The following is a 72,089-nucleotide window of genomic DNA, read 5'->3' as shown; positions in this document are numbered from 1 at the left end:
ATTGTAACCAATAAGCAACTCTGTACACCTTGTTTTTCCTCAATTTTTCAATTTTGGCATTGTAAACACAAGTTTTTGCTCTTCAAACCATGCATGACATGCCTTTCTGCCCACTACTTTCCCATTAACAATGTCCTGTAGATTCCATTTCTTAAGAAAAGGATAATTTAAAAGAATAGCCTAAGTATTCAAATAACAAACAAATCCCAATTTATATGCTAGATGGAAGGAATTTAATGTATAATCCCCATAAATTAATCTAGAAACATCCACTCAATAAAACATCCACTCAATATAATAAAAATAAACTGTAGAACCTGCAATGTGGTGTTACATATATACTGCAATCAGTGATGGAAATGGGTTTTAGGAACTAGGGGTATGATAAGGTCTGTGAGGCTGAGGTTGGAAGGTTGGGGGGGGGGGGGGGGGGGGGGGGGGGGGGGGTAGGTGCTATAAGCCCTCCATGATACATTTTATTTAACTCTGAAATTGAGGATAGACAAAAGCTGCAGTAACTCAGCAGGACAGGCAGCACTATGACTGGAGAGAAGACCCTTCTTCAGACTGAACTGAACTCTCGTCGGTGAGAGTACTTGTGATTGTCTGAAGAAGACTCTCGACCATAAACGCATCCCTCTCCCCAGAACCCCTGTAGAACCTGCAATGTGGTGTTACATATATTAGGAACTGGGGGGGGGGGGGGGGGGGGGGTTAGACGCTAAAAGCCCCCCATGAGAAATTTTAAAATTAAGCAAATTTGTATTTCCTTACGATATACGGAAAATTAACGCGGGGTCCCAATTGGGAGAAATCGGTCCAAACGGCTTAAGGCCAGACCTGCAGAGGAGTTTTACAAGAATGATCCCAGGAATTAGTAGGTTGACCTATGGTGAGCGTTTGTCGACACTGCGCCTGTACCTGCTGGAGTTTAGAAGAATGAGGGGGGGGACCTCATTGAAACACAGTGAAAGGCTTGGATAGAGTGGATATGGAGAGTGTATTTCCACTGGTGGGAGAGTCTCAGGACTAAAGGTCATAGCCTCAGAATTAAAGGGCGTTCTTTTTTGGAAGGAGATGAGACGACATTTTTTTGGTCAGAGTGTGTTGAATCTGTGGAATTCTTTGCCACAGGATGTGGAGGCCAAGCCAGTGGATATTTTTAAGGCAGAGATGGATAGATTCTTGATTAGTACAGGTGTCAGAAGTAATGGGGAGAAGGTAGGAGAATGTGGTTAGGACAGAGAGATAGAATTGCAGAGTAGACTTGATGGGCTAAATGGCCTAATTCTGCTCCCGTCCTTATGATGTGCCCGGTGGAGGGGGTCTCCGAACTGATCCAGTAACTTAGCTCCTCTCTCCACACACGCCTCTCACCCTCAGTAATGGTTAATCATTGTTTTGTGTAGAGAGTGAAGCATTTGTTTTGCATGTTGTCCAGGCAGATCTAACCATGATGCAGCAATTGCAATGTTTGCTTTCACCCTGCCAGACATCATTAAATCCACTCAGTTCCATTTTCACAGAATATTAAGTTGTGCTGCATCTATAGCACAAAATCAGCAATAAAATCATTTAAATCTTCCAAAATTGTATTTTATAATTAAAACAGTTTCCCCTTTTCTTCAGTTAATCACAATCACAATAATACTTTATTAGCCAAGTATGTTTTGCAACATAAGAATCATTTGCCAAGTTAGTCATACAAATAAAAAGCAACAGAACACACAAAATACATTCTAACATAAACATCCACCACAGTGACTCCACATTCCTCACTGTGATGGAAGGCGAATTTTTTTTTAAATCTCTTCCCTTCTAGATATAGATATAGATATGCCATTTATTGTCACTATACATGTACAGTGAAACTGAAAGCTGCTCGTACTCAGTGCATACATACAATTTAGCACAAAAAACAAGAAACAGAAAAAACAAAAAACAGAAGGGAGATGGGGGGGGGGAATAGGTGCACAAATTCTGCGGCGCTACATACATATATACGTATATACAGATGGAAGTCCGTGTTGGGCGGTGTAGTCAGTGCATGTGTGAATTTGAATTTATAGTAGATATAATTCTCGGAAAGCAACTATTCCTGAGTCTGTTTGTCCTGGATTTGATGCACCTATAGCGCCTTCCAGAGGGCAGCAGGTCGAACAGTCCAAACGCAGGATGGGAGCTGTCTTTGATGATCTTCTTTGCCCTGCTAAGGCAGCGGGAGGTGTAGATGTCCATCAGGGAGGGGAGAGGGCAGCCAATGATCCTCTGCGCTGTCCTGGTTACCCTCTGAAGCCTTCTATGCTCTCCCCGCGGTCGGGGGCCTTGAGCCCTCCGTTCACGGGGCAGTCTTGACTCCCATAGCAGGCGGTGTTTGGGCCTTCTGCATCGGGGCGAACAGCTCCTGCATCGGGGGGATGTCAGCTCCCCCACGCTGGCGATCGGACCCCAGGTCGGGGCTGGTGGAGCCTCTGCATTGTTGGAGCTTCCCGACTCGGCCTCTCCCGAGACTGCAAACTCTTGATGGTAAGTCTGCAGGCCGCAGTTGGTGCACTCCCAGGCAAGGGATCGGCTACCGCGGTGGGGATCAAGTCAGTCCGTGGAGGAATCCAGCTCCATCGATGGCAGGCCGCAGAGCGACCGGAGATGCGATCCAAAAATTAATCGCATCTCCGGCAAGGTAAGAAACTCAAAAAAAGGCTCCCCCGACCTCCTCCCCATACATAAAACATTGACAAAATTGTTTATCCAAATATGTGTAAAATATAAGGCAACAAACTCGTCAGAGTCACTCAGACCAGACTTGAAAGTCATCCACATAATCCTCAGGAGACTCCTGCCTCAACTAAGATAAACCAAACACAGCTGAGTCCACCAACAACATGACACGTGGGACTCACCCAGACCTATTCCATACTGTCAAAGTTGTCCATGCCTAGTGTAGAATTTTACCAGGAAGGCCAGAACTGTCCTTTTGCACACAATTTCAAAGCTAATAGAACTGTGGATACTGGTCCCAAAGTGTTCACTCACTGACGCCTCAGTCAGAACTGTCTGAATACTACTGGATTCTGTCCACCAGCCAATCTATAAAGACCACATCTGGAGAACTGAGTGTAGAGATTCACATTGGACTCTGGGTAGAGAAGGTTTACTGCACCAATTCCAGGGATGAAATGGCTGATGGAAGAAGAAGAGCCAAAACTCACAAATTTCCAAGAAAGAGACGATTTTATTGAAATATGATTCGGAGGAAGACCCAACTTGAATGCAATGAGGAACTTACTCCTTGTGCATGTATAATTTCATGATCATCATTTCAGAATCATGGAGAAATTCTCCTTTGCTTCTTGCTCTGCCAGAGAACTATGGGGCAAGGGACTGTAAAGAAGTCTCAACAACACATTGTCTTAACTGTAGCTTTATTGACTGTTCACATAAATTGCTATACTAGCTGTACATGGTCTGTCACCAGAGCTAGAGAGAGAGACCAGGGAGGGAACATGCAATTATACCCCTAATAAGGGGAGTGGTTAAAGGTGGTGAGGTCACTATGTTAAAGGCACATGCACTAGCCATCTACATCCTTCCTCTTGGAACAAAGCAATATAACAGTGACAGGGCGACCACGTCTCATGCGCTACAAACAGGCATACAAAGATTACAAAGCTAAACAAAATCCCCGTATCGAACCGGCGGCTTGACCAGCCTGCCAGACCGGGTGTGAAGCCCGCCACCTCCTCCCTCAGCAGAAACAAGAGCGGCCGGAGCCGGGGCAGGCGAGCGAACCGGGGATACAGGGTGGGAAACGGCAGGAGAAGACACAGGAGCGGGCGATGACCCACCCGCCGGCGGGGTAGAGGGAGAACGAGGGCTGGGAGGCGGCGACGGAGGCTTAATCAACGGTGAAGGAAGGGACCTGGGCATCCGCGGAACGGGAGGAGTGGAATCGGACAAGGGAGGGGAGAAGGGGGCAGCAGGCGGAGGTCGGGGCTCGTTAACGAGCAGCAGATGCTGGCGGGAACGGCGGTAGATGACCCCGTCGTGGTCAACCAAGTAAGACCGCGGAGAGCCAGCATCGCCGACCACCGTGGCTAGCTTGGAGTGGCCAGAGGCAGTCTGCATCCGGACGATCTGGCCTGGAAACAGACGCGGCAGGGGGCGGCAGGACTGGTCGTGGGAGCGCTTTTGCGAGTCGTGCTTGGCGGTAATACGCTCCTGGACAGTGGCGGGCGGGAGAACAGAGGGAACAAGGGCTTGTTGGGCAACAGGAAGGGGGGGCGAGTTCTGCGAGACAGCAGTCGTTGTGCCGGCGAACCCAGGGCAGGGTCGCGGGAGATGTTGCGGAGATTAAGTAGGGCCAGGTGGAAGTCCGACTTGGACAGCCGACAGTGCTCCAGCAAACCCTTAGCACTGCGGACAGCACGCTCCGCCAGGCCGTTGCTTTGCGGGTACTCAGGGCTGCTGGTGTAATGTTTAAAGTTCTATTGGGAAGTGAAACGCTGGAACTCGGCACTGGTGAACTGGCTGCCGTTGTCAGATTGGAGGCGAGCAGGGGAGCCGAAAGTGGCAAAGTGGCGACGCAGCCTCCCGATGACAGCCGAAGAGGAGAGGGAGTGGAGCTGGTCGACTTCAAACCAGTTAGAGTAGGAGTCAACGAGGACCAGGAAGTGCTTTCCCCGCCACTCGAAAATGTCAGTAGCGACCGCCGTCCAGGGGAGATCAGGGGCAGGTTGTTGCAGCAGCGGCTGACGTTGTTGATGTGGAGCCAGGCTGTTGCAAGAAGGGCAAGCAGAGACCCACTCCCGGATGTCGTTGGCCATGCTGGGCCAGTAGAACTGGCCCTGGGCACTGGACAGAGTGGCCTCGGCCCCAGGGTGACCGTTGTGGGCAGATTGGAAATATGCAACCCTTAGCGATTCGGGCACTACGACCTTGTGCCCCTTAACCACCACGCCGTCGTGCAGGACGAGCTCATCGCGGACCAGGAAGTATGGGACTACGCTGGCCGGCAAGGAGGAGCGGCGATCAGGCCAACCCTGGATGATGATGTCGGACAGTAGCTGCAGGGCAGGATCCTTGGCAGTGTGTGAAACGAGGGACTGCATCTGCTTGGAAGGTACAAAGTTGACATTAAGTACCATTAGGTCCGATGACTCGTATGGGTGGCGGGCAGAGGATGGCAGAGGGGCGCGGGACAGTGTGTCGGCAACGAACATGTCCTTGCCTTTACGGTATACGATGGTGAAAGTAAACCGTTGCAGCTGCAACATCATACGCTGCAGCCTGGAGGAAGCAGCGTGGATCGGCTTGTTAAGAATGGTTACTAGCGGCTGGTGATCGGTCTCAATCGTGAAGGTGTTGCCCAGAATATAGTCCTTGAACCTCGAGCAAGCAAACACCACAGCAAGGAGTTCCTTTTCAATTTGAGCGTAGCGCTGCTCGGCAGGGGTCATGGTGCGGGACGCATAGGACACAGGCATCTGCCGGCCGTCGTGGAGCTGCAGGCAAGCGGCGCCGAGACCAAACTTGGAAGCGTCACAGGTGAGAACAATGGGGTGCTGCAGGTCAAAAAACTAGAGTGTGGGGGTGCAGACCAGCCGGGACTTCAGGACGTCAAAGGCGCGTTGGTGTTGTGGGAACCAAGCCCAGGCAGTGTCTTTTTTTATGAGTTCCCTCAGGGGCGCACTCAGTTCGCTGAGGTCGGGGATAAACTTCCCCAGGTAGTTCACCATGCCCAGGAAATGCTGCAGAGCGGGCACATCGGTAGGAGGGGCCATTCCAGAGACGGCAGCAGTTTTCTCCGGTTCGGGCTTCAGCCCCGAGGCGGTAAAGACGTGGCCCACGTAAGTGACTTCTTTAACTCTGAATCGGCATTTCTTCGGGTTGAGTTTCAGATTGATGTCCCGGGCCCGATCCAGGACTTTACGGAGGTTCAGGTCGTGTTCAGCCACGTCCTTGCCATAGACCAGGATGTCGTCAACGATGATGGCACACGGCAGACCGGCGAACAGCTGCTCCATGGTCCGCTGGAACACCTCACTGGCAGAGTTAATGCCGAATGGCATGCGCAAAAATCGAAACCTTCCGAAAGGCGTGCTGAAAGTCGTCAGGTAGGAAGAACGTTCATCTAACGGTATCTGCCAGAAAGAGCTCTTGGCATCGAGGACCGAAAAAACAGTGGCCGGGCCAACCTGTGCGGCAACGTCCTCTACTGTGCGCATCGGGTAGTGCGGGCGTTTGATGGCCAGGTTCAGGTCCTTGGGGTTGATACAAATGCGAATCTCAGATTTGTCCTTCTTCGCCGCCACCACCATGGTGGAGACCCACCGGGTGGGCTCGCTCACCTCTTTCAGGATGCCCTTGGAGACCATGTCCAGCAATGCAGACTTCACCTTGTCCTTCATGGCGAAGGAGACGCGGTGTGGCGGGCGGACCACAGGCTCTATGCTGGAGTCGACAGCAATCTTGTAGCAGCTGGGCAGCTTGCCCAGCCTGTCATCGAAACGGTCAGGGTATTCACGCAGGGGGTCCATGAGGGTCTGCACCTGGTGGATGTCACGGTGAAAGGAGACCAAGCCGAGGTCCTGGCACGCTCGGGCGCCCAACAGGGTCACGTTGTCGGAATCTAGCAGGTAGAAAGTGAGGGGCCGAGAGGCCTCTAGGACTTTGCACTGTAGGGTTGTCTTTCCCACGGGAACGAGTACGGCTCCCCCATATGCACGCAGGCGGGAGTGGGCAGCAGAAACTTTCTCACCAGACCTTATCTGACGAAACAGGCTTGTTGACATAACATTCGTGAACGCGCCAGTGTCTATCCTGGCTGGGAAGGTCGTACCATTGACGGTCACACGGACAGAAGGGTTTGCAAGGTTGACTTGCACTCTCCGAAAGGGGGGGGTCTGGTTCCCGCGGGCTCGGCAGGCTGCAGAAAAATGGTTCAGCTTTCTGCAGAAATTGCAGGTTTTCCCCAGGGCAGGGCACACGTTGAATTGATGGGTAGCGAAGTTGCAGTTGGGGCAGTGGCGGGCGACGCCGGACTTAGGTGGGGGTGGACCTTGTTGCCGCCGCGGGGTAGCATCCCGCTGCCGGCCGGCGGTAGAGGCGAACTCGACAGGGTGGTCCTCGGGTGGCAGGGTAGAGACGACAGCCTCAGCCATGAGTGCGGCGTGTAGCGCCTCATCCAAAGAAAGCTCTGGCTTACTGAGAAGTTCAGCTCGCAGTTTAGCGTTTCGGAGGCCATACACAAGGATATCGCGAGTGACCTGTTCAGGGGTCAAAGCAGCAAGGCGGCAGCGCCGAGCCAGGTGCCTCAACGCGGCGATGTAGTTAGCGACGGACTCGTCAGCGTTTTGCCGACGGCTAAACATTTTGAAACGCTCCAGAATGCAGTTGGTGGGAACATCACACAGGGCGGTGAACTTAGCAATGAGACATACCGGGTCGAGGGCATCTTCACCAGCAGCATACACAAACGACTCGGACCGTTCCAGGGCGTCGGGACCGGCCAAATTGAGTAGCAGAGAGGCACGCGTCTCCGCAGTGGCAGCAGGGTGGGCGATGGTCACATAATGTTGAAAATCACGTCGGAAGACATCCCATCGATGGGCGATGTCCCCATCAAATACAAGCGGGTCGGGCTTGCGGCACGAGTTGGCCATGGCACGAGAGAAGAAAACAGGGTGAGGGTACTGGGTGTAAAATAAAAGAAAACCGGCAAACAGGAGGCGCAGGGTCACAGCTGTGACACCATGTAAAGAAGTCTCAACAACACATTGTCTTAACTGTAGCTTTATTGACTGTTCACATAAATTGCTATACTAGCTGTACGTGGTCTGTCACCAGAGCTAGAGAGAGAGACCAGGGAGGGAACATGCAATTATACCCCTAATAAGGGGAGTGGTTAAAGGTGGTGAGGTCACTATGTTAAAGGCACATGCACTAGCCATCTACAGGGACAATGAATATATTTAAGCCAGTGATGCCAAGCATTTAATCAGCAAAAGAAGCAAGGGAATTAGAAAGTGATGCTGCGATCAAATCTGGATCATTCTTGACCTTAGTGAAGGACAGAGCAAGCTCAAGAGGCCAGTTTAGCCTCCTGCACCTGGGTTATACAGTGAATAGCGAGATACCTAGCAGCAGTGGTGATCAAATGTATCAGGATAACAAGTCCATAGCTCTCTGAAAGTGGCAACACAAGTACAGTGGGAAAGACGTTGTGTGATCTGCTTGTATCATTGGATGGAGCATTAAATACAAGGGTCAGGGAGTCATCTGGCAACGGCCTGTGTGATTTTGGTTAGTCGGTATTTGGAGCATTGTGTGCCGTTCAGGCTGCCTGTTACAGGAAGGATGTGAAGAATTTGGAGAGGTTGCAGAAGCAGTTTACCAGAATGTTGCCTGGATTAGAGTGTATCATCTGGAGGGAGAGTTTGGACAAAATTGCAGGGCTGCCAACTCTCATTCTTTCGGCGTGAGACTCACGCCCTGGAGCAATTTCTCACGCCCTCATGCTCACGACCGAGTTCTCACGCTGAGTTCAGTCCCTGCGCAATTTGTCTCTTAGCGCCGCGTGCCAGGGATCTGTGCGGTCTTGGGAAGCGCATCAGTTGGCGGCTGTGAGTGACGTTGTGCCTCTTCTCTTTCTTGGTTGGATGTGCAGCCCCCGACAACATGTAGCAGCCGGAGATGGAACTAACCAGTTGAACCAGGTGTTTCGGAATGGCCATGGATTATTAATTAAGTATAAATACGAGGAGTCCTCAGTAGTGTCTTTAGATCTTTTGCAAACTGTTCCCAATATGCAATATACGGGTACACAAAAATGCTGGAGAAACTCAGCTGGTGCAGCAGCATCTATGGAGCGAAGGAAATAGGTAACGTTTCGGGCCGAAACCCTTCTTCAGACTGATAGGGGGTGGCGGGGAGAAGGAAGGAAAAAGGAGGAGGAGCCCGAGGGCTGGGGGATGGGAGGAGACAGCTCGTGGGCTAAGGAAGGGGAGGAGACAGCAAGGGCTAACAAAATTGGGAGAATTCAATGTTCATGCCCTCCGGATGCAGGCTCCCCAAGCGGAATATGAGGTGCTGTTCCTCCAATTTCCTGTGTTGCTCACTCTGGCAATGGAGGAGACCCAGGAGAGGTCGGATTGGGAATGGGAGGGGGAGTTGAAGTGCTGAGCCACCGGGAGGTCAGGTAGGTTCTTGCGGACCGAGCGAAGGTGTTCGGCGAAACGATCGCCCAACCTCCGCTTAGTCTCACCGATGTAGATCAGCTGACATCTAGAGCAGCGGATGCAGTAGATGAGGTTGGAGGAGATACAGGTGAACCTTTGTCGCACCTGGAACGACTGTTTGGGTCCTTGAATGGAGTCGAGGGGGGATTTGACCAAGGGGGATAGTATGGAGTCAAGGTATGTGGAGATGAGTTCGGTGGGGCACGAACAGGCAGAGACAATGGGTCTACCGGGACAGTCAGGTTTGTGGATTTTGGGGAGAAGGTAAAAACGGGCCGTGCAGGGCTGGGGAACGATGAGGTTGGAGGCTCGGTCGGGCAACATGAACATTGAATTCTCCCAATTTTTTTAGCCCTTGCCCTATTTCCTTCGCTCCATAGATGCTGCTGCACCCACTGAGTTTCTCCAGCATTTTTGTGTACCTTCGACTTTCCAGCATCTGCTGTTCCTTCTTGAATGCAATACACGGGTTTTCGGCCCGTAACCTGAAAAACCACGTGGTTTTTTTTCAATTCGTTTTTGCGGGGTCGGGGCAGGCGAGCCGACCTGAGAACTGCGGCCAGTCCCTGGGACGCGAGCTGATCTGGGAACGGCAGCCAGTCACTGGGCACGCAGAATGCCAACTTAATCATCATGGACAAATTGTACCAGTCATGTACATGTTGCATAACTATATCTGAATGGACTTAAAATGACCATTTAAGCCAAATTGCTCCCACTTTCCACATTTTGAATCTTGAGATCAATATCCCAATGCTCTGATATTTAACAGCGTTAAAGTACTTATGAGGTAGTCAGGAAAGGGAATGTTTCTTGTTAGTGTGCTTTAATTTGTTAGTCGATTGTTAGTTGACTGCCATCATTTCTGAAATGGTCTTAAAGTAACTTAATTGTTATAAAGCAGTAATAAGTGATTTTTGTCCAAACAGTTTGAACTTGCATAAAATGTTTGTATTATTATTAGCGTGTATGAACAGTGAACAGGACTTCCAACTCTCACATTTGAGCGTGAGAATCACGCCCTCAAGCAAACTCTCACGCTGATCAGAAATTTCTCACGCTCTGTGGTGGAGAGAGAGAGGGGGGAAGGGGACAGGGAGATCACAGGATCAACAAAAATGTCAAAACTCGGATAAACTGCACGGTCCGCGGGTGTTGGAGAGCCCAGGCCGAGGGAGGGATGGAACCCGCGGGCGGATACAGATGCGGGGAGCCGGTGCTGGTGAGTTTGCGGGGCTGACGAGTATTTGCGTGGCTAGCGAGTCGCTCGCTGCAGCTTCGGCCATGGAGCACTCCGGACAGTGCGAGTGTCCCGAATCTCTGGAACTCTCTGCCACAGAGGGTAGTCGAGGCCAGTTCATTGGCTATATTTAAGAGGGAGTTAGATGTGGCCCTTGTGGCTAAGGGGATCAGGGGGTATGGAGAGAAGGCAGGTGCGGGATACTGAGTTGGATGATCAGCCATGATCATATTGAATGGCGGTGCAGGCTCGAAGGGCCGAATGGCCTACTCCTGCACCTAATTTCTATGTTTCTATGAATCATCGGAGGCGTCGGAAGCGTCGCTACCGCGAGTGTCTCTGTGCCGAAGGGACAGACTCTCAAAGGGAGGTGGAGAGAGTGGGGGACAGTGGGGAGACAGTGGGGAGAGAGAGAGGGGGGGGGGGGGCGGGGGTGAGAGGAGAGAGACGGGGGGGGGGGGGGATGAATGGAGAGAGAGAAGAGGGAGAGGGGAAACAGGTAGGGGAGAAAGGGGGGGATAGTGAGGTGGGAGGGGGGGAAGAGAGAGAGGGGGGTGAGGGGACGAAAGAGGGAAGAGAGAGAGGGGGTGGAGAGGGTAGGAGAGAATAGGAGAGGGGGGGAGAGAGAGGGGTGGTAAAAGACAGGGGGAAGAGGGAGAGAGGGGGAAGGAGATAGAGGAAAGAGCGAGAGATGGTGGGGCAAAGAGAAAGAGGAGATAGAGACAGAGGAGAAAGAGAGAGAGGAGAGAGAGCCAGGGAGAGAGTGAGGTGGGAGGGAGATATGGGGAAGAGAGAGGGAGAGAGAGAGAGGAGAGAGAGGAGAGAGAGAGAGAGAGAGAGAGAGAGAGAGAGAGAGAGAGAGAGAGAGAGAGAGAGAGGGGGGGGGGGGGACGGTTTAACGGCCGCGCGCGCGTCGCCACCGGTCACCTGACCCTCCAACAGTCAGCGCCAAAGATTCTCTAGGATCTTTGGTCAGCGCAGCTCGCGCCCGCCCCCTCGGTTCCCATTGGCTGCCGGCGGTGTCCGTCATTAGTCTCAACCAATGGTGGAAGCGGGCCCGTCGCGGGGGGCGTGTCCCGCGTAGGTCCCGACCCCCCGGACAGGCGGGTCCAATCCCGCGCGCAGGCGCGGCGCGTCTCAGTTGCTCTGTATCTGTATCTTTGCCTATAGGGAGGTTTCACGGCAGTTGGGTCACGACCCATGACCCGTACTGTTGCTACGCTACACCAAATGGAATACACGCGATGAACTGCAGGTAGGCGCTTACCATTGTTTCCAGCGGAGCGGGCCCGTTAAAACCCCACCGCTGAAATTGTCCATTTTTGCGCTGTAAATAATTATGGAAATCGGGATAAGCGTGAGAGACATTTAGCTTACTTCAGATTTCCAAAACATAGAAACATAGAAATTAGGTGCAGGAGTAGGCCATTCGGCCCTTCGAGCCTGCACCGCCATTCAATATGATCATGGCTGATCATCCAACTCAGTATCCCGTACCTGCCTTCTCTCCATACCCCCTGATCCCCTTAGCCACAAGGGCCACATCTAACTCCCTCTTAAATATAGCCAATGAACTGGCCTCAACTACCCTCTGTGGCAGAGAGTTCCAGAGATTCACCACTCTCTGCGTGAAAAAAGTTCTTCTCATCTCGGTTTTAAAGGATTTCCCCCTTATCCTTAAGCTGTGACCCCTTGTCCTGGACTTCCCTAACATCGGGAACAATCTTCCTGCATCTAGCCTGTCCAACCCCTTAAGAATTTTGTAAGTTTCTATAAGATCCCCTCTCAATCTCCTAAATTCTAGAGAGTATAAACCAAGTCTATCCAGTCTTTCTTCATAAGACAGTCCTGACATCCCAGTGAGGCGAAATGACGGTAGATAAAAACGAGTGCTCAAGGGTCAACAACAGACAGAGTGCTTGGTGAACATTGGCCGTTTGCTCACTGCATTGCATCAACTAAGGCATTATTTGTGTTTTTTCTTGATTCCTTTGGCATCTAAAAAGTTTCAGAAGTGATAAATCTGGCTGTAATTTTGTTCGTGGGTTTTTACATATAAAATGAAAACGCAACTGAAGAAAAATTTACAGCCCACCTGAACATTTTTAGATACCAAAGGAATCAAGAAAATACACAAATAATGTCTTACTTGATGGAATGCAGTGAGCAAACGCGATAATTTCCAATATTTCCAATACTTACAAAATTCTTAAGGGGTTGGACAGGCTAGATGCAGGAAGATTGTTCCCGATGTTGGGGAAGTCCAGGACAAGGGGTCACAGCTTAAGGATAAGGGGGAAATCCTTTAAAACCGAGATGAGGAGAACTTTTTTCACACAGAGAGCGGTGAATCTCTGGAGCTCTCTGGCACAGAGGGTAGTTGAGGCCAGTTCATTGGCTATATTTAAGAGGGAGTTAGATGTGGCCCTTGTGGCCAAGGGGATCAGAGGGTATGGAGAGAAGGCAGGTACGGGATACTGAGTTGGATGATCAGCCATGATCATATTAAATGGCGGTGCAGGCTCGAAGGGCCGAATGGCCTACTCCTGCACCTAATTTCTATATTTCTATGTTTCTATGTTTCTATTTTCAATGTTTACTAAGCACTTTTGCTGCTGTAGTTCCTTCAGTTCTCGCTTCTCTTAACCTTCATTTAGCTTCACGTTTGGAATTCTAAAGTTGGGTTCATGTCTCTCACAGTTACCCCGACTCGCACAATTTTTTCCAGCGCAAAAAGTCAACATTTTGGCGGTTTTTAACAGGTAGGAAAGTACGTGTTTCTAGCGTTAATAACATGTACCGGAAGTGACGGATGTCCTCCAGTTGGATTTAGCGGCTCCGTGCGCCGAGCCCTATGACCCGGTGACCTTACGTGCAACCCCACTATAATCACCACCACTGGTTGTCACAAACGGATCCTGCACCCACTGGGGCCAATTTTTACATTCACCAAGCCAATTAACCGACCAACCTGCACGTCTTTGGAATGTGGGAGTAAACCGGAGATCTGGGAGGAAACCCACGCAGGTCACGGGGAGAACATGCAAACTGCGTACAGACAGCGCCCATAGTCGGGATCGAACCCGGGTCTCCAGCGCTGTATTTTGATGTAAGGCAGCAACTCTTCCTCTGCGCCACCGTGTATCACCGGGGAGAGTGGCGCCATTTGTCAACCGGGTCCCCGCTCATCAGCGAAGGGGTTGCTGCGGCCCTCAGTTTATGCATCATCGGGCAGTGAGGGGTCTGCCGTGGGGATGGTCATACTTGGAGCAGCAGAATTAAGCCAGTCGGCCCATCTAGTCTACTCCGCCATTCAATCATGGTTAGACGCAAAAAGCTGGAGTAACTCAGCGGGACAGGTAGCATCTCTGGAGAAATGGAATGGGTGACGTTTCGGTCGAGACCCTTCTTCAGTCTGGTTACGGTTAAGGGAAACGAGAGATATAGACGATGATTTTTTTCATAGACTCAATCATGGCTGATCTATCTCAACCTCTCAACCCCATTCTCCTGCGTTCTCCCCATAGCCCTGACACCCGGACGAATGAAGAATCTGTCAATCACCGCCTTAAAAATACCTAATGACAGCTGTCTGCAGCAATGAATCCCACAGATTTACCACCCCCAGCAGAGAGGGTAGAGGGTGCAAATAGGTTCGGAAGGGATGTGGAGAATGAACAGAGGGTTTGGGAGAGGGGTGGGATGTGGAGGATGAAGAGAGGGTTCAGTAGGGTGGGGATTGGGTGTGGAGGGTGAAGAGAGGTTTCAGTGGGGTGGGGATTTGGTGTGGAGGGTGTCAAGAGGGTTCAGGAGGGTGACGATGGGGTGTGGAGAGTGTCTAGCGGGCTCAGCAGGGTGGGGACAGGGTGGGTGGGTGACAGCATGATGCCAGATCGGGTGACTGTGGGAAATGTGAGGCCATCCTCGCCAGCAAATAATGAAGCAGCAATGCTGTATTCTGTGAATGTTTTTTGTACTAGTATACAATTAACATGATGCCTTGCTGCAGCAGCACCAAGAATATTAGATAACATTTATTGACGTAAATAAGGAATAATATTGCATCAAGTTTCATCAGACTGGTGTTGCCGTGTGTAGCGAGACCAATGCTCAGCCTCTGTTCTTTAGTGTTTAGAGGAATGAGGGGTGACCTGAATGAAATGTCCATAGATTGGATGTATGCCGGGTGTTATGTTATGCTGCATGTAAATATTTAATTGTTCCATTGTACATGTGAGAATTTAACACTCTTAACCTGTTTTTTAGGAAAAGGGGAGATGCAACGAGACCTGGGTGTCATGGTACACCAGTCATTGAAAGTAGGAATGCAGGTGCAGCAGGCAGTGAAGAAAGCAAATGGTATAATAATAATAATAATACATTTTATTTATGGGTGCCTTTCGAAAATCTCAAGGACACCTTAACAAGAGTAAAAAACATATAATCGGAGTAAAATAAATAATAAAGACATCACCAATACACAAATTAAAGACAGAATTCGATCCAAAGACAAAAAAAATCAAAAACACATGTGAAGAGAGCTGCGGCAGCTAAACCGCGCCAGCGTACGCTCTCCCTTCCGACAGCCATCTTGGACAGAAACTAAAATAATCACTTGCACACAAAAATCATCCCCCCACAATGGTTACCACTGTGGGGGAAGGCACAATGTCCAGTCCCCATCCCCAGTTCTCCCAAAGTCAGGCCTATTGCGAGATGTTATCATTCATAGCAAAGGGATTTGAGTATAAGAGCAGGGAGATTCTCCTGCAGTTGTACAGGGTCTTGGTGAGACCACACATGGAGTATTGCATACAGTTTTGGTCTCCTAATCTGAGGAAAGACATTCTTGTCATAGAGGGAGTACAGAGAAGGTTCACCAGACTGATTCCTGGGATGGCAGGACTTTCATATGAAGAAAGACTGCATAGACTCGGCTTGTACTCGCTAGAATTTAGAAGATTGAGGGGGGATCTTATAGAAACTTACAAAATTCTTAACGGGTTGGACAGGCTAGATGCAGGAAGATTAGGTGTCACAATTTAAGGATAAAAGGGAAGTCTTTGAGGAGGAGGAGGAGGACTGGCCAAGTTCTGTGCCTTCCACCACAGTGATGAATGCCGTGGTGGATGTTTGTGTTACATTTTTATTGTGGTTGTGTGTTGTTTATTATTGTACCGCTGCTGACAACCTAAATACCACCGACCCTGATTGTGTGGCAAATAAATTATATCTAAATTCTATCTAATCATCTAATCTAATCTTTAGGACCAAGATGAGAAAATCATTTTTTACACAGAGAGTGGTGAATCTGTGGAATTCTCTGCCACAGAAGGTAGTTGAGGCCAGTTCATTGGCTATATTTAAGAGGGAGTTAGATGTGGCCCTTGTGGCTAAAGGGATCAGGGGGTATGGAGAGAAGGCAGGGATGGGGTACTGAGTTGGATGATCAGCCATGATCATATAGAATGGCAGTGCAGGCTCGAAGGGCCGAATGGCCTACTCCAGCACCTATTTTCTATGTTTCTATGTTTCCCCTGAGTGAAGAATCCTGATCCGGGGGTCAGAATCTGTGACTGGGGCGGTGGTCGGCGTGTTTCTGGGGTGGCTTGTTTCTGACTCTGGGGAACGGTGGAACAATGGCTGCCCAGCTCCACCCAGTGTAAATGTGCATGGGGTTCCTGTCTTCATCACTCTGTCTACCAGTGGTACCTCCATCCTCCAGGTACCGTTGGTCATTTGCAGTTTCAATACATTGAGGACAGAGGAAGCCAGTTATTCGACCCACAGTGTCTTTGCTGGTTGTGCAAGAGTTCATCGGTCAGATCCCACCTTCTGGTAAACAGTCTTCAAGCACACGTTTTAATGTATACGTTTCTTCAAAGGTAATTTTGGCTGAGTTCCAGATCTGTGGCCCTTGTGGCTAGGGGGATCGGAGGGTATGGAGCGAAGGCAGATGCGGGATACTGAGTTGGATGATCAGCCATGATCATATTGAATGGCGGTGCAGGCTCGAAGGGCCGAATGGCCTACTCCTGCACCTAGTTTCTATGTTTCTATCTGTACTGATCCTATGGTGCTAGAAACGTGTCACCATGTCTATGATATAGTTGGGATCACGGAGACATGGCTCCAGGGTGACCAAGGCTGGGAGCTGAACATCCAGGGATATTCAATATTCAGGAGGGATAGAGAGAAAGGAAAAGGAGGTGGGGTAGCGTTACTGATTAGAGAGGGGATTAATGCAATGGAAAGGAAGGACATTAGTTTGGAGGATGTGGAATCGATATGGGTAGAGCTGCGAAACACTAAGGGGCAGAAAACGCTGGTGGGTGTTGTGTACAGGCCACCTAACTGTAGTAGTGAAGTTGGAGATGGTATCAAACAGGAAATTAGAAATGCGTGCGACAAAGGCAAAACAGTTATAATGGGTGACTTCAATCTACATATAGATTGGGTGAATCAAATTGGCAGGGGTGCTGAGGAAGAGGATTTCTTGGAATGTATGCGGGATAGTTATCTAAATCAACATGTAGAGGAACCAACGAGAGAGCAGGCTATTTTAGACTGGGTATTGAGTAATGAGGAAGGGTTAGTTGTACGTGCCCCCATGGGCAAGAGTGACCATAATATGGTTGAGTTCTTCATTAGGATGGAGAGTGATATTGTTAATTCAGAAACAATGGTTCTGAACTTAAAGAAAGGTAACTTTGAGGGTATGAGACGTGAATTGGCCAAGATTGACTGGCAATTAATTCTAAAAGGGTTGACGGTGGATATGCAATGGAAGACATTTAAAGAATGCATGGATGAACTACAAAAATTGTTCATCCCAGTTTGGCAAAAGAATAAATCAGGGAAGGTAGTACATCCGTGGATAACAAGGGAAATCAGGGATAGTATCAAAGCGAAGGATGATGCGTACAAATTAGCCAGAAAAAGCAGCATACCGGAGGACTGGGAGAAATTCAGAGACCAGTAGAGGAGGACAAAGGGCTTAATTAGGAAAGGAAAAATAGATTATGAATGAAACTGGCAGGGAACATAAAAACTGACTGCAAAAGTTTTTATAGATATGTGAAAAGAAAGAGATTAGTTAAAACAAATGTAGGTCCCTTGCAGTCAGAAACAGATGTTGATCATGGGGAACAAGGATATGGCGGACCAATTGAATAACTACTTTGGTTCCGTTTTCACTAAGGAAGACATAAATAATTTGCCGGAAATAGCAGGGGACCGCGGGTCAAAGGAGTTGGAGGAATTGAGTTAAATCCAGGTTAGCCGGGAAGTGGTGTTGGGTAAATTGAATGGATTAAAGGCCGATAAATCCCCAGGGCCAGATAGGCTGCATCCCAGAGTACTTAAGGAAGTAGCTCCAGAAATAGTGGATGCATTAGTAATAATCTTTCAAAACTCTTTAGATTCTGGAGTAGTTCCTGAGGATTGGCGGATAGCAAACGTAACCCCACTTTTTAAGAAGGGAGGGAGAGAGAAAAACGGGGAATTACAGACCAGTTAGTCTAACATCGGTAGTGGGGAAACTGCTAGAGTCAGTTATTAAAGATGGGATAGCAGCACATTTGGAAAGTGGTGAAATCATTGGACAAAGTCAGCATGGATTTACGAAAGGTAAATCATGTCTGACGAATCTTATAGAATTTTTCGAGGATGTAACTAGTAGCGTGCATAGGGGAGAACCAGTGGATGTGGTGTATCTGGACTTCCAGAAGGCTTTCGACAAGGTCCCACATAAGAGATTAGTATACAAACTTAAAGTACACGGCATTGGGGGTTCAGTATTGATGTGGATAGAGAACTGGCTGGCAAACAGGAAGCAAAGAGTAGGAGTAAACGGGTCCTTTTCACAATGGCAGGCAGTGACTAGTGGGGTACCGCAAGGCTCAGTGCTGGGACCCCAGCTATTTACAATATATATTAATGATCTGGATGAGGGAATTGAAGGCAATATCTCCAAGTTTGCGGATGACACTAAGCTGGGGGGCAGTGTTAGCTGTGAGGAGGATGCTAGGAGACTGCAAGGTGACTTGGATAGGCTGGTTGAGTGGGCAAATGTTTGGCAGATGCAGTATAATGTGGATAAATGTGAGGTTATCCATTTTGGTGGCAAAAACAGGAAAGCAGACTATTACCTAAATGGTGGCTGAGTAGGAAAAGGGGAGATGCAGCGAGGCCTGGGTGTCATGGTACACCAGTCATTGAAAGTAGGCATGCAGGTGCAGCAGGCAGTGAAGAAAGCGAATGGTATGTTAGCTTTCATAGCAAAAGGATTTGAATATAGGAGCAGGGAGGTTCTACTGCAGTTGTACAGGGTCTTGGTGAGACCACACCTGGAGTATTGCGTACAGTTTTGGTCTCCAAATCTGAGGAAGGACATTATTGCCATAGAGGAAGTGCAGAGAAGGTTCACCAGACTGATTTCTGGGATGTCAGGACTGTCTTATGAAGAAAAACTGGATAAACTTGGTTTATACTCTCTAGAATTTAGGAGATTGAGAGGGGATCTTATAAAAACTTACAAAATTCTTAAGGGGTTGGACAGGCTAGATGCAGGAAGATTGTTCCCGATGTTAGGGAAGTCCAGGACAAGGGGTCACAGCTTAAGGATAAGGGGGAAATCCTTTAAAAAACCGAGATGAGAAGAACTTTTTTCACACAGAGAGTGGTGAATCTCTGGAACTCTTTGCCGCAGAGGGTAGTCGAGGCCAGTTCATTGGCTATATTTAAGAGGGAGTTAGATGTGGCCCTTGTGGCTAAGGGGATCAGAGGGTATGGAGAGAAGGCAGGTACGGGATACTGAGTTGGATGATCAGTCATGATCATATTGAATGGCGGTGCAGGCTCGAATGGCCGAATGGCCTACTCCTGCACCTAATTTCTATGTTTCTATGTCTACAATCTTTCAGCTAACTCCTGTATCACCGTGCTACCCTGTATTCGACCAAATTGCTCAGGGAAACTGGTCCTCCTCCTTTCGTCCCTCATCTCATTACTCTATACACCTCAATTGATGCTCTCGTGAAATTTAGTCTTTCCAATAATTTATCAAAGTTCCAAATAGTTAATAAGTTCCAAACTTATTCCAATTAACCACCTAACAGCCCGTGACTTTTTCAATTTTAATCTTTCTTGGAATTAGAAATGTGTGGTAAATGTTTGAGTTGCGTTTACGTGTCAGAACAGCATTTGTTTTATTTGAGTAGAAGGTGTGAGCAGCCAGCCAATTCCACCCATGACATGTGACATGTTCTGTTTTGGGGAGAGAGTTCACCATTTGGACTCATCGATATTTTAAATACAGGTGGTGTGCAACCTAAATGGGAACTTGAGGTTGTGTTTTCCGGTTTGATTTCAAACCTGCAGCATCTTATAGCAAAGATCTTTGGACCGACCTGTTGCAGCCAAAGATCTTTGGTTGCAGCGGCGGCGGGTCGTGGCCGCGGCGGGGGAGAAGAGAGAAGAGGGAGGAGACGAGAGAGGGAGACCACGGGCTGGGGAGCGAGGAGAGGAGACGCCAATGTCCAGGCCGGGGGAGTGGAGTCCCGCTGTCCGGGCGGGCGGGGGCGGGGAGACTCAGGGCCGGGGAGCGACGACAGCAGATTGACATCCATCGGTGAGATCTTTGATTTTGTCCGCGGCTCCCCAGTGGAAGGGTCCATTAAAGGGTGAAGCCATAGGCGGCCATCTTAAGTACTGGCAGTCTCCCATTGAAATCAATAGGAGTGAAGTGCTAGGCGGCCATCTTAAGTACTGGCAGTCTCCCATTGAAGTCAATAGGAGTGAAGTGCTAGGCGGCCATCTTAAGTACTGGCAGTCTCCTACTGAAGTTAACAGGATTGAAGCCATAGGCGGCCACCTTAGCTACTGGCAGTCAGGTCGGGGAGACTCTAGGACCCTGTGGGGAGCGGGGCCCCACTGTCCGGGCGGGGAGACTCAGGGCCGGGGAGCGAGGACAGCAGATTGACATCCATCCATCCATCGGTGAGTATTTTGTCCGCCGCTCCCCAGTGGACGGCTCTAATCTTGGGGAAAGACTTTAGTTAAATTTCCCATAAATGTGATTTGTTCTTGTCTGTCAGCAGCACATTGAATCTACGCTCCAGTGAGTAAATGTACCAATGTTACAAAATTTTGAGATTAAAAAAATCAAGTCTGCAATTTATCCCATCAGATAAAGCATTAAAAGAAATTTAATTTGACACCTAATTCACTTTCATATCTCAAGTATTTAAAAAGTTATGGCCATTTTCATACTCGGAAATTAGCATCTTGTTCCCTATTGATTTTCCATGGACATAACAAAAAAGCTGTGTTCGTGGACAGTCATAAGCAAAGATCTTATAGGGTGATTTCACGAAAGGTCACTGGAGCGTAGATCCGCACCCATGTGACCGCAAAATTCAACTGGAGGACATGCGTCACTTCCGGTACATGTTAGTGAATGGGAAATCACGCACTTTCACACCCGTTAAAAACATCGAAAACGGACAGTTTTTGAGCTGCAATTTACTGTGCCAGTCGGAGTGACCGTGAGGCACAGCTACCTAAATTTACAGTCCAAAATAAAGATAGAAACTAAGGTAAATTCAAGAGGGAGCTGAAGGTGCAAAAACAGCGGAGTCTCCATTTGTCGTGGAGATTTAAAGATCCAAAATATCGGGACTTATCGCGTTTGCTCGCTGCATTTCATCAAAAGTAAGGCATTATTGACATTTTTATCTTTATTCATTTGTTATATGAAAGTTTTAAAAGTGAAAAATCCGTCAGTAAAATTGCAAAATCGCCCATGGTTCTCAGGTGGGTTTTAACATGCAAAATAAAACGCTTCTGAAGCTACATTTACCATTTAAATAATCGTAAACTATCAATGCGTTTTGAAATAAAGCATCTCAAGCATCTATAGCTGCGACCAAATCTGCTTTAATACTCTCTTCTTGTTGCACGTGCATGGCATTCTTGTGCACATTGTCTATCCTGCTCACAGTGGGTGCCCAATCAGGATTGTTGACATCATTCCATGCTGCAGGCTTGTCTGTTATTAGATGATAAATAAATAAGTAGTTTGGGTGATTGCAGGCTTTAAACAAGAAACATTGAGAAATATATTTTGCAAATAATAAAATGTCCTGATTTTGTCCAACTAACAGCTGACAATTATCCCATTCCTTAGCTTGCGTCCTGAGTAACATTTATTTCAAAACGCATTGATAGTTTACGATTATTTAAATGGTAAATGTAGCGTCAGAAGCTAATGCAATCCCACTTTTCAAGAAAGGAGCCTGAGAGAAAACGGGGAATTACAGACCAGTTAGCCCGACTTTGGTGGTGTGAAAGATGCTGGAGTCAATTATTAAAGATGTAATAATGGGGCATTTGGATAGCAGTAAAATAATTAGTCCAAGTCAACATGGATTTATGAAAGGGAAATCATGTTTGACTAATCTTCTGGATTTTTTTGCCGCAAGGCTTGGTGTTGGGGACGCAACTGTTTACCATATATATTAATATATTTCAATATAATTATGGAGGAGGTCAGAACTGGACCTAGGGTTGAGATTTTTGATTGGAGAAAGGCTAACTTTGATGAGATGCGAGATGATTTAAAAGGAGTGAACTGGGACATTTTGTTTGATGGGAAAGATGTAGAAGAGAAATGGAGGACATTTAACGGGGAAATTTTAAGAGTACAGAATCTTTATGTTCCTGTTCGGTTGAAAGGAAACGGTAAAAATTGGAAAGAGCCCTGGTTTTCAAGGGAAATTGGACATCTTGTTCGGAAAAAGAGGGAGATCTACAATAATTATAGGCAGCATGAAGTAAATGAGGTGCTTAAGGAGTATAAGGAATGTAAAAAGAATCTTAAAAAAGAAATTTAGAAAAGCTAAAAGAAGATATGAGGTTGCTTTGGCAAGTAAGGTGAAAGTAAGTCCAAAGGGTTTCTACAGCTATATTAATAGCAAAAGGATAACGAGGGATAAAATTGGTCCATTGGAGAGACAGAGTGGGCAGCTATCTGCAGAGCCAAAAGAGATTTGGGAGATATTGAACAATTTATTTTCTTCGATATTCACCAAGGAGAAGGATATTGAATTATGTGAGGTAAGGGAAACGAGTAGAGTAGCTATGGATACTATGAGTTTCAAAGTAAAAGAAGTACTGACACTTTTGAAAAATATAAAAGTGGATAAGTCTCCAGGTCCCAACAGGATATTCCCTAGGACATTGAGGGAAGTTAGTGTAGAAATAGCCGGGGCTATGACAGAAATATTGCAAATGTCATTAGAAACGGGAATAGTGCCGGAGGATTGGCGTACTGCGCATGTTGTTCCATTGTTTAAAAAGGGTTCTAAGAGTAAACCTAGCAATTATAGAGCTGTTAGTTTGACTTCAGTGGTGGGCAAATTAATGGAAAAGATACTTAGAGATAATATATATAAGCATCTGGATAAACAGGGTCTGATTAGGAACAGTCAACATGGATTTGTGCCTGGAAGGTCATGTTTGACTAAACTACTTGAATTTTTTGAAGAGGTTACTAGGGAAATTGACGAGGGTAAAGCAATGGATGTTGTCTATATGGACTTTAGTAAGGCCTTTGACAAGGTTCCTCATGGAAGGTTGGTTAAGAAGGTTCAACTGTTGGGTATAAATGCTGGAATAGCAAGATGGATTCAACAGTGGCTGAATGGGAGAAGCCAGAGGGTAATGGTGGATGGCTGTTTGTCGGGTTGGAGGCAGGTGACTAGTGGGGTGCCTCAGGGATCTGTGTTGGGCTGAAAGATGGCAGATGGAGTTTAATGCTGATAAATGTGAGGTGCTACACCTTGGCAGGACTAATCAAAATAGGACGTACATGGTAAATGGTAGGGAATTGAAGAATACAGTTGAACAGAGGGATCTGGGAATAACCGTGCATAGTTCCTTGAAGGTGGAATGTCATATAGATAGGGTGGTAAAGAAAGCTTTTTGTATGCTAGCCTTTATAAATCAGAGCATTGAGTATAGAAGCTGGGATGTAATGTTAAAATTGTACAAGGCATTGGTGAGACCAAATCTGGAGTATGGTGTACAATTTTGGTCGCCCAATTATAGGAAGGATGTCAACAAAATAGAGAGAGTACAGAGGAGATTTACTAGAATGTTGCCTGGGTTTCAACAACTAAGTTACAGAGATAGGTTGAATAAGTTAGGTCTTTATTCTCTGGAGCGCAGAAGGTTAAGGGGGGACTTGATAGAGGTCTTTAAAATGATGAGAGGGATAGACAGAGTTGATGTGGACAAGCTTTTCCCTTTGAGAATAGGGAAGATTCTAACAAGAGGACATGACTTCAGAATTAAGGGACAGAAGTTTAGGGGTAACATGAGGGGGAACTTCTTTACTCAGAGAGTGGCAGCGGTGTGGAATGAGCTTCCAGTGGAAGTGGTGGCGGCAGGTTCGTTGGTATCATTTAAAAATAAATTGGATAGGCATATGGAAGAGAAGGGAATGGAGGGTTATGGTATGAGTGCAGGCAGGTGGGACTAAGGGAAAAAGTTGTTCGGCACGGACTTGTAGGGCCGAGATGGCCTGTTTCCGTGCTTTAATTGTTATATGGTTGTATGTCATATGGTTATAATGATTTGGAAAAGGGCATTAGGAGCAAAATTAATGCATACATACCTACATATTTAAATTCATCTGATAAGTTGGTCAAATAACATGGGCACCTTCTTGCTTTTTTTGAGACATGGATTTTTTAAATGTGAATTGTCTCATAGCAACACATTTGTGGGTCAGCAGTATTTTGTACCAACCCCCACAATTTCAAATAATTCTAAATTGAACTTCTTAAACAAGGAAAACAATTTTTATTGACATCATTTTGTGTGGCTGTCAAGGTGGCTGTGTTGACTGTAATTATGAGACTGCCGGGCAGTATCACTGTGAATGGTGGTGGCTGTGTGTTTTAATGCAAGTGTTAAAAGGAGAGTAAATTTAAAGAGACAATGTTAGAACCATCAGGGTTTCATCCAAGAACCAATTTAAAGGCAAGGTTCCATCAATTACAATATTTTAATTGAAAATCTTACTCTTAATGTTCTTCCTAATTAGGCTTTTTGTGTTCCCTCTTGAACCTTGTGTCTCCCAGAGCCTCTGGGGAGAGTTTCTGGAGATCCAATAATCCAATCTTGAGGCAAATAACCATCTTTAAAACTGGCATTGCCTCTGCCTTTAATTCTACATTCTCCGAGGATGCTGGATGCCGCGACAATCTCTTGCAACAAGTACAGAAAGGCAGTCAACTGCAAAAAGATCAGAGAGAGGAAAGAGTATGGAAGGGAAAGGCTTTTCAGAATCAATCAGATTTTATTTGCCAAGTATGTTTTGCAACATACGAGGTATTTCATTGGCCAGGTCAGTCATACAATTAAAAGCAACAGCACTCAAAAACACATTTTAATACGGACATTCACCAGAGTGACTCCTGCACATTCCTCACTGTGATGGAAGGCGAAATAAAGTTCGTCCCTTCCTTTGTTCTTCCTCGGTTGGGGGCCTCAAGCCCCCAGTTCAAACTCCGTTCAATGGTGAACTCCTCTTGGTCTCCAGGCCTATAGTGCTGCACAAATCACTGCACCACATGCATCTATTTATTCATTTTTCACATGGTTCATATGCAGCTGGATATTAACTTGCTGACATGGAAAGAGATGCAGTGAGCATTCAATAGTTCAGACTTCTGTGCGAATTAAGGTGCTGCTTGATGGGCTGAGGGGAATCGAGATTGTCTGATTGTCATTCTTTTGGAAGAACTGATGGAAGTTCTTATGGAAAAGCTGATGAATTGACTACGGGATGAGCTGGTGGGCTCGAGGATTGCTGGTTGAGTGTTCTAGAAACATAGAAAATAGGTGCAGGAGGAGGCCATTTGGCCCTTCGAGCCAACACCGCCATTCATTGTGATCATGGCTGATCAGCCCCAATCGATAACCCATGCCTGCCCTCTCCCCATATCCCTTGATTCCACTAGCCCCTAGAGATCTATCTAACTCTCTCTTAAATCCACCCAGTGATTTGGCCTCCACTGCCCTCTGTGGCAGAGAATTCCACAAATTCACAACTCTCTGGGTGAAAAAGTTTTTTCTCACCTCAGTCTTAAATGGCCTCCCCTTTGTTCTAAGACTGTGGCCCCTGGTTCTGGACTCGCCCAACATTGGGAACATTTTTCCTGTATCTAGCTTGTTCAGTCCTTTTTTTCATTTAGATGTTTCTATAAGATCCCCTTGCATCTAACAGGAGTGTTTTATTGTCATGTAGAACAATTTCCTGCATCTAGCTTGTCCCAGATAGAACAATTAAATTCTTACTTTCAGCAGCACAACAGAATCTGTAAACATAGTACACTGTAAACAATATGATAAGATTCCCCCTCATCCTTCTAAACTCCAGTGAATACAAGCCTAGTCTTTTAAATTTTTCTTCATATGACAGTTCTGCTAGGTTATTTGATGGTTAGGACAGGTTTAGAGGGGTATGGGCCAAATGCAGGCATGTGGGACTAGTGTAGATGGGACATGTTGGCCAGCGTGGGCAAGTTGAGCTGAAGGGCCTGCTTCTACGCTGTGAGACTCTATGACTAGGTGATCTGTTGAGGCTGCTGGTATGCCATGAGGAACAATGGGCATGGACCTTTGTAAACCACCACCTGGTTGAGTCTCCTTGAGTCACCATCGGCATTGATAACATCAGTCAAGGGTTGATGATCTGCAAAAAACAAGTTGGTCTCATTCTTGTTCTCTCATGCGATACAGGCAGCAGCTCTGAACTGCCTGTGTTTGCCCTCTTGGCTGTCTTGTCAAATTACGCTGGAGATTAGAGTCACTCCTGAAACAAACAGTGCCTTGTGATCCACAGGGGAAAAAATAAAATCTAAATGCAGAACAATGGATGGTTTAAATCAAAGAAAATGATACAAAGAGGCCATTAGAGCAATACCGATCTAGGAAACTGAGAGCAGATTTTACAATGCATTTAAACCTCTCCCATTTTTATGAGATGCATTCCTGGAATATGTAGGAAGTTTATTGTAACCTAGTGCCCTAGTGGATTAAGGGCGGCATGGTGGTGCAGCAGTAAAGTTGCTGCCTTACAGTGGGTGCTGTCTGTACTGAGTTCGTACATTCTCCCCGTGACTGAATGGGTGTTCTCCGAGATCTTCGGTTTCCTCCCACACTCCAAAGACATACAGGTTTGTAGGCTTGGTATAAGTGTAAATTGTCCCTAGTGTGTGTAGGATGGTGTTAGTGTGCGGGGATCGCTGGTCAAAGCGGACGCGGTGGGCCAAAGGGCCTGTTTCCGCACTGTATCTCTGTAAGAAATAGAAGCAAGGATAAGCCATCTAAGTTCGCACCACCATCAGTAAGATTATTGTTGATCCTGCACCTCAACACCTTATTCCCACATTATCTCCATCATCCTTCATCCTTTTCGTATTTGAAAAAAAATATCTCTCCTTTCAAGGACTCGACTTCCACCACCTCACGCGATCAAGAATTCCAAGATTCCCAGAGTGAAGAAACTGCTCCTTGTCTCATTACTAAATATCATGACCCATATTCTGAGACTTTGGCCCTCGTTCTAGATCACCAGACCAGCCGCAATCTCCACCCACGAGTCCAATCTAAACAGAGATAGACACAAAATGCTGGAGTAACTCAGTGGGTCAGGCAGCATCTCTGGAGAAAAGGAATAGGTGACGTTGCAGGTCGGAAGCCTTCTTCAGACTGCGTTCTGACACTTCTTCCTCTTGCGTATGGCGTGCACAGCCTAAAGTTGTAGGACAACGTTCTATTTGATCTTATTTGGCTGTGCACACCGGGTTGATTGCATTTGTCGAAACAGGCCGACCACGTGAAGGTTGCAATCTCCCACCTCGCGTTCTGACACCAAAGAGCAAAATGTCCAACGTAGATACAATAATAAATATATCGCCATTTGCATTAGTTTTGTGCAGTTAACAAATCACAATTTCACACAATGTACATAAAACGGCAGTTATTTGACAAATACTCTGCAGTTCGGTGTAGGAGATCTTGTTGACGAGTATTCTGGACCCACTGTTGACATCTGAAATTACAGGAGATATCTTTTAGGATTAACTAATAAGAAAAAAGATGATCATAACTACATGCCTGAACAATGGATGATATATCACTTAAATGTAATTGTTTTCAGTTGTGTGGGGAGACCTGTATATTGAAGATGCTTTTTGCCTCTAATATGTCAATTTACCTTAAACGTAGAAGAGCTTATTAAAATCTTCTTACAAAGACCATTAAATATTTTCTTTCTATCCTTTTTTGGACTCAAGGCATAGCAGAGCTGCCAACTCTCACGAAGAGGTAAGGGAGGGAGAGAGGAGGGAGGAGGGAAGGGAGGAAGATCGAGAGAAGAGAGGAAGCGAGAGAAGAGAGGGAGAGAAAGATCGCGAGAAGAGAGGGGAGAGAGAGATCGAGAGAAGAGAAGGGGGGAGGGAGAAGGGGGAGAGGGAGAAGGGAGAAGAGGGAGTGGGACGATAGCACATTATAACGTGCAGCCGTCCCATTCCGACGAAAGATAGAGCAGAGCTCCTCTTGTATCTTTGATTGCGGCCGCCGAACCCCCCGGCCCACCATTGCACCTAAAGATGATAGAGCAGAGTTGTATAATCTTTGATTGCACCCTTCTTCACGGCGGGCTTGTGATCTTTGCTTGTGATGTCTCGACAATTCAAGGGATATAACGGGTAACAGCCGCCGCGTTCTTGGACTTGAATCTGAGCTCGAAAAATCTCCTGGTCACTGGGCCTAATGTGTCCGCGGGCCATATTTTGGAGACCAATCCCTTACAAGAACAAAACCAAAAACGTACAGAAGTGTTAAAATTGTCTATTATTATGGTAAGTAAAGATCTATTAAAAATAAGTCTTAATAACTTTCTAATGTACCGACAAACCTAGTTTCCCGATGGCCATTGATGGGAGAACAGAAAATAACATTTTCACGACAGAATATCGACTGAAAATAATAATAATATTTTCTCACCTTTCTTTTTTATTGGGGAACCTAAGGAATGACAGGTCGGGTCGTTTAGATTTACAATTAGAACAATTGATAGCAGAGCAGTGATGTGAAGATTTAGATAAGGACGCCATGACAGTGTGGGGGAAGCCCAATAAAATGCCTCAAAAAATGCCGTCGACAATCACACACGTCATACTACGCGTTTTTCGAGGAGTGGTCTACCTTGCTCTGCTATAAGATCTTTGGTCAAAAGCCCATAACTTTCTTAAAAATTAAGAGAACTGAATCAAATTTTCAGTTATCATAGATTGAAGAACTCTGAAACAAATATAAAAGAATCTTACTTGGATGACCTGAAATTAAAGCATATAATTAGTTAGTTACCCAATTGGAGCTAATTTCAAACTTCAATTACTAGATCTAAACATCTATCTATTTTTTAATAAATGATTAACATTTTTAAATAGCCTAAGTGCCCAAATAATATTCACAAATAATTCATAATAAAACATGATTTTTAAATCTCATTTACATTAATTTATAGGCCAAATGGAAGGAATTTAGTGTTCAATTGCTGTAAATTAAAGTAAATTTAAATCAGCTTTCTAGTGGGTTCCTGTGAACGCGCTGGTTTAGAACGTTCACAGTGCGCTAGATTTGTACCCTCAAATGCCCAGAAAAATACTGCGGGATATAATGGGCCCAAAATTAGCTACTCGCAACTTTAAACTTTGTATAAAGGGATCTTAAGAAGCCCTTTTTAATGTAAAAATAAACAGCCTACCTTCTGTTGTCCCCTGTATGAGATCCGACCCGTTGCCGAAGTTAGAGGTTAATTTTTAAACTACTATAACAATTATATAAAGCCCTTAAAAGTAATAATAGCTAAAGCGACGGAATTTTGCAGCGATTTTTCGTTAATAATTAACTAGGCTGAACATCCTCGATTTGAACAGCCTAGGGGTAATCGCGTTTTAAACCCGCCCCCCTCTAAACGGCGCCAAAATCGCGCACACGGGCTGGGACAGATTTTCAGCGACGCTTCAGGTAGGCTTTGCATCATACCTAGTAAATGTGTCCCAGTGATAATTTGAAGCAGAAGCATTTTGAGCCAGAGCTGCTGCGTTTTGTCATTGGATGTGTTGCTGTAGATTCACGCTGCACATCCATCACACACTTGTATAATGTTGCAACCAACACTTCTTGTGTTGAATGAGCTGAGCAGTCTGCTGGAGTCAAAGCAAATGTCCCAGGTGTTTTACAGTTATTAAATGGCTGAATTTTCAGGGAATCATTTCATAATGAAACCGTCAGCTTGTTATTTCCGCTTTCAGTTATTTTTGCTGATAAACGTCCTCAACTGCCAGAGTAAAGGCCTATCTGAGCCTTCTGTAAGGGGAGTTGCACATTTGTTTCGCCCTGTGGTCACAGATAAGACTGGTTCTGGTTCTAGTTGATTAGTGCGCAAACAGCTCATCAGTGGTTATCGGGCGCAGGTCTGAGTGAGTAGAGTAGCGATTACATTTTGAAGTGGGCCTTTTTCACCAAGTTGAGCAGATCTAGTTGCTCAATCCCATTTTTAAGTGACTTAACATTTGGGCGGCACATGTGTTGGATGGTAACATATTCCATTCCCTTATTGTCCTTGGGTATAGGTAACAAAGTTTATTGAAATTGTTCCAGTTGATGATGTAGGGACCATTATTTTGGCTTGTTTCATGGCAGTTGGTGCTCTGGGATGACGGGAGATTTGATGGTGTGATTTTGTCATTTCATTATTCAATTGAGTTGGGACTATTGGGTATGTGAGTGGAAATATGAAATCTGCACAAATCTTTTGACCACTGTAAGATGACGTGTGACTTTCACAACCGTTTTTTTGGGCATGGAATTGTTTTTAAATATTGTTTTTCCAGAAGATCTGAATGAAAAAGAGAAACTTGCTGGAAACACTCAGCAGTTTGAGCAGCATTTGATTACAGTCCCATTTCTGATAATGGATCATCCGACATTGCACTTCCACTGTTTTCTGCATTCACAATAAAGTAAATACACATTGTCTTTATTACACTGGTAACAAATGGTAGTCATTTGTACTTGGCCAGATCACATGCAACGTTAAGATAAACAAATATGTTTGATTTAGATGCTAGAGTTTGTTTAAAGGTAGAGAGAGATCACCTGTCCACAGCTGGGATAGTTCAGGACCAGAAGTAGTACCATTTAATGCAGAATTGTATCTTTCAGCTATGATAATAGAGAATGTCTGCAAGATAGCAAAGGATAATCCCTGTTTGTTGAGGATGAATCAGTTGGAGAGCTGAGTGCTGAGAGGAACAGATGTTTGTTCAACAGTTCAGTAGTTCAATATGTAACTGTACAGTGAAATACTTAAAGCACATATTACACATGTAGGCATCGCCATTTTCAATGTCCAAATCCAACCCACCCGCGAGCTGGATGTCCTGGTGTGGTTCCTGTGAACTGACCTCCCTCTCCTCACCCATCTTTGTGTCCCGCGGGGCGACTCCACCTACCTTGAAGGCGCTGTAGTCATGAACCCAGTTCACCCTCCTACTGGGCCACTCCTAGCGCCTGACGTCTCCAGCTCTCTCCCGGTAACGCCGTCCGATCAACCTTTGGGTGGGTTTGGGCAGCGTCCTGTAGAGATGAGGCAGATGATTCTCCTGTGAAGTGGGACAGGTGGTTGTACTGCAGACAGATACCTGACATCATGGAGACCCTGCAGAGTCCAGGCCTGGGATATAATCCTTCTATTCTGGAATGGGACCCCCAGGGATGTGGTGGAATGTGCCATGGGAGCAGTGGGGACTACAGTTTCCAGCAGCAGTTGGCCCATGAAATGGTTTATTTCCCGTTCCTGCTAGTGGGGAATTTGGCAATGGGTAACATGATGGTGTGGAAGCTTTTGCCCTGGATGGCAGGGTTGTGGTAAGAATAGGGTCAGCAGAGCGTGACAGTAATTCCCCATCACTGCGTAGTTTTCCTCTTTCTCTGTGTTGAAGCCTCCAAACAGGTGAGGTGTGGATGTTGGGGATTGACCGTGTTTGGTCTGGAATAGCGATACGGAGATCAGGATGTTTGAAAGTTTCAGGGATCTGGCACAAATGATGAATTGCTGCCTTAGATAGATCAGACAAAGTGTTATGGATGACTGGGAAGACATGAAGAGCTAGGTGGTCTACTCCTGCTTTTATTGTTTGTTAATTTACAGGGGATACCATCTTGTTTGGATGGGGTGTTTTCCACATCTCCGCTGCACTGTAATGATGTTTGTTGGTTCACAAGGCAATGTCCTTCACATTCAATTGTCACCTGATGGTTCTGTTAATATTGTTTATTCCAGAGCTACAGAGTTTGTGAAGACCTGTCTTCATCATGGCTGAAGGTGGTGACTGTGGAGGTGATTCAGTGGCCTCTACATCAAAGGAACAAAAAGGTTTGTGAGCCTTCTGTGACATATATATGTTGCCCTGACAGTGCGTGTGCAACTGATGCACGAGATGAGGTTTACACGTAAGTGGGAATAGGGAAGGGGCTGAGCCCAGAGTTGACATCTACAGGGACAGCACCGTCACAGGTGGGCGGATGCAGGAATTGTCTGATAAATCAGCTCACTTTTTGGAAACAAATAATCTGAGTTGCTGCAAAAGTTAAGTCAGCATATCGAGGTCAGAATCAGATTCTGCGCAGAAATGAGCCTTTGATCCATATCCCACCTGTCAATTTCTCCACACTAATCCCATTTCTGAGCACCTGCTCTGTCGCCTACTATCGATGTACAGTTTGAAAGGACCTCCTACAATGTTGTGACGGAGTACCTGCCTCCAACACCACCTCAGGCAGTGTGTCCCAGACTGCAGCCATCAATGCTGAAAGATTCTTCCTGAAAGATCATCTTCTAAATCTCAAGGTCCCTGCATTAAATCGATGTCCCCTGGTGTTAGCCATCTCTACTGTGGAGAAAACTATTTTTGCCACTGACCCTATTTTTCTCATAGTATTCTGTACTTCTGGATCACTGCCTGTCCGCCCCAGTTTCAAGGAATTCAATTCAATTCCACTTTAATGTCATTGCACAGATACAAGTATGGGTACAACAAAATGCAGTTTAGCATCAGTCCGCAGTAATAGTGCACTATAGAAATCAAAATACAGAATAAGCAAACAATGTGAATGGAGAGACTGGAGAAATCTATCGGCGAAGACGACTTAAATCACTCCAGTCTGCTTATAATTGAAATATTCTGTTCACAGCTGGGATAGTTCAGGACCAGAAGTAATACCATTTAATAGAGAATTGTATCTTTCAGCTATGATAATAGAGAATGTCTGCAAGATAGCAAATAATTATTCCCTTTTTTTTTTGAGGATGAATCAGTTGGAGAGCTGAGTGCTGAGAGGAACTAATGTTTGTTCAACAGTTCAGTAGTTCAATATGTAACTGCACAGTGAAATTCTTAAAGCAAATATTACACATGCAGGCATTGCCATTTTCAAAGACCAAATCCGATCCGCCCGCGAGCTCGATCTCCTGGTGCAACTCCTGTGAACAGACCTCCCTCTCCTCACCCATCTTTGTGTCTCATGGGGCACCTCCACCTACTTTGAAGGGCTGTAGGCATGAACCCAGTTCACCCTCCTATTGGGCCACTCCTCGCACCTGACGTCTCCAGCTCTCTCCCGGTAACGTACCAACGAACCTTTGGCCGGATTTGGGCAGCGTCCTGTAGAGATGAGACGGATGATTCTCTTGTGAAGTGGGACTGGTGGTGGTACTGCAGACAGATACCTGACATCATGGACACCCTGCAGAGTCCAGGCCTGGGATATAATCCTTCTATTCTGGAATGGAAACCCCAGGGATGTGCCATAGGGACAGTGGGGCCTACAGTTTCCAGTAGAGTTGGGATATTTGCAGTTGGCCCATGAAATGGTTTATTTCCCCTTCCAGCTAGTGAGTATCGTGGTGGTGTGGAAGCTTTCGTCCTGGGTGGCAGGGTTGTGTTTGGAAGAGGGCCAGCAGAGTGTGGCGGTAATTCTCCATTCAAGAGTGTTTCCTCCCTTTCTCTGTGAGTTGACGCCTCCAGTCAGATGAGGCGTGGATGTTGTGCATTGACCTTGCTTGTTCTGGAATAATGATATGGTGATCAGGGGATTTGAAAGCTTCAAGGATTTGGCACAGATGATGAATTGGGTCTTCGGGTAGATCAGCTTAAAGGCATTTGGAATACAGGGCAGACACGAGGTGCCAGGTGGTCTACTCCTGCGCTTGTTATTTGGTTCTTGAGTTACAGAGGTATACCATTCCTTTGTGTTTTCAATGGGGTGTTTTTCCCATCTCCTCTATGTTGCTGGTGTTTGATGCTTCTGTTCCAGGAAATATTCTACATGGAGATCTTGTAATTTTGTGCACATCCTTCAATCATGATTTAAAAATAGCCACACAAATCTTTCTTTATATTTACAATGTTTGTCATTTTTGAAATAATAATTATAATAATAATAAAAATAAATGCTTTATTGATCCCCTCAAGGAAATTCAGATGTCCAAGAGCCAACAACCAACAAACCCACACATTCAGAACGAAAGCAGACAAAAAATACATAAAATACAATGTGGACAATACCTGAAAGCAATAAATACTTAAAAAGACCCAATAATTAACTTTTAAAAATGCAAAGCATTCCCATCCAGCCTAGCGGTCTGTATTATAAAATCTAATGGCTGCAGGGGTGAAGGATCTCCTGAACCGCTTCGTTCTACAGCGCAGGGAGAGGAGCCGTGTGCTCTTTTGACCCTCCAGAATTTCATGGAAGGGGTGCCCGGAGTTGTCGAGAATGGCCTGCAAGTTGCTCCTCATACACCTCACGAGCACATCCACCACAGAGTCCACTCTTCCCCCCCCCCCCCCCCCCCCCCCAGCACGGTGCTAGCTCTTTTTACCAGTTTGACCAACTTCTTGCTGTTTTTAGCACTGGCAACAGCCCCAGCAGACAACAGCGTAGAAAATGACACTTGCAACCACAGCATAGTAAAATAGGCACAGCAAGTCATTGCACGCATTGAAGGATTTGTGCCTTCTGACGAAAAAGTGACTGCTCTGTCCTTTTTAGTGGAGGACATCGGTGTTGACAGACCAGTCCAGTTTGTTATCAAGGTGCACTCCCAGATATATATGTCTGCACTACTTCAATGTCAGCCCCTGCAGTGTTAACCGGCTGAAGGGGGAGCTTGGACCTGCCAAAGTTAACAACCATCTCTTTGGTCTTGATAGTATTCAGGATGAGACCGTTCTCTTTACTCCAGACACAGAAAGTACTGGTCAAGTCCCTGTATTCCTCCTCATGTCCGTTCCTTACACATGCCACAATCGCTGTCATCTGAATATTTCTGTATGTGGCATGTGTCAGACTTATATTAATAGTCTGCAGTATACAGGATGAAGAGAAAACCGTTCCCTGTGGGGCTCCAACATTACACACCACTGTCTTGGAAACAAGTCCCCCGGCTTAACAAACTGTGGTCGACCCATCAGGTAGTTGTATATCCAGGAGATAAAGGTGGAATCCACCCCCATCTTCTCAAGCTTGTCTTTCAAAATCGGGGGTTGGAGTATGTTAGAGTGGGGCATTCTGAAACCTTGGGGAGATGTTGTATGTAATAGGTTTTGCAAGCAGCTGAATATAGAGGTAAAAGATTGTAATAACAGGTAAAGTGGGTGGAACATATCTTTAAAAATAGTTTTTTTGTTATAGCAGGACATCTGCTGCAGTGAGTTAATATTGTTAATTCATATACAGCTGTAGATGTTTGAAATCTGAAATACAAACACACAATTCTGGATATACTCAGCAGGTCATACTCAGCATCTGTGGACAGTCCCAATTCTGACCTTGGGTCTTCCACTGTATCTGACCAGATGCTGCCGGATGGACGGAGTTCCCTGCATTTTCATTAATGAATGCATTTTGTGATTTTTTTTTTAATGCTGTGTGAAACATGGCAAACAATCGCACAAGGTGCCAAACAATAATGTGATAGCAGCCAGATAATATGTTCATCTATCTGGTTGTCAAAGCATACACTGCCAGAAGACTAAGGAAGTTGGGCATGCCTCCAATGACTTTACCTAACTTATCCTGATGCACTATAGACAGTGTCCTAGTGGAATGCATCACAACTTGAGTGTGGCAAATACTCTGCTACGAACCATAAGAAATGACCGTTGTTCATGACCCTGTCACCCAAATCAATCTTCCCACTTCTCCCTATCAACTATCAACTTCAACTATCGGACACCTCCTCCTACTTACCCCTGGACCATGACCCCACTGACGAGCACCAGGCCACCATCTCCAGCACCATCACCAACTTCATCCACTCCAATGCCCTACCCGACCGAGCCTCCAACCTCATCGTTCCCCAGCCCCGCACAGCCCGATTTTACCTTCTCCCTAAAATCCACAAACCTGATTGTCCCGGAAGACCCATTGTCTCCGCCTGTTCGTGCCCCACCGAACTCATTTCCAAATACCTTGACTCCATCCTATCACCCTTGGTTAAATCCCTCCCTACCTATGTCCAAGACACCTCAGACACTCTCCGTCGTCTCCGCGCATTCAATTCTCTAGGCCCTCACCCCCTCATCTTCACCATGGACGTCCAATCACTATACACCTCCATCCCCCACCACGATGGTCTCACAGCCCTCCGGTTCTTCCTCGACCAGAGAAGCAACCCATACCCAGCCACTGACACTCTCCTCCGCCTAGCGGAGCTGGTCCTTACCCTCAATAACTTCGCGTTCGACTCCTCCCACTTCCTCCAAATACAAGGCGTAGCTATGGGCACACGCATGGGCCCCAGCTATGCCTGCCTATTTGTAGGTTACGTCGAGCAATCCTTGTTCAATACATACCAGGGCCCCATCCCCAACCTCTACCTCTGCTACATCGACGACTGCTTTGGTGCCACCTCCTGCACCCGCACACAACTGACTGACTTCATCCACTTCACCACTAATTTCCATCCGGCACTGAAATACACCTGGACCATTTCCGACACTTCCCTACCATTCCTTGACCTCACTATCTCCATTGCAGGTGATAGACTTCTAACCGACATACACTATAAACCCACTGACTCCCATGGCTGTCTGGACTACACTTCTTCCCACCCTGCTTCCTGTAAGGACTCCATCCCCTACTCCCAATTCCTCCGTCTACGCCGCATCTGCTCCACGGATGAGGCGTTCCACACCAGGACATCTGAAATGTCCTCACTATTCAGGGAACGGGGGTTCCCCTCCTCCACCATAAATGAGGCTCGCACCAGGGTCTCTTCCATACCCCGCAACACTGCTCTCTCTCCCCATCCCCGCACTCACAACAAGGGCCGAGTCCCCCTAGTCCTCACCTTTCACCCCACCAGCCGTCACATACAAAAAGTAATCCTCCGTCAGTTTCGCCACCTCCAACGTGACCCCACTACTCGCCACATCTTCCCATCTCCCCCCATATCTGCCTTCCGCAAAGACCGCTCCCTCCATAACTCCCTTGTCAATTCTTCCCTTCCCTCTCGGTCCACCCCCTCCCCGGGCACTTTCCCTTGCAACCGCAGGAGATGCAACACTTGTCCCTTTACCTCCCCCCTCGACTCCGTTCAAGGACCCAAGCAATCGTTCCAGGTGCGACAGAGGTTTACCTGCATCTCTTCCAACCTCATCTATTGCGTCCGCTGCTCTAGATGTCAGCAGATCTATATCAGTGAGACCAAGCGGAGGTTGGGCGATCGTTTCGCCGAACACCTCCGCTCGGTCCGCAATAACCAAGCTGACCTCCCGGTGGCTCAGCACTTCAACTCCCCCTCCCACTCCGCCTCCGACCTCTCTGTCCTGGGTCTCCTCCATGGCCACAGCGAGCAGCACCGGAAATTGGAGGAACAGCACCTCATATTCCGTTTGGGGAGTCTGCACCCCGGGGGCATGAACATCGAATTCTCCCAATTCTGTTAGTCCTTGCTGTCTCCTCCCCTTCCTCAGCCCCCCTGCTGTCTCCTCCCACCCTCCAGCCTTCTGGCTACTCCTCCTTTTCCCTTTCTTGTCCCCACCCACCCCCACCCCCGATTAGTCTGAAGAAGGGTTTCGGCCCGAAACGTTGCCTATTTCCTTCGCTCCATAGATGCTGCTGCACCCGCTGAGTTTCTCCAGCTTTTCTGTGTAACCTTCCCACTTCTCCCAATTGATTCCACCTATGATGTACGCTGCTTTGGAAAAGCAGCCAATGTAATGGAGGACCTCTCACACCCACGTCGTTCCGTCTCCTCCCATCGAAACCCCAAAAGCTGGAAAGCATGTATAACAAGATTACCTAAAATGGTGTGATCAGGCTATTAAATATACACCTTGTATGCTGAGGAGGTAATCCCGATTTCCCAATTTACCTTACTGTGGCCATTGCACTTTCTATATCAGCATATTTTCAGGTTGGGAGGAATTTCCCCGCCACGGGTACCATGTAATCCCGTGCTACCTGCTTCATGGTTGGATAGCCGGCGACTAAACCGTCTCCTCCACCTGGTTTGCCAGGTGAGGAGGGGGCTGTAGACTCCCAGCAGGACCAAAAACAAGACGGACGATAATTTGCGGACGATACAAAAATGGGAGGAAAAGTAGGGGATGAGGAGGATAGGAAGAGTCTGCAAAAGGATATAGATAAGCTAGGTGAGTGGGCAACAACTTGGCAGATGAAATTTAATACTAATAAATGTGAAGTCATTCACTTTGGGAAAAAAAATGATAGGGCAAGTTATTTTCTAAATGAGGAGGAGCTGCGTTGTAATGCAACGCAAAGGGATCTAGGGGTATTAGTACATGAATCACTGAAAGTTAGTATGCAGGTGCAGCAAGCAATCAGGAAGGCCAATGGAGTTTTGGCCTTTATTGCTAGGGGGATTGAGTATAAAAACACGGAGGTCTTGCTGCAGCTGTACACAGTATTAGTGAGACCACATTTGGAATACTGTGTACAGTTCTGGGGTCCATACTTAAGAAAGGATGTACTAGCCCTGGAGGCAGTGCAGCGAAGGTTTACAAGATTAATTCCTGCAATGAGGGGATTGACATATGAGGAAAGGTTAAGTAGGCTGGAACTCTACTCTTTGGAGTTTAGAAGAATGAGAGGCGATCTCATTGAAACATATAAGATCGTGAGGGGCCTTGATCGGGTGGATGCACCGAGGATGTTCCCAATGATCGGGGAAACTAGAACTAGGGGACATAGTTGCAGAATAAGGGGGGGGGCTCTTTTAAAACTGAGATGAGGAAGAACTTCTTCACCCAGAGGGTGGTTAATTTATGGAATTCACTGCCCCAGGGAGCAGTGGAAGCAGAAACTTTAAATATATTTAAGACTAAAATAGATGGTTTTTTAGCTGCCAAGGGGATAAGGGGCTACGGGGAGAGGGCAGGGATATGGACCTAGGTATGGTTAGTATAGTAAGACCTGAGTGATCTCCTGGACAAGTGTCGATCGCCTGGATTGGGGTCAGAGAGGAATTTCCCGGATTTTTTTTCCCGAATTGGACCTGGGTTTTTATCCGGTTTTTTGCCTCCCCCAGGAGATCACGAGGTTCTTGGGGTGGAGAGGGGTGATAGCGGTATAAAGGGGAGGGTAGTGTCTTGTGTTCTGTGTCTTGTGTCTACTGTTTGTGGGTAAGTGTGTCTGTTTAGTGTTCAGCCATGAGCGAATGGCGGTGCGGGCTCGATGGACCTGGTGGTCTGCTCTCGCACCTACTTTCTATGTTTCTATGTTTCTATGTAAGACCTGTCAAAGGGCCGATGAGCTCCCAGCGAGCCAACGGCCATCCACACTTCAGTAGAAGTTGCGATCACTGTCGTACATGGCATTGTGAGCAATGATGATAAAGCACACACACCAAGATCCTATACTTCCAGCGGCGGAAGTTCGCAGGAACTGGAGGACGGTGATGTGTGATAATACCAATGGTTAATAGGTGCAGGAGTAGGCCATTCGGCCCTTCGAGCCAGCACCGCCATTCAATGTGGTCATTGTGCTCATCTCCAATGAGTACCTCGTTCCTGCCTTCTCCCCATATCCCCTGACTCTGCTATTTTTAAGAGCCCTATCTAGCTTCCAGAGAACCTGCCTCCACTGCCCTCTGAGGCAGATAATTCCACAGACACTGTCTGAGGGGCGGGGGAGTGAAGTGAAGGACCCCACTGTCCAGGGCATGAGAGCAGGGTAGAGACCCCGTTGTCCGGGCGGGGATAGTGACCCTGCTGTCAGGTCGAGGTACCGCATCATCCAGGATGGGAGGGGGGAAAGAGACCGCGCTGGGCCGGGGAGGATAGAGACCTCGCCGCCCGGGGCGGAGATGCGGCAGAGGGCCATGGAGTGAGACCTCGCTGGCTGGGGCGGGAGGCCGGGGAGAGTGTCCCCTCCCCCCACTACAACAGCAGATTCCAATCGATGAGTAGGTTTCTGCCGGTCCCCAGTGGATGGGTCTGATCTTGGGGAGTGACTCCGGTTAAGTTACTCCAGCATTTTGTGTCTATCTGCGATTTAAACCAACATCTGCTGTTCTTTCCTACACAGTTGACAGCATGTGTGGTGTCTTTAGCCGAAAGTGTTAGACTACGCCAGATATAAATGCCCCAACAATGTGACTGGATCAGATTGCCTGACCTGCAGCACACACGGGGAGAGGGAATAGGGGATCAACGGAAGGGCGAGAGATCTGAGCCGGAGAGAGTACAGGGATGATTGGACAGGTCTGTCTGCATTAGGGTCATTTGATGGGTATAAAGACTGCCTGGGAGCAGCTACTAGAGGGGAACGAACATGTGATGATTAGAGGTTTTCAAAAACGGGAGACATGTTCAGACTCAGCGTGACAGTTAGCGGAAGAAGCAAAGAAGTTACATTTTGTGAGCATTGGTGAACAAAGTATGTTATAGGTACACAAAAATGCTGGAGAAACTCAGCGGGTGCAGCAGCATCTATGGAGCGAAGGAAATAGGCGACGTTTCGGGCCGAAACCCTTCTTCAGACTGATGGGGGGTGGGGGGGGGGGGGGGGAGAAGGAAGGAGGGAGGAGGAGGGAGCAAAAAGGGAGGAGGAGGAGCCCTCGGGCTCCTCCTCCTTCCTTCTCCCTCCCCCCCCCCATCAGTCTGAAGAAGGGTTTCGGCCCGAAACGTCGCCCATTTCCTTCGCTCCATAGATGCTGCTTCACCCGCTGAGTTTCTCCAGCATTTTTGTGTACCTTCGATCTTCCAGCATCTGCAGTTCCTTCTTGAACAAAGTATGTTATAGGTCTGATGAGGGAAAATAAGAGAACGTTTGTCAGGGATGGGAAGCTACTCCCAGTGAGTTGTTTGAGGTTTAATGAGGAAATGAGAGAGAACCAAGGAATTAGGAAAGTCATAAGAGGCCTGAACCCGAAAGGGTTGATTGTAGTTGGGGAGAGAACGTGGGAAAAGTGGTGGGCAACCGTCACGGAAAAGTTCAATGATTGATTGTCAGATGGTTGGAGATGAAACTAGGACTGAAATGAGACTAAAGAGAAAACGAGTCAAAGGTCTTGTAATGCGACACTGTTTGCATGGCCGTCCGAAGGGGGGAGTGCGTTGGGTGCGACCCCATCCCCCTTTTTCCTCCCCTAAAAAAAATCACAAAAAATAAAATAAAATAAAACGGGAAAACAAAAAAAATTGGGGGGAAAAATCAACGTTTCCACTTTGGAAACGGCCAGTTCTGTTCTCCCGTCGGGGCCCAAAACATCTTACCCTCACACCACCACCGCTGGGTCCTCGTCACCCTCGATGACCCACGCCGCCCCCACTGACGTCCGCTGGATCTAAGCCACCCCCGCTGGGTCCACGCCACCCTCGCTGAACCCCGCTGGGCCCACGCCACCTTCATCTTCGGCCCCCCCACCCGCACAAGAAAGAGGAGGGATGTGAGGGGCGGAGGGGGAGAGAGAGAGGGGGAAGGGAGGGGAGAGAGAGAGATGGGGAGGGGAGAGGGAAAGGGGGATTATCTTTAGTGAGATTGCAAAATTAAGGTAGGTTTTAGAGCTATTATATTTTCTCCTCCATATGAATAATATTAAACAATATCAAAAAATATCAAACAATTGGAACTGCTTTCTTTTCCTTGATAATACTGAAAAATATGAATTCCATAGTTTGTGACATAAATACACATTTTAATGGGATCATTATATACAGATGTAACATTTACATTGGGGGGGGGGATTGCGGGCAAATATGCGTCAAGCCGATAGCCTGATCGTTATAGAGTTAAAATATAGTCTAATCAATAAAGAGCTGAGAAGGGGAATCAGAGCTGCCAAGGAAAGATACTCTGAGAAGTTGAGGAGCAAGTTCTCAACTAATGGCGCTTCTTCAGTTTGGAAGGGCATGCAAGAAATCACCAGCTATAAGAGGAAAGCTCCCCCGCTCTTTGGACAATCGTCAGCTGACGAATGAACTGAGTGAGATTTACTGTAGCTTTGAAAATCAGAAACGTAACCCGGGTACCACCTCCGCAAAAAACACAGCCAGACCCCAGTCTGCAAAGAATGGACCCTGCACCCTCTCCTTCCCATTCACCACTTCACACCTACCTGAGACAAGGCCCCAGTATGAAAAGAGTGGACCCTTTCCCACCCCAACCAACACTTCACACCCACTCACAGCCTGACCTCAGTCTGCCCTTCTACACCCACCCCACTCTAAACACCACTTCACACCCATTTACTGATTTTTAATCAGTCCCTGTCTGCTTCAAAGTCTCCACTATTGTCCCTGTACCCAAAAAGGTAAGGATTACTGGTCTTATCGACTACAGGCTTGTTGCACTGACTTCTGTAGTCATGTAGACTGTTGAAAGGCTTGTGCTGGCCAAGCTGAAAAATATCACAATCCCTCTGCTGGACCAATCCCTCTGCATTTTGCATATTGGGCCAATAGATCTGTGGATGATGCAGTCAATCTGGGCCTGCACTTCATCCTCCAACACTTAGACCGTCAGGGAACCAATACGAGGATTTTGTTTTATTGATTTTAGCTCTGCATTCAACACTATTGTGCCAGAGCTACTACGCTCCAAACTTTCTGAGTTGACTGTGCCTGAACCCCTCTGTCGGTGGATCACCAGCTTTCTGACAGACAGGAAGCAGCATGTGAGGCAGGAAAGCATATCTCAGACCTGCAAACGCTCAGCATAGGAGCACCGCAAGATGCGTACTCCCCTCTCCTCTACTGTCGCCACACCAATGTTGCAGTTGCATAAGAAGGTGGTGAGGCCGCATTCAGAGTATTGTGTTCCGTTCTGGGCACCATGTTATAGGAAATATGTCATCAAACTGGAAAGGGTACAGTGAAGATTTATGAGGATGTTGCCAGGACTAGAGAGCCAGAGCTATAGGGAGAGGTTGAGTAGGCTGGGACTCTATTTCATGGAGCACAGGAGGATGAGGGATGATCTAATAGAGGTGTATAAAATCATGATTCGAATAGATATGGTTGAGTCTTTTGCCCAGAGTAAATGAATCGAGGAGCAGAGGACATAAGTTTAAGGTGAAGGGTAAAAGAATTAATAGGAATCTGTGGGGTATGTTTTTCACACAAAGGGTGGTAGATGTAGGGAACAAGCTGCCAGAGGAGGTAGTTGAGGCAGGGACTATCGCAACATTTAAGAAACAGTTAGACAGGTACATGGATAGGACAGGTTCGGAGGGATATCGATCAAACGTGGGCAGGTGGGACTAGTGCAGATGGGACATGCTGGGCCGAAGGGCCTGTTTCCACACTGTATCACTCTATAGAAACAGAACATAGGTGCAGGAGTAGGCCATTTGGCCCTTCGAGCCTGCACTGCCTTTCAATATGATCATGGCTGATCATCCAACTCGGTATCCTGTTCCTGCCTTCTCTCCATACCCCCTGATCCCTTTAGCCACAAGGGCCACATCTAACTCCTTCTTAAATATAGCCAATGAACTGTCCTCAACTACCTTCTGCGGCAGAGAATTCCAGAGATTCACCACTCTCTGTGTGAGAAAAGTTTTCCTCATCTCGGTCTTAAAAGATTTACCCTTTATCCTTAAACTGTGACCCCTTGTTCTGGACTTCCCCAACATCGGGAACAATCTTCCTGCATCTAGCCTGTCCAACCCCTTAAGAATTTTGTAAGTTTCTATAAGGTCCCCCCTCAATCTTCTAAATTCTAGCGAGTACAAACCGAGTCTATCCAGTCTTTCTTCATATGAAAGTCCTGACATCCCAGCAATCAGTCTGGTGAACCTTCTCTGTACTCCCTCTATAGCAAGAATGTCTTTCCTCAGATTAGGAGACCAAAACTGTACGCAATACAATCTTTGACTATCTTTCCCTCTCAAACCCATTCTCCTGCCTTCTCCCCATTACCTCTGACACCCGTATCAATCAAGAATCTATCAATCTCCTCCTGAAAAATGTCCATTTACTTGACCTCCACAGCTGTCTGTGGCAATGAATTCCACAGTTCACCACCCTCTGACAAGAAATTCCTGCTCATCTCCTTCCTAAAGGAATGTCTTTTAATTCTGAGGCTGTGGCCACTGGTCCTAGACTCTCCCACTAGTGGAAACATCTTCTCCACATCCACTCCATCCAGGATTTTACCAGGCTGGGACAGACGACAACAGCTTCACACCGTGTCCCAAAGCTTGTGTCCTGTCCCGCATCATCCAAGGCAGCAGAGACGTTATAGGAGAGGGCAAGCACCGTAACATCGTAGATCACGATGGTTTGGGTAACACTCAGGAATGTCTATGCACGTCACATCATGAATATTACTGAAGAACGGTCTTGACCAGAAATATAATCTATACCTTTTCTCCAGAGATGCTGCCTGACCCACTGAGTTACTCCAGCACTCTGTGACATATCACCTATCCATGTTATCCAGAGATGCTGCCTGCCCCTCTGAGTTACTTCAGCACTCTGTGACATATCACCTATCCATGTTCTCCACAGATGCTGCCTGACTCACTGAGTTACTTTAGCACTCTGTGACATGTCACCTATCCATGTTCTCCCCAAATGCTGCCTGACCCACTGAGTTACTCCAGCACTTTGTGACTATTTTCCCTTCACCCATCTGCCCAAGCCCCCTATCCCCCCTCCTTTCCTATCTTCCTTTCCACCCATAAACCTTTCTCCGCCTTTACATTTCACTCCTCTTTCAAATCTGCTCTAGTTATCTACATTCATTTTTCTTCTTCACTTTTTAGTCATAGAATGATGCAGTGTGGAAACAGGCCCTTCAGCCCAACTTGCCCACACCGACCGACATGTCCCATCTAAACTAGTCCCACTCACACGCGTTTGGCCCATCTAAATCTGTCCTATCCATGTACGTGTCCAAATGTTTCTTAAACATTAGGATACTCCCAGCCTTAACTACCTCATCTGGCAGCTCGTTACATAAGGGAAACTAGTAGAGTAGCTATGGATACTATGAGGTTCAAAGTAAAAGAAGTACTGACACGTTTGAAAAATATAAAAGTGGATAAGTCTCCAGGTCATGACAGGATATTCCCTAGGATATTGAGGGAAGTTAGTGTAGAAATAGCCGGGGCTATGACAGAAATATTTCAAATGTCATTAGTAACGGGAATAGTCCCTGAGGATTGGGGTACTGCGCATGTTGTTCCATTGTTTAAAAAGGGTTCTAAGAGTAGACCTGTTAGTTTGACTTTAGTGGTGGGCAAATTAATGGAAAAGATACTTAGAGATAATATATATAAGCATCTGGATAAACAGGGTCTGATTAGGAACAGTCAACATGGATTTGTGCCTGGAAGGTCATGTTTGACTAATCTTCTTGAATTTTTTGAAGAGGTTACTAGGGAAATTGACGAGGGTAAAGCAGTGGATGTTGTCTATATGGACTTTAGTAAGGCCTTTGACAAGGTTCCTCATGGAAGGTTGGTTAAGAAGGTTCAACTGTTGGGTATAAATGCAGGAATAGCAAGATGGATTCAACAGTGGCTGAATGGGAGAAGTCGGAGGGTAATGGTGGATGGCTGTTTATCGGGTTGGAGGCAGGTGACTAGTGGGGTGCCTCAGGGATCTGTGTTGGGTCCTTTGTTGTTTGTCATGTACATCAATGATCTGGATGAAGGTGTGGTAAATTGGATTTGTAAGTATGTAGATGATATCAAGATAGGGGGTGTTGTGGATAATGAAGAGGATTTCCAAAGTCTACAGAGTGATTTAGGCCATTTGGAAAAATGGGCTGAAAGATGGCAGATGGAGTTTAATGCTGATAAGTGTGAGGTGCTACACCTTGGCAGGACAAATCAAAATAGGACGTACATGGTAAATGGTAGGGCATTGAAGAATACAGTTGAACAGAGGGATCTGGGAATAACCATGCATAGTTCCTTGAAGGTGGAATCTCATATAGATAGGGTGGTAAAGAAAGCTTTTGGTATGCTAGCCTTTATAAATCAGAGCATTGAGTATAGAAGCTGGGATGTAATGTTAAAATTGTACAAGGCATTGGTGAGACCAAATCTGGAGTATGGTGTACAATTTTGGTCGCCCAATTATAGGAAGGATGTCAACAAAATAGAGAGAGTACAGAGGAGATTTACTAGAATGTTGCCTGGGTTTCAACAACTAAGTTACAGAGATAGGTTGAATAATAAGTTAGGTCTTTATTCTCTGGAGCGCAGAAGGTTAAGGGGGGACTTGATAGAGGGCTATTAAATGATGAGAGGGAAAGACAGTTGATGTGGACAAGCTTTTCCCTTTGAGAATAGGGAAGATTCAAACAAGAGGACATGACTTCACAATTAAGGGACAGAAGTTTAGGGGTAACATGAGGGGGAACTTCTTTACTCAGAGAGTGGTAGCGGTGTGGAATGAGCTCCCAGTGGAAGTGGTGGCGGCAGGTTCGTTGGTATCATTTAAAAATAAATTGGATAGGCATATGGAAGAGAAGGGAATGGAGGGTTATGGTATGAGTGCAGGCAGGTGGGACTAAGGGAAAAAAAGTTGTTCGGCACGGACTTGTAGGGTCGAGATGGCCTGTTTCCGTGCTGTAATTGTTATATGGTTATATGTTATATGGTTATACACCCAGCACCCTATGTGTGAAAAAGCTACCTCTCAGGTTCCTGTTAATTTCTGAAATATTGGGTCATAAATTTGGTGCATAAATGCTCCAAAATAAGGCTCAGAATGCACCAGAGAGCATCTAAAACCCTTGAGCTTCCAGGACCCTGTACCCTGACATCGAGGGACTTCACGCTTCACGCTCGTGATGTGCGCAGCGCGCACATTATTTCACCTTAAGTTGTTTGTAATCCTGTCATGCCACCCCCCTTTTTGAAAAGCTTCGTACGGGCCTGGTTTTAATGACGTGAAATGTAAAGCTAGTGGAGAGATTTGGGTGGAATGGTTGGGGAAGTTTGCGGATGGTGAATAGGTTATGTATTGGAATAAGGAGAGAAGGGGAGATACTAGGAAGTATTGAAGGAGGTTGGAGAATTCTATCTAAACTAGTAGTACAAGAACAGACCCTTTGGCATGCTGTCTGTGCCCAACATGATGCCAGGTTAAACTAATCTGCTCAGGTGAAGTTTGCAGAATAAGTAGGTGATCGATCGATCGTCTCCGTGGAGTCGATAAACTGAATACTTTCAAATCTTAGAAATAAATATTCCCTGTATATCCTTGGCCCTATCTTAAAGCTCTTCAATGCCATTCTCTCACCAGCATCCACCACCAGCCTTGAAAGGGAGATGCCATTTGGATTCTGCAAAGTTCTGCTCTCATCTTAAATCTGCCATCTAGTTCTTGGTTCCATTCCCCTTTAAAAAAAGACTTTGAGCACAGGGGGAGCTGGAAATATGCAATGTGTTGCCAGTTGAGGTGCGTACAATAACATGATTTTAGTGACATGGGCAAGAAATGTTTGAAGTGATAATGGCAAACAGGGCTTGCTCAGATAGGGCAGGTTTATGAGTTACAGGGAATTTACTATAATGTTGCTGGGTTTCAAACAACTAAAGGTACAGAGATGAGGGTGAAGAAGTGAGGTCTTATTCTCGGAGCGCAGAAGTAATCTTACTAGTCTTTAAAATGATGAGAGGGATACGAGGGACAGAGGTTGATGTGGACACGCTTTTCCCTTTGAGAATAGGCAATATTCAAACAAGGAGGGACATTGACTTCAGAATTAAGGATTCAGACATGTTTATGGGGTAACATGAGGGGAACTTGCTTTACTCAGAGAGTGGTAGCGGTGTTGAACTGAGCTTCCAGTGGTGGATAGGCCATATGATGAGCAAGGGAATGGAGGGTATGGTATGAGCATGTCAGGCAGGTGCGACAAGTGGCCTTGGGTTCACAGGGATAGTACAGAGATAGGTTGACAAGTGAGCTGTTGCTATGCTGTAATGAAGTAGGGGGCTTAAAGTATATGGTTACTACCTGATGAGAGCACCATAAATGTGATGGCAAAAGCTACATCCCAGAGAATGTTAATATTCTGACAAGAGAGCATCATAACAGAATTGAGCATCCAACTGAGTGGTAACCTGAAGGGACAGACTTACGTAGCGTGATGGAATGCAAGTCCCGTGGAAGTATTGCAAGGACCGTTGGTATCATGTTTAATCCTGTCATCGGATGGGATATTTTTGAGAGCTTCGTACGGTTATGTGAATGTGCGCAGCAGCGCACATAAGCTATGTAAAGTTGTTTGTGGACTGTATAGCCGAGATGGCTTTTGCCGTGCGTAATTGTTTTGTATATGGATATGGTTTAATGACGTGATAATGTAAAGATATTGGATCATCTTGCTATGTGCGATGTGACTGTGATCCATTGTCTTGGCCCTATCTTAAAGCTCTCAATGCCTTTAAAAAAGCAAGGACTTTGAGCTTGCACAGGGAGATGCTGGAACTATGCAAAGTGTGTTCATCTTAACTCTGCCAGTTGAGGTCCTTACCATTAAAAATGATTTTAGTGACATGGGCAAGAAATGTTTGAAGTGATAATGGCAAACAGGGCTTGCTCAGATAGGGCAGGTTGGTTGACACGTCTGGACAAAGCATCTATGTCTGCGATGTGACTGTGATTCTGCACATAGCGAGAGAGAAATAATCTGAAAACATCTACATTAGAAAGAAAGATGAAAACAAACATAGAAACATAGAAATTAGGTACAGGAGTAGGCCATTCGGCCCTTCGAGCCTGCACCGCCATTCAATATGATCATGGCTGATCATCCAACTCAGTATCCCGTACCTGCCTTCTTTCCATACCCTCTGATCCCCTTAGCCACAAGGGCCACATCTAACTCCCTCTTAAATATAGCCAATGAACTGGCCACGACTACACTCTGTGGCAGAGAGTTCCAGAGATTCACCACTCTCTGTGTGAAAAAAGTTCTTCTCATCTCTGTTTTAAAGGATTTCCCCTTTATCCTTAAGCTGTGACCCCTTGTCCTGGACTTCCCCAGCATTGGGAGCAATCTTCCTGCATCTAGCCTGTCCAACCCCTTAAGAATTTTGTAAGTTTCTATAAGATCCCCTCTCAATCTCCTAAATTCTAGAGAGTATAAACCAAGTCTATCCAATCTTTTTTCATAAGACAGTCCTGACATCCCAGGAATCAGTCTGGTGAACCTTCTCTGCACTTCCTCTATGGCAATAATGTCCTTCCTCAGATTTGGAGACCAAAACTGTACGCAATACTCCTGGTGTGGTCTCACCAAGACCCTGTACAACTGCAGTAGAACCTCCCTGCTCCTATACTCAAATCCTTTAGCTATGAAAGCTAACATACCATTCGCTTTCTTCACTGCCTGTTGCACCTGCATGCCTACTTTCAATGACTGGTATACCATGACACCCAGGTCTCGCTGCATCTCCCCTTTTCCTAGTCGGCCACCATTTAGATAATGGTCTGCTTTCCTGTTTTTGACACCAAAATGGATAACCTCACATTTATCCACATTATACTGCATCTGCCAAACATTTGCCCACTCACCCAGCCTATCCAATTCACCTTGCAGTCTCCTAGCATCCTCCTCACAGCTAACACTGCCCCCCAGCTTAGTGTCATCCGCAAACTTGGAGATATTGCCTTCAATTCCCTCATCCAGATCATTAATATATATTGTAAATAGCTGGGGTCCCAGCACTGAGCCTTGCGGTACCCCACTAGTCGCTGCCTGCCATTGTGAAAAGGACCCGTTTACTCCTACTCTTTACTTCCTGTTTGCCAGCCAGTTCTCTATCCACATCAATACTGAACCCCCAATGCCGTGTGCTTTAAGTTTGTATACTAATCTCTTATGTGGGACCTTGTCGAAAGCCTTCTGGAAGTCCAGATACACCACACCCACTGGTTCTCCCCTATCCACGCTAGTAGTTACATCCTCGAAAAATTCTATAAGATTTGTCAGACATGATTTACCTTTCGTAAATCCATGCTGACTTTGTCCAATGATTTCACCACTTTCCAAATGTGCTGCTATCCCATCTTTAATAACTGACTCTAGCAGTTTCCCCACTACCGATGTTAGACTAACTGGTCTGTAATCCCCATTTTCTCTCTCCCTCCCTTCTTAAAAAGTGGGGTTACGTTTGCTACCCGCCAATCCTCAGGAACTACTCCAGAATCTAAAGAGTTTTGAAAGATTATTACTAATGCATCCACTATTTCTGGAGCTACTTCCTTAAGTACTCTGGGATGCAGCCTATCTGGCCCTGGGGATTTATCGGCCTTTAATCCATTCAATTTACCCAACACCACTTGGAACTAACCTGGATTTCACTGAATTCCTCCAACTCCTTTGACCCGCGGTCCCCTGCTATTTCAGGCAAATTATTTATGTCTTCCTTAGTGAAGACGGAACCAAAGTATTTTGTCAGTTTTTATGTTCCCTGCCAGTTTTCATTCATAATCTATTTTTCCTTTCCTAATTAAGCCCTTTGTCCTCCTCTGCTGGTCTCTGAATTTCTCCCAGTCCTCCGGTATGCTGCTTTTTCTGGCTAATTTGTATGCATCATCCTTCGCTTTGATACTATCCCTGATTTCCCTTGTTATCCACGGACGTACTACCTTCCCTGATTTATTCTTTTGCCAAACTGGGATGAACAATTTTTGTAGTTCATCCATGCAGTCTTTAAATGTCTTCCATTGCATATCCACCGTCAACCCTTTTAGAATTAGAATTAATTGCCAGTCAACCTTGGCCAATTCACGTCTCATACCCTCAAGTTCTTTAAGTTCAGAACCATTGTTTCTGAATTAACAATGTCACTCTCCATCCTAATGAAGAACTCAACCATATTATGGTCACTCTTGCCCATGGGGGCACGTACAACAAGATTGCTAACTAACCCTTCCTCATTACTCAATACCCAGTCTAAAATAGCCTGCTCTCTCGTTGGTTCCTCTACATGTTGATTTAGATAACTATCCCGCATACATTCCAAGAAATCCTCTTCCTCAGCACCCCTGCCAATTTGATTCACCCAATCTATATGTAGATTGAAGTCACCCATTATAACTGTTTTGCCTTTGTCGCACGCATTTCTAATTTCCTGTTTGATACCATCTCCAACTTCACTACTACAGTTAGGTGGCCTGTACACAACACCCACCAGCGTTTTCTGCCCCTTAGTGTTTCGCAGCTCTACCCATACCGATTCCACATCCTCCAAACTAATGTCCTTCCTTTCCATTGCGTTAATCTCCTCTCTAATCAGCAATGCTACCCCACCTCCTTTTTCCTTTCTCTCTATCCCTCCTGAATATTGAATATCCCTGGATGTTCAGCTCCCAGCCTTGGTCACCCTGGAGCCATGTCTCCGTGATCCCAACTATATCATAGTCATTAATAGCTATCTGCACATTCAACTCATCCACCTTATTACGAATGCTCCTTGCATTGAGACACAAAGCCTTCAGGCTTGTTTTTACAAAGCTCTTACCCCTTATACAATTATGTTGAAAAGTGGCCCTTTTTGATTTTTGCCCTGGTTTTGTCTGCCTGCTACTTTTACTTTTCACCTTGCTACCTATTGCTTCTACCCTCATTTTACACCCCTCTGTCTTTACGCTCACACATTTAAGAAACCCTTTCCCTTTAACTCCATCATCCACTATCCCATTCGACACCCCACCCCCCTTATTCAGTTTAAAGCCACCCGTGTAGCAGTGGCAAACCTGCCTGCCAGAATGCTGGTCCCACACCTATTAAGATGCAATCCGTCCCTTTTGTACAGTTCCCCCTTGCCCCAAAACAGATCCCAGTGATTTAAGAATCTAAATCCCTGCCCCGTGCACCAGTTCCTCAGCCACACGTTCAGGTCCCGTATCTCCCTGTTCCTGCTCTCTCTCGCCAACACGGGGAACTGGAAGCAAACTGGAGATATCAACCCTGGAGGTCCTGCTTTTCAACATTTTTCCGAGCTCTCTAAAGTCACGCTGCAGAATATTCATCCCCTTCTTTCCGACATCCTTTGTGCCGACATGCACTACCACTTCCGGATGTTCACATTCGCCCTTGAGGATTTTCTGCACTCTGTCCGTGACATCCTGGACCCTGGCATCGGGAAGGCAGCACACCATCCTCGCATCCCGTCTGTTGCCACAGAAACCCCTGTCCGTACCTCTCACAATGGACCATTTAAATACAATTGCATTATATAATTACGATTCCAGGATGCAAGACGTATTTGAAGTAACAAAGCCAAATGGAAAATAATACGTGGCCATTTTGTACGTATATCAAAAAAGGTAGATAGAGCACAGTAATCTACAGCACAGGAAAGGTCTTTTCGGTCCACAATGTCCATGGGTACCGATGCCAAATGAAACTCATTTCCACCGCCTTCACACAATCCATATTTCACCATTATCTGCATATCAAAAAACTTAAATACCACTATCGTATATGTTCCAACCTCCACACCTGGCAGTTTCATATCATTTCAAGCAAAGTGAAACCACCATAATACCACACAAAACACCACACTCACAGTTCATTAGACATTCAGTGTGTTCAGTTTATTCACAACTCAGACAGAGGTGTGACCTCTCCCTCCCCCATCATGCAGAGACTAAGCCACACCCACACTTCCGGGTTTTATAATTCCTCCCCTTCCACCAGAAAAGGTGTGGCCTTCCTGGCGTGATTGACAGGAGAGAGATTCTCAGCATTTTTTAAACACTAATAACACTTATTGATGGGAAGATCCTCTGCACCTGATCAGCGGAGGGGGGACTGAGTAAGATGGGCAAAAATCAGCCGTAAGTGGTAGCGTTTTACCTATTTATCAATATAGTGCAAACAGGAAGTTGTCAAGTTTAGACAAACAACCCTTTGCAGTGCCTTTTCACTTCAACCCAAAACCTGCCCAAACAACCCTTTGCAGTGCCTTTTCACTTCAACCCAAACAAACATTTGCAGTGCCTTTTCACTTCAACCCAAACAACCATTTGCAGTGCATTTTTACTTCAACCCAAACAACCATTTGCAGTGCATTTTTACTTCAACCCAAACAACCATTTGCAGTGCATTTTTACTTCAACCCAAACAACCATTTGCAGTGCATTTTTACTTCAACCCAAACAACCATTTGCAGTGCATTTTTACATCAACCCAAACAACCATTTGCAGTGCATTTTTACTTCAAACCAACCATATTTTCATTTTGCAACCACATTAAGGGCACTCACAGTTGAGTAGACATGTGTTCAGTGTTATTCAGAGCTCAGAGAGACGTGACCCTCTGGCTTCCTCCATCTTGCAGAGACTGAGTGAGGCACACCACTTCCTGGTTTTATAGTCCCTCCCACCAGCAGGGGCAGCAGAAAGAATGGCAAATTAAAAAAAAACATTAATATCTCTCTGATTTTTCATCGATGGTCCAGGAAGGCGGAGGGGGCTCTGAGCGAGGTGGCCGTAGGTGGCGGCGTTCTCTCGGAAATCACAGCACAGTGAGCCAAAAGTGGTCAAGATCAGACTTTTAGTAATATACTAGACTAAGTGGGACCCGTTGGGTCCCAGCATCACACGGGAGGGCTGGACACCCTACACAATATTCCACCTCTCCACCAATTCCAATATTGCTGGCCAGTGGGGGGGGGGCTTTCTGTTAGGCTAGTATGAGTGTTGTGGGCCGAAGGTACTGGTTTTCAGAGGGCTAGTATGGAGTTTGTGGGCCAAATGGATTTTTGGGCGGGCAGCACAGTCACTGAGGGCTGACAGAGCAGTTACTGAGGCCCGGCAGTACAATCACTAGGACCTGGCAGGCTAGCGGCTGAGAAACTGCCAGAAATTCTGCCCAAAACAGGTGACACCGCGACGCCCTGTGTCTCCCTTTCAAGGGAGATGCTAAAAATGCATTTCGTTGTCTCTGTACTGTACACTGACAATGACAATAAATTGAATCATTTCATTTCATTTCATTTCATCATTTCATTTCATTTCATTTCATTTTCATGACAGACTGTAAGAGAGAAGGGGGAAGAGGGTGGACTGAATGGATTATTGGGCTGGCAGTTCAGTCACTTACAGCTGGTGGGCTGGCAGTTCACTAACTCACGGCTCGTGGGCTGGCAGTGCAGTCACTCATGCCTGGTACGCTGGCAGTTCACTCAGTCACCCCACCTACCCCCCACTCTGCCCCTTGCCATTCCCCTCCCACCCACACATTCAGTGATGTCAGTGGAGGAGAAGGGGCAGTGAGCGATTTACTCATGACCTGTGGACTCACTCATTGCCTTGGGATTGACTCATGCCCTTTAGACTGACTGACTCTCACGGCTTGTGGACTGACTGATGCCCGACTTCTGGAGTCACGTCCGACTTTTGTAAACTGAAAACGGTAACATCTACATTGAGGAACAGCTTCTTCCTGACAGCCATCACACTATTAAACATAACAAATAAGCTCTGAACTACGAAATACCATATTATTTCACACACACATATATATTCACATGCACTCACACACATATATTCATACACACACATATATATTCACACACACACATATATATATTCACACACACACACACACATAGACACACACACATTCATATATATTCACGCACACATATATCCACACACACATATATCCACGCACACACACACACACATATTCACACACACACACATATATATATACACACACACATACACATATTCACACGCAAACACTAAAATACAGTTTGTAAAACGAATATTCAAATCCTGCTGTAGACTTTTGCTGAAACAAAATGCTGCTTTTAAATAACGTCCAACAAACACACACTTACCGTAGAGAAAGCAGCCGAATATTTGAATCTTCAAATCCTGCTGAAACACAATGCTGCAACAAACACACACACACAGCTTTTGCTGAAACACAATGCTGCAACAAACACACACACACACAGCTTTTGCTGAAACATAATGCTGCAACAAACACACACACACACACACAGACACGCAGCTTTTGCTGTAACACAATGCAGCTTTTGCTGAAACACAATTGCAGCTGTTGCTGAAACACAATTGCAGCTTTTGCTGAAACACAATTGCAGCTTTTGCTGAAACACAATGACGCTGTGGCTGCAACAAACAACACTTACCAGTTCTGCAGAATTTTTCAACACCTCATGCACTCTGTGGGCAGCGCCATCTTGCCTCCGACCGGAAATGACGTCATCGCGACCACCAAAATCACAAAATGAGTGCCAATTTTAAATTTAAACACAGTTCTGGTCCAAATAAAAAGCTTTATTCGTGCTTTATCCGCCTGAAAACGTTGCAACACATCCATTTCCATTTACATGAACATTTCAAAGACAATACAGACATCATCCTTTAGTTTGCAATGTTGAAAACGTTTGCAACCATTTTAAAACCCAAGAGAAACAAATTTGCAAACGCTTTATAACAATAACAAATGCTTTTTATTTTCAATACACATTTCAAAGACAATATAGATAGACACATTTACAAATGCATTTCATGTTCAATACACATTTCAAAGACAATATAGATAGACAAATTTACAAATGCATTTCATGTTCAATACACATTTCAAAGACAATATAGACAAATTTACAAATGCATTTCATGTTCAATACACATTTCAAAGACAATATAGATAGACAAATTTGCAAACTCTTTCCAACAAAATGCCAAAAAACTTCAGACCATGGTGAACAACATACATATCAATTGGCTGAAAAAGCATATGGAGGCGACTCACATTGTAGTAGAGCTGCCGCTCAGAGAGACATGACCCTTTCACTTCGTGGACCGGAAGAAAGTGATTGAAGCAGGACACCTCCGGGTTTTATAGTCCCTCTCTCTGCCAGCAGCAGAGAGAATGGGGAATGTTGTAAAAACATTAATATCTCTCATATTTCATCGACGGGAAAAATCCTCGGCACACATGCGGCGGAGGGGGGCTCTGAGCGAGGTGGCCAAAAATGACGGCGGTAGGTGGCGGCGTTCTCTCGGAAATCGCAGCACAGGATCGCCAAAACCGGTCAAGAACAGAGTTTTAGTAATATAGATAGTTTACCTGATTTGATTAGATAGCATACAAACAAAATATTTTCACTTTTTTTTAGAACATGTGACAATAATAAGTGCCATCACAGTAATGCAGCTGGTAGAACCTCACGGTGCCGGTGACTCTGGTTAAATTCTAACCACGGCCACTGTTTGTGTGGAGTTTGCATGTTTTGCTTACGACAGCGTGTGTTTCCTCCCACATCCCTATGGCATGCTGGCATAAACGTCAATTGCCCTCTGTAAATGTGCCCCTAATATGCAAAACGCTAGATAACATAAAACTAGTGTGAGCGGGTGATCAATTGATGATTGGCATGGACTCGCTGGGCCGAAGGGCCTGTTTGCATACTGTGCCTGTGAACTCTGAAAGCTAACTCTAAAGCTAAAATGTAAGAATAAGTCGAGTTTAATGTTGCAACGGTATATTCTGTCAAAAGATGTCTACATTGTGTCCATCCAGAATCAAGAAGAGAATGCACCCGTGGGACTGAACAGTGGGAGAGGGACAATTGTTGTGAGTTAGCGCATTGTTTAGATGCCGCAGGGAATAAGTTACAGCAACAGTCTGGGGACCATTGTCAGGGCAAGCCGAGGACCGCAGCCGGGTCTCCCTCCCTCCGTGCAATGCGCTGGTAGACAGTGGCGCGTGGCCTGACAGCAACCTGCTGATCGGAGCGCCTCATCTCCGTCATGTGGTCTGCGTTTTAGCAGAGTGGGGTGGAGACACTCCCAAGTGCAGCTACCGGTGGAGGAAAACAGACAACCCCTGATAATTCCATTATTTTTTACTCATCACAGCTCCTCCAATGTCTTCGATGACGGAGCTCCTGGAATGGTGGGATGATTGGCAGCTGCTCGATTTGACAAATCATTATCGCCAGAGGCTGGAAGAGGCGATTCAAGATGCATTGGAGAATGTCGTCTTCGTTCTAGCATACGAGAGATATTTCAGTGAGCAAGATTACAAGGTAGGAAGATGAATGGATGAGTGGGTTACTTCAGCCGATACTCAAATGTTTTCATGCACACATATTGTGGGCCGAAGGGTCCATTCAACATTGGAATTGGTGGAGAGGTGGAATTTTGGCGTTTGGGGACCAGCCCTCCCAAGTGAACATGGGACTCAATGGGTCCCACTTAGTCTGGTATACAAATATAATTGACAAACGCAAGTGCAATACATAGAGTGGGGGGGGGGGGGGGGGGGGGGGGGTTACTCACAGTGTAGAATATTAGCATTGTAGCATACCAGGTTCATTGACATCTCGGAGTAAACACACGCAGGACACAGGGAGAACGTACAAACTCCATACAGCCAGAACCCGTAATGAGACCGGACCCGGGTCTCCGGCGCTGCATTCACTGTAAGGCAGCAACTGTACCGCTGCTTCATCATGACCACCTTCTAGCGCTTTGTTTTAGTTGATTAAAGAGAATGCATTTTCTCTCACAGTACATTGCAATAGTGAGGTATGCGCATGTGTTAATCGATGAAAGACGCAAAACGCTGGAGCAACTTAGCGGGTCAGGCAGGATACCTCTGGAGGAATGTATTAGGTGAAGTTTCGGGTTGAGATCCTTCTTCAGATTGAAAGTCAGGGGAGAGGGAAACATCTGTTCCTGTGCCATTTCTCCAGAGATGCTGCCTGACCCGCTGAGATGCTCCAGCATGTTGTGTCTATCTTCGGCATGAACCAGCATCTGCAGTTCCTTCCCCCACTTTTAATTGATGAAGTCGGATGGTGCAGAACGTCCTGTTCTCCATTCATCACACGCCCGCACTGTGCTTCGCAGAGGCTTGAGAGGTCATTTTGAACAGTGTAAGACAGAAGAATTTGATCCCATTGATACTCCAGGAGCTTGTCGACAATCTCTAATTCCCAATACTGTTGTGAGACTGTAATGCTCTCAGTTACGAAGACCCAGCCGGCCACTGCATTCACTGCTCCATATGTCCGGGAAGTCCATCCCTGAGCAATTCCTTGCTTTCATATTTGATGTGACTCTGTCCCGCTCCTTCACAATATCTTCCTTATTAATAACCATATAATAACCATATAACAATTACAGCACGGAAACAGGCCATCTCGGCCCTACAAGTCCGTGCCGAACAACTTTTTTTCCCCTTAGTCCCACCTGCCTGCACTCATACCATAACCCTCCATTCCCTTCTCATCCATATGCCTATCCAATTTATTTTTAAATGATACCAATGAACCTGCCTCCACCACTTCCACTGGAAGCTCATTCCACACCGCCACCACTCTCTGAGTAAAGAAGTTCCCCCTCATATTACCCCTAAACTTCTGTCCCTTAATTCTGAAGTCATCTCCTCTTGTTTGAATCTTCCCTATTCTCAAAGGGAAAAGCTTGTCCACATCAACTCTGTCTATCCCTCTCATCATTTTAAAGACCTCTATCAAGTCCCCCCTTAACCTTCTGCGCTCCAGAGAATAAAGACCTAACTTATTCAACCTATCTCTGTAACTTAGTTGTTGAAACCCAGGCAACATTCTAGTAAATCTCCTCTGTACTCTCTCTATTTTGTTGACATCCTTCCTATAATTGGGCGACCAAAATTGTACACCATACTCCAGATTTGGTCTCACCAATGCCTTGTACAATTTTAACATTACATCCCAGCTTCTATACTCAATGCTCTGATTTATAAAGGCTAGCATACCAAAAGCTTTCTTTACCACCCTATCTATATGAGATTCCACCTTCAAGGAACTATGCACGGTTATACCCAGATCCCTCTGTTCAACTGTATTCTTCAATTCCCTACCATTTACCATGTACGTCCTATTTTGATTTGTCCTGCCAAGGTGTAGCACCTCACATTTATCAGCATTAAACTCCATCTGCCATCTTTCAGCCCATTTTTCCAAATGGCCTAAATCACTCTGTAGACTTTGGAAATCCTCTTCATTATCCACAACACCCCCTATCTTGGTATCATCTACATACTTACAAATCCAAACAACAAAGGACCCAACACAGATCCCTGAGGCACCCCACTAGTCACCTGCCTCCAACCCGACATACAGCCATACACCATTACCCTCTGGCTTCTCCCATTCAGCCACTGTTGAATCCATCTTGCTATTCCTGCATTTATACCCAACAGTTGAACCTTCTTAACCAACCTTCCATGAGGAACCTTGTCAAAGGCCTTACTAAAGTCCATATAGACAACATCCACTGCTTTACCCTCGTCAATTTCCCTAGTAACCTCTTCATAAAATTCAAGAAGATTAGTCAAACATGACCTTCCAGGCACAAATCCATGTTGACTGTTCCTAATCAGACCCTGTTTATCCAGATACTTAGAGATAATATATATAAGTATCTTTTCCATTAATTTGCCCACCACTGAAGTCAAACTAACAGGTCTATAATTGCTAGGTTTACTCTTAGAACCCTTTTTAAACAATGGAACAACATGTGTGAGTGGGACTAGTTTAGATGGGGCATTGTCGGTCGGTGTGGTCAAGTTGGGCTGAAGGGCCTGTTTCCACACTGCATCATTCTATGACTAAAAAGTGAAGAAGAAAAATGAATGTAGATAACTAGAGCAGATTTGAAAGAGGAGTGAAATGTAAAGGCGGAGAAAGGTTTATGGGTGGAAAGGAACATAGGAAAGGAGGGGGGATAGGGGGCTTGGGCATATGGGTGAAGGGAAAATAGTCACCTCATAGTATCCATAGCTACTCTACTAATTTCCCTTACCTCACATAATTCAATATCTCCCCCATCTCTTTTGGGCTCTGCAGATAACTGTCCACTCTGTCTCTCCAATGGACCAATTTTATCCCTCGTTATCCTTTTGCTATTAATATAGCTGTAGAAACCCTTTGGATTTACTTTCACCTTACTTGCCAAAGCAACCTCATATCTTCTATTAGCTTTTCTAATTTCTTTCTTAAGATTCTTTTTACATTCCTTATACTCCAAACTTGTTGTTCAGTTGGAAATGATACAGGCTTGATTAACCAGGATGCCCAGGCCTACTTCTTGAGTTATATGGAGAGGTTAGGTAGGCTGGGATATTTTTTTCTTTGGTGTGCAAGCGAATGAGGGGTGACTTTACTGAGGTGTGCAAGATAAAGAGATGCTAGGATAAAGGGAACACAGTCTTGTTTTCCAGGATAAAGGGTCCACAAACTGGAGAGTGCAGGTTTGTGGGGAGATGGGAGACATTTAGCATCTGGGGACAACAGGTTTACCTGAAGAGCAGTCCATATCTGAAACACAATGCCAGAGGAAGCTGGAAAAGCGGATAACATTAGGGATTCCAAAGTACATTCAGCCAGATGAGTGGATAGGAGGGGCTTATGGGGCTGTAGGCCAAATGCAGGCAAATATCCCTAGCTTAAAATTGCCACTTGGTTGGCATGGACAATATGGGCTGAATGGCCTGTCTACCTGTGGTACACTGCTGTATCACTCTACCAAGGCACTGTGACTCCAGTAAATCCATCGACAAGGTTAGCCAAGGATTCAGTACAGCTATATAATAGGTATGTTGCAAAGCGTACCTGAAGCGTCGCTGAAAATCTGCCCCAGCCCGTGTGTGCGATTTTGGCGCCGTTTAGAGGGGGGCGGGTTTAAAACGTGATTTTCCCTAGGTTGTTCAAATCGAGGATGTTCAGCCTAGTTAATTATTAACAAAAAATCGCTGGAATATTCCGTCGCTTTAGCTATTATTAGTTTTACGAGCTTTGGCTAAGTGTTATAGTAGTTTAAAAATTAACCTCTAAACCCCCGACCCCCGGCAACCGGCAGGGTCTCATACAGCAGACAACAGGAGGTAGGCTGTTTATTTTTACATTAAAAAGGGCTTCTTAAGATCCCTTTATACAAAGTTTAATGTTGCGAGTAGCTAATTTTGGGCCCATTATATCCCGCAGTATTTTTCTGGGCATTTGAGGGTACAAATCTAGCGCAATGTGAACGTTCTAAACCAGCGCGTTCACAGGATCCCACTAGAAAGCTGATTTAAATGGACTTTAATTTACAGCAATTGAACACTAAATTCCTTCCATTTGGCCTATAAATTAATGTAAATGAGATTTAAAAATCATGTTTTATTGTGAATTATTTGTGAATATTATTTGGACACTTAGGCTATTTAAAAATGTTAATCATTTATTAAGAAATGGATAGATGTTTAGATCTAGTAATTGAAGTTTGAAATTAGCTCCAATTGGGTAACTAACTAATTATATGCTTTAATTTCAGGTCATCCAAGTAAGATTATTTTATATTTGTTTCAGAATGCTTCAATCTATGATAACTGAAAATTTCATTCAGTTCTCTTAATTTCTAAGAAGGTTATGGGCTTTTGACTGTCCACGATCACAGCTTTTTTGTTATGTCCATAGAAATTCAATAGGGAACAAGATGCTAATTTCCGAGTATGAAAATGGCCATAACATTTTAAGTACTTGAGATATGAAAGTGAATTAGGTGTCAAATTAAACTTCTTTTTATGCTTTATCTGATGGGATAAATTGCAGGCTTGATTTTTTAAATCTCAAAATTTTGTAACATTGCTGTATATAACTCCTTGTCTCTACGCTCTTCACAGCAAGTCATCAAACGCACGAAGAGAGGAAGCCGTGTGGCCGGTTCCAGACTTCTCGTCAACCTGGTGACTGAAAAAGAGCCGCAGGTCCGTAAACTGATATGGAAATGTTTCGTGAAAATGGACCACCTGCTCCCCAAACTGGAGGAGTTGCTGAAAGCAATGCGGGAAGAAGGTACAGGACATTTTTCTATATAGAATTTGACCTTTTCGTCAAAATGCAACTGGGACTCATTTCACGAACTGATTCCAACAGGTTCTGATCTGATTGAATCGTTCAAAGCCAGGAAGGCTTCCTGGGAACTACCTGCTCATCTGAAAGGTATTCAATTGCATGTTTTGTTCAGTTTAGTTCAGAGATACAGCATGGAAACATGACATTCTGTCCACTGTGTACACGCCATCCATCGATCACCCTTTCACGCTATTCCTATTGTATCCCATATTTATATCAACTTGCAGCCTAGGGACAATTTGAAGAGGTCCAATTAACCTACGTCTTTGCGGTGTGAGAGGAAAGTGAAGGACTCTGGGGGGAAAAACCCTCACGGTTACAGGGAGAAGCTGCAAACTCCACAGAAACAGCACCCGAGGTCAGGATCAAACCTGGGTCTCTGACACTGTGAGTCATCTGGTCTTCCAGGTCTCCCAGCTTTCTCCAACCACCCTCACTTTAAACAGCCTGAAGAGGTTTCCTGACATGACATATCTCATAGAAACATAGAAATTAGGTGCAGGAGTAGGCCATTCGGCCCTTCGAGCCTGCACCGCCATTTAATATGATCATGGCTGATCATCCAACTCAGTATCCCGTACCTGCCTTCTCTCCATACCCCCTGATCCCCTTGGCCACAAGGGCCACATCTAACTCCCTCTTAAATATAGCCAATGAACTGGCCTCAACTACCCTCTGTGGCAGAGAGTTCCAGAGATTCACCACTCTCTGTGTGAAAAAAGTTCTTCTCATCTCGGTTTTAAAGGATTTCCCCCTTATCCTTAAGCTGTGACCCCTTGTCCTGGACTTCCCTAACATCGGGAACAATCTTCCTGCATCTAGCCTGTCCAACCCCTTAAGAATTTTGTAAGTTTCTATAAGATCCCCTCTCAATCTCCTAAATTCTAGAGAATATAAACCAAGTCTATCCAGTCTTTCTTCATAAGACAGTCCTGACATCCCAGGAATCAGTCTGGTGAACCTTCTCTGCACTCCCTCTATGGCAATAATGCCCTTCCTCAGATTTGGAGACCAAAACTGCACGCAATACTCCAGGTGTGGTCTCACCAAGACCCTGTACAACTGCAGTAGAACCTCCCTGCTCCTATACTCAAATCCTCTTGCTATGAAAGCCATCATACCATTTGCTTTCTTTACTGCCTGCTGCACCTGCATGCCTACCTTCAATGACTGGTGTACCATGACACCCAGGTCTCGCTGCATCTCCCCCTTTCCCAATCGGCCACCGTTTAGATAATAATCTGCTTTCCCGTTTTTGCCACCAAAATGGATAACCTCACATTTATCCACATTAAACTGCATCTGCCAAACATTTGCCCACTCACCCAGCCTATCCAAGTCACCTTGCAGTCTCCTAGCATCCTCCTCACACCTAACACTGCCCCCCAGCTTAGTGTCATCCGCAAACTTGGAGATATTGCCTTCAATTCCCTCATCCAGATCATTAATATATATTGTAAATAGCTGGGGTCCCAGTACTGAGCCTTGCGGTACCCCACTAGTCACTGCCTGCCATTGTGAAAAGAACCCGTTTACTCCTACTCTTTGCTTCCTGTTTGCCAGCCAGTTCTCTATCCACATCAATACTGAACCCCCAATGCCATGTGCTTTAAGTTTGTATACTAATCTCTTATGTGGGACCTTGTCGAAAGCCTTCTGGAAGTCCAGATACACCATATCCACTGGTTCTCCCCTATCCACGCTACTAGTCACATCCTCGAAAAATTCTATAAGATTCGTCAGACATGATTTACCTTTCGTAAATCCATGCTGACTTTGTCCAATGATTTCACCACTTTCCAAATGTGCTGCTATCCCATCTTTAATAACTGACTCTAGCAGTTTCCCCACTACCGATGTTAGGCTAACTGGTCTGTAATTCCCCGTTTTCTCTCTCCCTTCCTTCTTAAAAAGTGGGGTTACGTTTGCTACCCGCCAATCCTCTGGAACTACTCCAGAATCTAAAGAGTTTTGAAAGATTATTACTAATGCATCCACTATTTCTGGAGCTACTTCCTTAAGTACTCTGGGATGCAGCCTATCTGGCCCTGGGGATTTATCGGCCTTTAATCCATTCAATTTACCCAACACCACTTCCCGACTAACCTGGATTTCACTCAATTCCTCCACCTCCTTTGACCCGCGGGCCCCTGCTATTTCCGGCAGATCATTTATGTCTTCCTTAGTGAAGACGGAACCAAAGTAGTTATTCAATTGGTCCGCCATATCCTGGTTCCCCATGATCAACTCACCTGTTTCTGACTGCAAGGGGCCTACATTTGTTTTAACTAATCTCTTTCTTTTCACATATCTATAAAAACTTTTGCAGTCAGTTTTTATGTTCCCTGCCAGTTTTCTTTCATAATCCATTTTTCCTTTCCTAATTAAGCCCTTCGTCCTCCTCTGCTGGTCTCTGAATTTCTCCCAGTCCTCCGGTATGCTGCTTTTTCTGGCTAGTTTGTACGCATCATCCTTTGCTTTGATACTATCCCTGATTTCCCTTGTTATCCATGGATGCACTATCTTCCCTGATTTATTCTTTTGCCAAACTGGGATGAACAATTTTTGTAGTTCGTCCATGCAGTCTTTAAATGCCTTCCATTGCATATCCACCGTCAACCCTTTTAGAATTAATTGCCAGTCAATCTTGGCCAATTCACGTCTCATACCCTCAAAGTTACCTTTCTTTAAGTTCAAAACCATTGTTTCTGAATTAACAATGTCACTCTCCATCCTAATGAAGAACTCAACCATATTATGGTCACTCTTGCCCAAGGGGCCACGCACAACAAGACTACTAACTAACCCTTCCTCATTACTCAATACCCAGTCTAAAATAGCCAGCTCTCTCGTTGGCTCCTCTACATGTTGATTTAGATAACTATCCCGCATACATTCCAAGAAATCCTCTTCCTCAGCACCCCTGCCAGTTTGATTCACCCAATCTATATGTAGATTGAAGTCACCCATTATAACTCCTTTGCCTTTGTCGCAAGCATTTCTAATTTCCTGTTTGATACCATCTCCAACTTCACTACTACTGTTAGGTGGCCTGTACACAACACCCACCAGCGTTTTCTGTCCCTTATTGTTTCGCAGCTCTACCCATACCGATTCCACATCCTCCAAACTAATGTCCTTCCTTTCCATTGCGGGAATCTCCTCTCTAATCAGTAACGCTACCCCACCTCCTTTTCCTTTCTCTCTATCCCTCCTGAATATTGAATATCCCTGGATGTTCAGCTCCCAGCCTTGGTCACCCTGGAGCCATGTCTCCGTGATCCCAACTATATCATAATCATTAATGGCTATCTGCACGTTCAACTCATCCACCTTGTTACGAATACTCCTTGCATTGAGACACAAAGCCTTCAGGCTTGTTTTTACAACGCTCTTACCCCTTATACAATTATGTTGAAAAGTGGCCCTTTTTGATTTTTGCCCTGGTTTTGTCTGCCTGCCACTTTTACTTTTCACCTTGCTACCTATTGCTTCTACCTTCATTTTACACCCCCCTGCCCCTCTGCTCTTGTACCCATCTCATATCCTTATTCTCCAGGGATGCTGCCTGACCTGATGAATTCCTCCAGTACTATCCTAGTTTTCTGTAAATCTGATGTGAATTTGTGATTCTCATACTGAATGTCCCGTGGGCAAATGTATGCCATATTCTTTCTTCACCACTATCAACTTTGTCAGCACTTTCAGGGGTTATGGATTTGCACCACAAGGATCAGTATATCAACACTGCTCAGAACAATAGGTGCAGGAGTAGGACATTTGGCCTTTCGAGCCAACACCGCAATTCACTATAATCATGGCTGATCATCCACAATCAGTATCCCGTTCCTGCCTTCCCCCCCATACCCCCTGACTCCGCTATCTCTTGAAAGCATCCAGAGAACTGGCCTGCATCACCCTCTGAGGCAAACAATTCCACATTCACAACTGTGTGAAAAAATGCTTCCTCATCTCCGTTCTAAATGGCTTACCCCTTATTCTTATAAGATTAATGTGGCACCTGGTTCTGGACTCCCTCAACATCGGGAACATGTTTCCTGGCTCTTGCGTATCCGAACCCTGAATAATCTTATATGTTTCAATAAGATCACCTCTCATCCTTCTAAATTCCAGAGTATACAAGCCCAGCCAATCCATTCTCTCAGCATACAACAGTCCTGTCATCCCAGGAATTAACCTTGTGAACCTACGCTGCACTCCCTCAATGGCAAGAATGTCCTTCCTCAAATTTGGAGACCAAACCTGCACACAATACTCTAGGTGTGGTCTCACTAGGACCCTATACACCAATGGAAGGATCTCTTTGCTCCTATACTCAACTCCTCTTATTATAAAGGCTAACATGCCATTCGCTTTCTTCACTGCCTGCTGTACCTGTATGGTTACTTTCATTGACTGGTGAATAAAGACCCCCAGATCCCGTTGGACTTCCCCTTTTCCCAACTTGACACCATTTAGATAACAATCCGCCTTCCTGTTTTGCTACCAAAGTGGATAACCTCACATTTATCCACATTAAACTATATCTGCCATGCATCTGCCCACTCACCCAACCTGTACATTCTCATAGTATCCTCCTCACAGTTCACACTGCCACCCAGCTTTGTGTCATCTGCAAATGTGCTAATGTTACTTGAAATTCCTTTTATCTAAATCATTATGTATATTGTAAACAGCTGCGGTCCCAACACCGAGCCTTGCGGTACCCCACAAGTCAAGGGGCCCGTTAATCCCTACACTTTGTTTCCTCTCTACCAACAAATTTTCTATCCATGTCAGCACCCTGATCTATTCCTCTCTTGGTTGTATACACATCTATAAGATCACTCCTCCTCCTGCGCTCAAGGAATAGTCTTGGCCTACTCAAACTCTCCCTATAGCTTAGACGCTAAAGTCCCGGCAACATCCTCGTAATTGTTCTCCATACCCTTTCCTGCTTGATAACACATTTCCTATAACATGTTCCGCAACTCCATCAATTTTGGTTGTGTCTGGAAATTTACAAAGCAGCCTATCTATATTTACGGCCAAGTCATTTTCATATATCATAAACAACAAAGTTCCGAGCACAGATCACTGCTGACTCCACCAGTCACAGACATCCAGCCAGAATAACTCCCTTCCAACACATCCATCTGTCCTGCATCAGTAAAACAGTTCTGAATACAACCGAACAATTCACCGTGAATCTAATGAATCTTAGTCTTCTAGATCAGCCTACAATGATGGGGTATATTAAATGCTTGTCAAAAGTCCATGTAAATAACATCCACTGCCCGTATCATCGATCATCAAACATTACCTCCTCAAAAACACAGTTGTTCATATGACATGACCTATCGTGTACAAAGTCACGCTGACTTTCCCCTAATAGTCATATTCTGTTCCATATGCGAGCAAATCATATTCCAACGAACCCTCTCCACTGGCTTCCCAACCACATGTTATTCACCAGCCTATCATTTCCTGGTTTATCTCTACTTCATTCCTTAAACAAAGGAACAACCCTGGGTATTCTCCAGTCCTCTGTGATTATGGATAGACAGGTCATTGATAGTGTTAAACATTGGAAGTACACTATCTAATGAATGACGGCATGCAGGAATAACTCGCACCACCTGCTTTCCAGGAAACTCTTTCATTCCCGCTTTGCATGCTCTTGAATTTAGAGTTGTAGCGATAGATTTATACTATCACACAGCACGGAAACAGGATCTTCTATCTAATTTGTCCAACCCGACCTAAATGCCCCATTTAAGCTCTCTCTCCCAACCAGCCGCGATTACCCAATATTCTTCTAAACCTTTCCAATCCATGTCCAAGTATATCATTTTTCCAATTTTGTTCTGCTTAGTTGACCAATATGTAACAATAACAATCAGATAACATATAATCAATAACAGTCAACTAATGGCCGTAATATTAGAATCCGTGAATGTGTTTTTCTTTGCAAGATGAATCTAATTTCAGGACCTCTTGTTTATCTCACCTAATAAAAGATGTTCAGCAGAAGCACATGGAGACACAGAAGGCTCAGACTGAAACACTGAGCGTGAACACCATCCTGATGAAGGAGAAGGTTAAGGTTTTCCAGCTGCTTGATCGAAACGCTGAGCTCACAATCATCTCCACTGTTCGAGATCGGACACTGGTGGAACATGAGCTGTTGGCAAGAGGCATAGACCATGAAGAGTGGAGAGAGGAACATCTCGGGGGAGAGTTTGAAAAAATCCGAACTGATCAGTTATTCCAGAGCAAATCCAAATCTGGGAGTTCGTCTGCCGTGGCCGGAGTCCCTGGGGATCGGAAAAACAACAATGGTGCAAAAAATTGTTCATGACTGGGCCACGGGAAAAATATTCCCACAATTCCAGTTTGTCTTCAGTTTCAAATTCCGGGATTTAAACACGATTAAGGACAGAGTAAACCTGAGGGAACTGATTCTGGAGCAATATCCTTACTTTGGGAAAATCCTGGGAGAGGTCTGGAAGAACCCAAAGGGATTGCTGTTTATATTCGATGGTTTGGATGAATTCAAGGGCAGAATCGATTTTGGTGACAGTCGGAGAGACACAGAACCTAAGCACCAGTGCCCAGATCCCGAGTGTTGGTGTGAAGTGTCTGACATTGTGTACAGTTTAATCCAGCACAAGCTGCTCCCAGGGTGCTCAGTGCTAGTGACCACCCGCCCCACTGCGTTACATTTACTGGAAAAGGCAGAGATCAGTGTCTGGGCAGAAATCCTGGGATTTGATGGTGAGGAGCGGAAGGAATATTTCACCAGATATTTTGAAGATCAGTCGGTGGCAGCAGCTGTTTTCAAACATGTGAAGGAGAATGAGATCCTGTACACCATGAGCTACAACCCCTCCTACTGTTGGATCCTGGGCCTGACACTGGGCCCCTTCTTCACACAAACACACCGGGACCCGCAGCGAGTTCCCAAGACCATCACACAACTATATTCCTATTTTATTTACAACATCCTGAAAAACCACAGCCGTGAGATTGAGAACCCCCGTGAGGTGTTACTGAGACTTGGTCAGATGGCCTTCGCTGGAGTGGCTGAGAAGAACATTGTGTTCACAGATGAAGATTTAACCACATACAATCTGCAGCCTTCCCAGTTCCTGTCCGGGTTCCTGATGGAACTTTTGGAGAGAGAGGGTTCAGCCCGGAGCGTGGTGTACACCTTCCCACACCTCACCATCCAAGAGTTTGTAGCAGCACTTGCACAATTCATGTCTCCAGATCCCGGAGATATTCTGAAACTCCTCATTGAAGCCCATGGCACGACAGACGGGCGATATGAAGTATTTCTCCGTTTTGTCGCTGGTCTCTCCTCCCCACGGACAGTTTGGATCCTGGAGGAGTTTCTGGGTAAATTCCCTCATCAAACAATCTGCCGAGTGATTGACTGGGTGAAGGAGGAGGTTAAACGCCGGGCTGGAAACACAGAGAGTGAAGCTGGTAAACGGAGCTTCCTGAACACGCTACACTACCTGTTTGAGTCTCAGGATCCTGCACTGGCTCAGCAGACACTGGGATGTGTGGAGACACTTTCATTCAGTGGACTGGGACTGACCCCGATTGACTGTGCGGTCCTGTCTCATGTCATCGGGCTCTGTGATACAATCAAACACGTCGATCTGTGGAGATGCCGCATTCAGTGTGAAGATCTCCAGCGGCTGGGACCGGCTCTGCACAAGTGTCAGAACTTGAGGTAACTGTCCGTTTGACGCTAACACTGAACTGTAAAATTGTTTCACTATATTGTTATTCCGTCCAGCACCTCTTCTATGGGGCCGAGCGGCCATCACTGTGCACGGGGCGCACCCCTCCTATTTTACCCACCTTCCCCCTCCGGGTCACCGGTGATCGACCACTTTCCCCGGGTTGCGTGTTGCCTGCTGCCGTTCTCTGCACGGGGAACATTTCCCGGTTATATATGAATATGGTCATGTGAATATACGGTGAAAGTCACCAAACACCACAACCACAGAGATTTATTCAATAACTAGACTAAGTGGGACCCGTTGGGTCCCAGCATCACACGGGAGGGCTGGTCACCAACGCAATATTCCACCTCTCCACCAATTCCAATATTGCTCGCCAGTGGGGGGAAGGGGGGCTTTCTGTTGCGCTAGTGTTGGTTGTTGCGGGCCGAAGGTACTGGTTTCTAGAGGGCTAGTATAGACATTGTGGGCCGAATGGATTCTTGGGCTGGCAGCCAACTGTTGCAACGATTTTAAAAGCCAACCAAACTATTGGGAAGTAAGCAGCCACCTGACAACCAAAATTCATTGTGTGAACACAAACTTTAAAAAAAAGGTGAGGCAATCAATTGGGCAGCAAGCAGCCACCTGTCAACAAAATTCGTTTTGTGAACACACACTTTCTTGTAACAAAAGGCGAGGCAAACAATTGGGCAGCAAGCAGCCACCTGACAACCAAAATTCATTTTGTGAACACAAACTTTAATAAAAATAGGCGAGGCAAACAATTGTGCAGCAGCCACTTTACAGCCGCATCGAGGGGACTCACCGTGGAGTAGACGTGCGTTCAGTGTTATTCACATCTCAGAGAGCCGTGATCCTCTCGCTTCCTGGGTCTGGCAGAGACTGAGTGAGGCACGACATTTCTGGGTTTTATAATCCCTCCCCGTGCCGCCAGCAGGGAGAATGGGGAATTTTGTAAAAACATGAATGTCTCTCATTTTTCATCGATGGGAAAAATCCTCTGGTCCCGGAAGGCGGAGGGAGGCTCTGAGCGAGGTGGCCAAAAATGACGGCCTTAGGTCACGGCGTTCTCTTGGAAATCGCGCCAAAAGCGGTCATGATCAGACTTTTAGTAATATAGATGTGCTGAGGTGTTTCCAGAAATATCCGTTTGTGAGAAGTTATCTCAGCCCTGGGGTTGGCATCAGTTTGTTTCATACTCTGTCTATGTTTAGACTGGGAGACAACGACCTGGGAGATTTCGGAGTGAAACTGGTGTCTGCGGCTCTGAGGAATCCGGACTGTAAAATACAGACACTGTGGTAAGTCCCAGACTGTGAGTGATTGTGTTTACAGTCACTGGTTGTCTGACACTGAACATTAATGTTATCAGTAATTGTGTCACTGATAAACACTGGGGATTTGCACCGTCTCCTGTCTCTCTGTGTCCCTCACCCTCACTCTCCTTCATCTCCAGGCTGCAACGTGTCGGTCTCACAGATTCTGGAGCCGAGGATCTCGTCTCCGCTCTCCATACTAACCACTCACTGACGGAGCTGAAACTGGCACTCAACTCCCTCACAGACAGATGTGTCCCCACTCTCCGCTGCCTCATCCTGAATCACCCGAATCTGGAGCAGATCAAGTGAGTGTTTGTGTTAATGTTTAATGTGATAAAATATCAGGAGATATCTTTCTCCTGTGAATTTGTTCTGTAAGTGTTGTTGAAATATTACCCCCATCCCTGTTATTGACACTGTTGTTTCATCTGTGTATTTCCTCTTTGTTCCTTGACTTGTTTCAGGCTGGAGGGGAATCAGTTCAGTCCGACCGGAACTGATTCCCCTCCAAGAAGGAACTGAGGTCGCTGCAAGAACCCAGACCCAGACTGAGTGTGGATGTGTGAACATCTCTGGTGTAAACGTCACCGCCCTAGGGACCGGAATATTGTTGGCCGATTCCCTGCCCTCCCCTTTAAACGGCGACCCTCCCCTTTAAACGGCCGCCCTCCCCGGCGCTTCCCGGACCAGCCGGGCTGTGACGTCAGACGCGGCCCTGCCTGCTGTCACGTGACCCGGTTACACGGCACTGCTGCTGATGTCGGATAGCCAGTGCTGCCCTCCAGTGGGGGGTGGGGGAATTGTAGCAAGACCTGCAGGATCCCGGATGTGACTATCATCAGCATGGTAGCTGTGCCTTAATGGTGACAACTGTATCCATTTGGCAGAGAAGATTAAAAATGACTCTGAATTCCAGACCAGGGCATCGGAGATGTCCTCATTCTTCAAGGAACGGGGTTCCCCTCTTCTACTACAGATGAGGCACTCACCAGGGTCTCTTCTACATGTCGTAA

At 45.9% G+C, this 72,089-nt stretch overlaps 1 pseudogene; it reads left to right on the top strand.

Moving 5' to 3' along the window:
- Positions 1-20,399: 20,399 nt before the first annotated feature.
- On the top strand, positions 20,400-71,400 carry LOC129694453 (NACHT, LRR and PYD domains-containing protein 3-like; annotated as a pseudogene).
- Positions 71,401-72,089: the final 689 nt, after the last annotated feature.

Source organism: Leucoraja erinacea, unplaced genomic scaffold, assembly GCF_028641065.1.
Source record: "Leucoraja erinacea ecotype New England unplaced genomic scaffold, Leri_hhj_1 Leri_677S, whole genome shotgun sequence".
NCBI lineage: Eukaryota > Metazoa > Chordata > Chondrichthyes > Rajiformes > Rajidae > Leucoraja > Leucoraja erinaceus.
Note: the sequence above shows the minus strand (reverse complement) of the source record. Positions and strands in the feature narration are given on the sequence as shown.